Source organism: Rattus norvegicus, chromosome 13, assembly GCF_021556685.1.
Source record: "Rattus norvegicus strain SHRSP/BbbUtx chromosome 13, alternate assembly SHRSP_T2T, whole genome shotgun sequence".
NCBI lineage: Eukaryota > Metazoa > Chordata > Mammalia > Rodentia > Muridae > Rattus > Rattus norvegicus.
Window position 1 is genome coordinate 68,377,146 of NC_141546.1, and position 71,045 is coordinate 68,448,190.

The window sequence follows — 71,045 nt, forward strand, 5'->3', positions numbered from 1 at the left end:
TCCCAAAGCAAGTCTGTTCACTGAAATAAGTGTGTTAATTAAAGGAACTAACACACACTTGATCACTTTGAAGAAAAGGGAAGTTGGTCAATCTTTTAGAGGACATAGTTACAAATACGTTTCCTAATCCATCCTGGATTTCACTAGGTGCCTGTGTCAATTTTTAATTTTGATAATTAGGAATGAAGTTGGGATACATAAATTAAAAATGGTTGGTAGGTAACCAAGCCTCAGTGGAAAATTTCAAGGCAGGATCGGTGTGGGAGAGCATACAAAAGAGCATGGCTAGGCAGTTCTATGAGCAGACCAAGGATGCCATGACAGTCACTTCTAGCACCTGCTAACACTGAAGTGATGGTCTTATCTAATCACTGTATCTTCTGTTGACATTGCCTTAACAACTTTTTGCAGGTGAGGTTTCCAGCCGCCAGATGAAGAACAAAACACAGAATCATAGCAATGGAAACGGATACACAGATAACAGTGAAGATGGGCCCCCCAAAAACCAATGATGTGCTCAAAGCACCAGGCTGGGAACTGCTTACATACTTTAAACATCTGTGTCTCTATGCCAGTAGTTGTAGAACCAGGTGTTTTACACCATGATGAAGGCAACTTTCTAAAAGAGAAAGCATTGCCCAGGGGTGGTTTAATCCCACCTTTAATCTTAGCACTTTGAGGCAGAGGCAGGCGGATCTCTGTGAGTTCAAAGTCAGCCTAGTCTACAGAGCACGTTTCAGGACAGCGACGGCTACAGAGAGAAACCCTGTCTTAAAGCACAAAGAAAGAACAAAAATAAAATCCAGGAGAGAGCATTTGGCTGGGGGCTTGCTTATGACGTCAGAGGTTTAGTTCATTATCGCCATGGTGGACAGCATGATAGGAGGCAGGCAGGTGCCGGGGCAACAGCTGAGGGCTACATCCAGATCTGTAAGCTGGGGAGGGAGGGAGGGAGAGAGGGAAGAAGAAGGAGGAGGAGGAGGAGGAGGAGGAGGAGGAGGAGGAGGAGGAGGAGGAGAAGAAGAAGAAGAAGAAGAAGAAGAAGAAGAAGAAGAAGAAGAAGAAGAAGAAGAAGAGAGGGAGAGAGAGACAGAGACAGAGACAGAGAGACAGAGAGACTAGGCTTGGCATGAATGCTTGAATCCTCAAGGCCCACCACCACTTCCTCCAACAAGATAGACCTTCTAATGCTTCTAATCCTCTCAAACAGTTCCACTCACTAGTGACTGAGCATTCAAATACATGAGCCTGTGGGCTCATTCAAACCCCCACACTTGGAACTTAATAGCATGCCATCTCATCATTGAGAGTTTGATGAGACAAGGAAAACAGAGGGAAACAGGAGATTTGGTTCTTGACTCTATGGAATGTGTAGTTTAGTAGGAGTGCCAGAGACAAGACAAAAGACAGCATAGGGTAGGACATCCACACTTGACGGTTTCATTCTCCCACACAGTTCATCATACTAAGCCAAGCTAGGATGTCGAGGGGACCCTGCGCGAATGTAGAGGCGGGGTCTCGTCTGAACTCATTCGCTCTCATCAACACCCTGTGATGACACAGGGGTCCTCTATTTCACAGGGGCGGTTCAGTGAGTTATTCTAGATCACAGAACTTATGAGTGGCTGACCTAGCACTTATAACCCAACTCCAGGGTCCAGCCTCTTTGTTGTCCATTGCCTATGGACACGGGATAGGGAAAAGTGAAGCCTGGGAACAGAATCCCCAGATAAAATCTGTTTGCTTCAAGTAACCTTAAAATAGAAAGTCTTAGCCCACAAGCAATGCATGCACACGAGTGTGTCGTGTGCATATGCCCCCGTGTGGACCTCTGCTCCAGTGCTGGTTGGATTGGACTTTCATGGATTTCTATGTCAACTGATCCATCTAAAGGGTTCAGAAGCAAGCGTTTTTAGTTTTCTATCTTTGGTTCCTTTGACTGTTAACTCTTTCTGTCCATCTGTCTACTGATCAGTCCAACCCATTTTCTTTCTATCTGGAACCTTCTGGCTCCTTCGTGCCTTAGGACTGGGTTATTTTGGTTATGTTTTTACTGTTTATTTTTTCTGTCTCCTCCAGCTGGCGGGCCCTGCTTTCTCATGGTCAGACACACTCTTCTGTTGTGAAAGGAGGTGTCCTCCTCCCTGTTTCTTGCCACTCAGTTCTTGGCCATTAACTGTGATCCCCATCATAGCCAATACCATGTGGGAGAGCAAAACCATCCTCTGGGGTGGCCAGCTGACCAGGGAGCTGGAGCCATTTTTACTGGAAGTAAAATCTGCCTGGGAAGGGAAGAGAAGGAAAAGGAGCCTAACAGGTTATTTCAAGGTGAGGACAACCATATGTAGACTTTACATATGAAAAGAAGATGCTGTCTCATTTCTGATTTTGCTTCTTAGCAGTCTTCTGTATTTCTGCATGGTTAGTATTCCTTGTCCTTAGAATTTGGCTCTTACCTAAATGTAGAAATGCTTCTACTACAGCTCTTGCTGTCGTGACAAATTCCACACATGCAGAAGTGACTTAGCACATGATTTCTATCATACAATTCCATAGGCTACAGGTTTCTCTGGGGTCCCAAAGGGCTGACATTAAGTTGTTGACCGGGTTGGTTCCTTCCTAAGGCTCTGGGAGCAATCTGTTATCCTGCTCTTTTAGCCCCTTGGGATGCATTCAGTTCTTCATGCTTGCATGTAGTGTGTAGTTTTGTCTGTACCACTTTGTGTTCTTGGCCGGTCCAACTTGTGCACCTGCCCAGGAGCTAGAAAACACACACACACACACACACACACACACACACACACACATACACACACACACACACACACACCAGTTATTCTTAAAATGCCTTGGCTAACTCAATGACCTCCTCTACACTTGCAGACTGGACATCTTGCACCTTTGTGGTGGTTTCCCAGCTTCTAGGGGTAACTGTATACCTTCATTCTTGGCTTCTTCCTCCATTTCAAAGCCAGAAAATGGGGGTCAAGTCTCTGTTGTGGGCTGAATCTCCCTGTGATTCTTCTGTTTCGACTCCCATCTTCCCTTCTCTCTCAGTCTTCCCCTTAAAAATAGACTTATTTTCATGTCCTTCATGCACACACACACACTTGCAGATGCCCATGAAGGCTAGAAGATGGTGACAGATTCCCCTGGAGCTGGACTCCATCATGTGACATGGGTGCTGGGAAACCAACTCTGTGTCCTCTGTAAGAACAGTAAGAGCTCTTAAATGCTGAGCCATCTCACTTGTCCCCACTCCATACCCTGCCCCCTTTCTTTCACTTTAAAAAGCAAATGTTATGGGGCTGGCAAGATGGGTAAAGGTGATGCTACTAAGCCTAACAACTAGAGTTTGATTCCAGGAGCCCACCTAGTAGAAGGAGGAAACTGACTCCTCCTGCAAATTGTTCTCAGACCTTCACATGCACTTCACCCCAAGCAAATACAAATATAACAGAAAGAACAGGTCACTAGAACGTGTTGGAATGTCACTGGCCCAGACAATCCAGGATTGGCCCCCTACCTCTGGGTCTCTCACCTTCTTACAAATCTTCAAAGTGCCTTTGTCCTGTTGGGTGACACATTCACAAATCCCAGAGATTAGCTGTGGGTATCACTGGGCCATCTTCCTCCTGCCACACCCTGTAAGTCTGTCTTGGCTTACCCACCTCCACAAACCCTTCTATGGCTTGCCTTGGTTTCTTCCTTTCCACCCCAGGCTCTCTGCCATTCTCAGGTTTACTTCTACCTTAAAAACTTTGCCTTACTTTGGGGGGGACATACTTCTATGACAGGCACAGCAGTGGACACCAGTAATAAACATCTGCGGGCTGAGTTGGTGAGGTGCTTGCCTGGCATGCATGATGCTCTGGATTCTGTGCCCAGTGCTGATAAATGCCTAAAATTCTAGCACTTGGGAGGTAGAGACAGGAGGATCAGACGTTCAAGGTCTTCCTTGGTTACGATGAAGCAAATTCGAACCTGGAATACTTGAGGCATTGTGGCATCTGTCTTCAAGTAGCTCACAATTGCATGTGAGAATTTAACTAAAGATAATCTGTTAGAATATGTTTTGCACATATCAAGTCTCTGTAACATTCCTCTTCACTATTCAACTCCTCTTATACTCAGAATAGAATAAATACTGTAACTGAAAACTGAAAAGGCTACACCTGCAGGTGACAGGACGTATACCACTTAGGGGACACTTGGGAGTGTGCAACAGACTGTGGTGTGATCTACGGCTGTGAGTCCGTGTAAGTGTGGCACGGACTGCTGTGTGTCTGCTGTTTCTTGCATTCCTCCTTCCCAAGAAAAGGATGCTTGGTCAGGGATGGCCATACAGCCTCAAACCTCGACTCCTTTCTCTCTTGCTTGTTTAAGTCTCTGTAGCCAGCAGTTTCTTCCCCTTCACTCCAAAATTCCACCTTGATGTTGCTTGCCCTTAAAGCTAAAACCCCTTTCCTCCACAGTCTCAGATCTTGCTATAATTTATTCCAACATTTATAGAGTTCTTGTACATTCCGGGTGCTTATCTGGTGCTGGGGATTCAAAGATGAAAGGGTTTCTGTTCTTTAAAGCAAAATCCATTTTTGTGGCTTTGACAAGCTGGGCACACTCTGCTGCCTGACCCTTTTTTTGTTTCATTTCTTTAAGCCGAACCTTCACAAATCCATCCGCTAAGCAGATCCTTCCATTGCTGAACTGCTTCTTCTTTCAGTCCTAAGGCACCTGGCTGAATCCTCTGTTCCATTTTCTCTAGTGTCCTCTACTAAAAATGACATTCTGGCTAGGCGCTTCCAGTATCAGGAGGCAAATCTCTGTAAGTTTGGAGGCCAGGCTGGTCTACATATCACATTCTGGAACAATCAGGGCGACATGATGGAGACACCTTATCTTAAAACAAAAGCAAAACAAACCAGGACATAATAATGTTCTTGACCCCAATGTCCTCACATGCACGTAAGACCTGCCTAATCCTCCAGTATGACTGGGAATCTGCTTGAGATGTAATATTTTTCACCTAAGTAACACAAATGCATCAGGAATGTCCAGGATGGAGGCTATTTCCTCTGAAATGAGGAAAGGAATGGCACTGTCTGGACCCTGCTGGACCAATAGAGAGAGGAGGGAAGTCAGTCCCTCCAAAAAGGTGGTCTTTACTCAGTCCAAGAAGGTTTTAGAGGGTGTACAGAGAACAGAGAACATGATACTGGGGTTCAGATGAAGTTCTTGGACCTTCTAGCTGGCTCCTCAAAAACAGCAGGAGAAGCACATTTGCCTTCTCCCTGTAGGTGGCATTCTTAATGAGCGTGCTCATTTCTTACCCTTAATGAAGCTGCCATTTCTGCTGGGTATATTCAGCACTAGAGATGCAAATTCTTGGAGTGCATGCTAGCCCTAGTGACTTGGAAACCTGGGGTGTTGGCCTCTCCATTAGTATTTTAAAAACGCACTAGAGAATTTATTTTATCTTAAGGCAAGGTTCAGATGCCTACCAATGGCTACGATTCAAGGTTGGTTACGTGAGTCCCTCTCTCCTCAACCTGCACTAGTCTCTCTCATCAGCGTTTGACTCCTGTCAGAATTAATCTTCTCTGACTTCTGGACCACTTCTCCCGTTTTCTCTCCACCTGACAGTTGCTTTCCTCTTGGTCTTTGTTCTGCTTTTCTTTCCTTTAAATGTGGTAACTTCTTCAGGATCTTCCCTCTCGTCTCACCATTGTTGAGGGACTCCCTCTGTTGCCACCAACTCCTGTTTTCAAGTAGAGACAGCCTGCCTTTCCTTCTCCTCTTTATGCCCTGATAGAGCTCAACCAATCCATCCCCAACCTAGCACGGTATAGATTTTACTAGCGCAAACCTGTTCTTCTGTCTGGGTCTCTCCGAATTTACAACTTTGATTCTCAAAGACAGAGTATAGTAATTCTCACCTCCTCCTTCCCATGCACTGTAATTCTGTGTTCAGCCCCTCCCAAATCAAGTCCTGTTGATCCAGCCCCCACAAATCTCTATACTGGTCCCTTCCCCTCAAGTCTGTTGTTTTACTTGGCTTCTTGTCCTCTCTTACCCTTGAATTTCTGGTGCCTTCACATTCCTCCAATTCCTCCCAACTCAGTATCTTCTCAAAACACAGATCTGAGGATTAAAGTGACTCCCAGGTTCTAAGAGACATCACTTACTACTTACCAGACCACTAAGGCATCCCCAAGCTCTGTCTGTCACCCAAGCCACTCCTTAGCCTTGAGTTCAATCATCCTTTACTGGTAAAAAAAAAAATCTGCCTTCAGCCATCAGTATACAGGAAGAAGGCAACTCCCAGTTGGAATTTCTCTTCCTCTCCTCCCTCTGTTAGTGATTTGAGCACTTCACTCATTTACGCAAGCATCAGCTGCCTGAATCTTTGTCCCTTCCTCCAGTCATCTGGCACGACGAGGATATCTATTCCCTCAGCATCACCTGTAGCACATAGTAGGCTCTCAAGGGTGGCTTGTTATATTGAACTGACTGTGCTGAAATGGAGCAACATTTTAGGCAGCCGCCAAACGATGGGTGATATGAGCTTCTATGGGAGACAGGAGTCTGACGGGTTCTAGGGCTTGGTCTCTACAGTAGTGCTGGGAATCCTTTGGAGAGCGGCTTGATTGAGGAGTGTTGGCTTGAGGGAGGGAGAGATGGTTCCCTGGACATCTGAATCAGTCACAGTTTTACCCTCTGCAGCCCACCATTTCCCTCCCAAGAAGGCAGAGGTCTCTCTACTCTTCATTAGCTGAGCTTGATGGCGCGTTCCCCAGCCACGGTTTCCTTTGGTCTCTTCTCTCTTCCACTGTTTGTTTGGGATCTCCTTGTCACCCTCACTGTCTGACTGTGGTTGTAAACAGAGCCAGTAACTGTCAGCCTGGGGCTGGTGCAGTGAACCCATCGCATGAATGTACACTTTAGAATCCTGAGAAGGGTCCTCCCTGCTGCTTAGAAGCACTCTGGGCACTGGCCCAAGCTAGCCAGAAGGTTGTGCTACCCCAGTGGTACTTTACAGACAGAATCATCACATAGCACATTCTCTCTACTCTTCTGAACATCTCCTTTGATCCTGTTTTTGCCAGCACAAGCCCTTGGTAATCCATTGTGCATGTGGCAGAGGGAGTAGTCTGACTTGCCTCTGCATGAGGTGACAGAGGACACTGAACGTTTCCTGCCTAATACCCATCCATGTCTAATATTCTCCTCATCTTCGAGGAACTTGGAGCTGTGCTTGACACAAATTGCCTGGCCCATTCTCAATGCTAAGTCTAAATAAATGGCTTTTCTGGTTGCAGAAGAGAAGGACAACCTTGAAGCTTGGCCAGAAATGTGGGGCTGTTTTTGCCCCTTCCCTTGTTACCAAGTCAATGCCCCTGCCTTCGTGTGGTCAGTGGAAAGCAGACCACCCTCTCTCTCTCCCAGGTTGATGACCTCAGTCACACCCTTGTGCTCTCTGTTCCTGGCTGAACTTGCACGGAGCCACCAGCCCCTGCAGAGTAGCGATTGTAGTCAAGTCATCAGTAAGAGAGCCACACAGGCATTGCCATCCTGCTGGAGCCTGCGGTCCTCCCCCAACTGCGTGGCTGCGCATCATCTGTCAGAGTGCCCCTCTCCCCTCCCTTTGCCTCCCCGCCCCCTCCCCTGCGCTCGCTCGCTTGCTCTTTCCCTTTTCATGAGATGCAAAGCCCGGCGCAGAGCAGAGCCCTGGGAGCAGCATGTTGCAGGAGCTCTTCTAGGGGCCCGAGGTGAGGCGGCCACGCTCCACCACCCTCACCCATGTACCAGGAGAGGGCTGACTCTGTCACTCAGGGCTTCACCGAGCCATGCACAGCGGTTGTCGACACCAGCCACATCTTTCCAGCTGCGCTGCCCACCACCAGACAGGTAAGATGAAAGCCGCTGTTTCTCTCGCAGGGGCTGATGGATTCTTGGACCGGCCAGCTGAGTCTTACTGGGAGAAGCAGGACAGACAACAGAGAGCAGAAAGCCACGTCTCCCGTCATAATCTCCACTTATTTTCTCCTGCTCAGAGCAGGGAGGGCAAGCCCTGCCACCCTGGTCCAGAGTAAAGATGCAGGGATAGCCTGTTCTTTCTAGTTAGTAGAGGATTCTCTTTCTTTCCCTTCCTTTTCTTTTCTATCTGTCTCAACCTCAACTCTTCAGGACCCCCAAAGTCTGCTTTCTGTCAGGCAAGGATCCTGTTTCTGGCCTCAGATTTCTTGGAGGGGGGGGGTTGTCCCTGAAAATATTGTCAGTTGATGTCTGCACCGTGTCACAGGCTCCTTATTTTAGTTCCATTCAGCTCAGCTGTTGTTTGGAACGGGGGTCGCCTGCACAGCAGCCTGGCTGCACGTAGCATCTGTCTTGTTTCTAGTCAGCCAAGCAGGTCGGCTCTGCTGGTGACTAACAGTAAGTGACACATTCCGATGCAAAGGGACTCACAATGACAGTGAGCTGGAGGGAGAGTAAAATGCATCAGAGGGTCCCAGTTCCTAAGTAGCAAGTTAAGGGCACATATACCAGCAACAAGAGGTGGTGGGTTCCTGGTGTGGTAACTGCTGATTTTTTTTCTCTCTTTTTTTCTTTTTCTTTTCTTTTCTTTTCTTTTCTTTTTTTTTTTTTTTGCGTGGGGTGGGGTGGGGTGTCATGTTGGGGTTGTTAGTTTCTGAATTAGAACTACTTGACATCCATCTACTGTCTGGCCATGTATTAAAGATCAGGCTTTCAGGTCCTGGTGTGCTCTCTGTGACTTTGTGAAGCTTCTCTCTGCAGAGATGCAGGAAAGCTTAACCTAGCCTGCAACTTGGCTTAAGTTGGGGACATTTGTTCTTACAGATTTGGAAACCTTTAGGGTTTTCTCAGAGGTTACAGAGAGGGAGGTGGGAGCATGGCCACTATTTCCCAGGTCGGGTCAGTGATTCGGAAAAGTTAAAAATCTGACATCGAACGATGTGGGATTTTGCCCAAGGTGGCGATTATTCTCCTTTTCGAAATCACCCCAGCCCATGACTATCCTTGTAGTAGTCTGGTCTTTGCTGGTGGTTGTCCCTCTCTCTCGGAGTAGGCTTCCTGGAAGGCGTTTGTGTCAGGGTTGGGGCCTGGTGGGTGTCGGGTGAGTGGGGAATAAACTTTCTATGGCCTATAACTCAGAGCTGCCGGGCCAAGGTGAGTTCTACTGGCTATCAGACCCTTTCGGCTTTATTTTATTCCTATTATTATTATTATTATTATTATTATTATTACTATCATTATCATTATTTAATGACACTCCCGCATTAACTACTTTCCTGTTGGCTGTGATAAAATACCCGAGGAAAGCACCTTGAAGGAAGGTTTATTCTGGCTTACAGTTTGAGGTGCAGCCCATCATGGCAAGGAAGATCCGGCAGCAGGAATATGAAGCCGCTGGTCACGTTGTGTCTGCAGTAGATTGCAGAGAACAATGAATACAGACGGTCAACTCCCTCTCTCCTTTTTACTGTCTGGGAGACCAGCCCATAGAAAGTTGCCCGTAGAATGTGGGTTTTTCCTACCTCAACTAGCCCGATCCAGACATGCCCAGAGGTTTATCTCCTAGGTGATTTTTGATCTTGTCAAGTTGGCAATATTATCCATCACAGCGACTAACATCACAAAAAGGAATCTGAAAACACACACAGATTCTGTTTAGTAAATATCCTGCTCATGGTGGCCACGTCTTTCTCTCAGGGCTCAGTGAACCCCAGGGACTGGGTCTTTAGCCACGATAGCCATGTTAGGAGTGCCAGGTGCTCTTCAGAGGTGCTCAAGAGTGCAGCCGACTGGTTAAGCAGAACGTGCTTCATGAAGTCACTCCTCCCTAAAACTGTGATCTCAGCGATGGGGCGACAGGTGGGGGGGGCAGAGAATGTGCTGCTAGGGTAGAAGAAGCTCTGGTGATCCTGGATTGCAGACTTCCTACCACCATCAGCTAATTCCCTGGGGCCCTTTACCCAGAGACACTGAGCAACTTCACACTGGTAATCTGGAAAATGGGCGCAAATAGCAAATGTTGTTACTCCAGAAGGGTTTTGTGAGATTCGGCTAAAAGGAATGAGATAAAATAGCCTCCTGTGCTGAAGATGCCCCGAGAAACTCTGTCCGGGAACTTGCCCTTTGTTATGAGGTTTAATGCCCGAGTTCTTGGGAGATAAGATGAGGCTCAGTGAGGTTCAAACCCACGATCAGATTTGGCTGAGAAGTGAACGCACTGTCTTGACTGCACAAGTGAAACATCTGTGGTGTATGGTGGCCTTCCAGCTGCCAGTATTGGTCCTGACTTATTGGGATCGAAGCCAGGACCTCATTCATTCATGCTGGTCCAACACTCTGCCTGAGTGAGCTACACCCTTTGAGGTGGAGCATTTTCCCCCATGAGTTCCACCTCTGGTGATGCTGACAAGCTCCCGTTGTTCTGCTCCACGACTTGTAGGTAAGAGTTTCCGCTATCCAGAAATACCAGCCCTCTCCTCAGGGTCTTTGTCCAGATTCTCTGCTGCAGTTTCCAACAGTCTTCTGACATTTGCAATAAGCGGTTGCTCTAAGAGGAAGAGTGCCTTGGAGAAGCCGAGTAGCTTTAGGTAAATGCTTAGCCGAGAGGCCTTGCCTGTCAAGGCAAATCTTCAGTGAGAATTTGCTTAACATCTCTGTACATCAAGGTGCACCCACACAGCCCCGTCCCTCCTCCCACCCCCAGGGCCATCACTAATGTGAGCTGGGCATCTATCTTGGAGTGAGGCATCTGAGGGAGAGCACTCATTTCCCAGAGGACTTTGGATTCAAGAGCATACAAAGAGGGTGAGTCGTCAGCAGGGGCCCAGTTTGCACAGCAATATTTCCTGTGGCTACAGCTGTGACACCCTTCTGTTTCATAGTCCAGGCTCTGGTGGCTGTAGGTTTTCTTCTCTGCTGATCCAAGTGGTTGCCTAGGATGATACTTGACGGGAAGACAGAAAGCCATTGCCTGAAGCAGATAAAATAGAGGGTTTGAAAGAGTCTCTCTCTCTCTCTCTCTCTCTCTCTCTCTCTCTCTCCTTCCTTTCCTCCTTCCCTCCCTCCCCCTCTGTGTTTGTTTGTGCGTTCATGCGCACATGTGTACATGTGTGTGTTAAAGCTGCTTCTGCCCACAGTTATGGACCCTGATGGAAAATGGTGAGACTTTTGTTACTGTCTATAAGGGAAAGAAATTGATAACCCAGTCCTGATGGATAGGAAGACAGGATCATGTGTCAACTGTGGCAGTGCCTCCTGCCGATGCTAAGCTGTGGAAGCCAGATCCCCCTATTCCTCATCTCTGGTCCCACCGCCCTTCCCACTACTGCAGCCCCATCTCTATCTCCATTCGGTCTTGGCCTTTGCCTTGTCTGATTGACGCTTATTGTAGGACTTCATGTTTTCTTGAGAAGGAGTAATTGGCAATCCACGTCTGCTTTGACATTTCCACGAATTCTTCTACAATGACAGAGAGGATTGGCTTCATCTTAGTGACTTCAATTTCATAGGTTTAAAAAAAAAGGGGGGGGGCTGGGGATTTAGCTCAGTGGTAGAGCGCTTACCTAGGAAGCGCAAGGCCCTGGGTTCGGTCCCCAGCTCCGAAAAAAAGAACCAAAAAAAAAAAAGGGGGGGGGTGGAATCAAGATCCTAAGGAAAGGCAAGCCTGTCACGAATAGGTAGAATTGGAGCCGGAACCCGTATCCCTGATCCCAGGAAGCCTGTGGCATTTCCATGACTTCATGTTGGCCAGCACCCTGCTCCAGGCCAAGGCATAGTCTCACTTGCTTTACTATTCACAAGGCATTTTGCCACTGTGGTGTTTCCTTGGTTTCAGGTGCCATGCTAAGTGCGAGGGATAGGCAGGTGGAAATGTCTTTTGCCTATGTCATGTGCTTAGGTCACACCAGCATGGCACATGCTTGGCAAAAAGAGTTTCTTAAGGTTCACTTGGATGGAGGAATAAATACATGAATAAATAAATAGATAAATAAATAAATAAATAAATTCCTGTGTCCTTGAAGGAATTGAAGATACCCCACCCTGCCCCTGTGTCTGATAATGAGGTAGTCAAAGCCTCAAGGGTATAGAGGGCACTTGCTACACTGAGATGGGCAAGGGGGGCTTGCTGGAGTTGACGGATGAGTTGGGTCGGGCAAGTCACAAGAATTCTAGGCAGATAGTCTGGAACAAGGAAGGGATAGGGACAAGAGCCCTGGGCTGAGAGAGTGAGCATCCTCAGCGTGTTGGAGTTTGAAGCTCAAGCAGGGGGAATGATGGACAAGCTCTCAAGGGAGGCAAGACCCAGGTCTGAGGGAGTTTGTTTATAAAGGCCTTTATTAAGCTTGACCCTTAGGCTTAAACTATGGAGGGTTTATAAGCTGTGTGGAGAAGGGAGCATAATCATATTTGGGACTTAAACATACCGATCATGGCTGTGAAATGGAGCTGAGTTGAAGGCACATCCCGGGTTGCAGAGAGCAGACGCTGTGAGGAAATCAGCTGGGACCACGAGGAATGAGTCAGGGTAGTGGCGGTAGGGATTCGAGGCAGGAGATAGATTTGAAAACCATGAGGAAATGTAATCAGCATGATTTGATAATTGGCTAAAAGACAGGGACTGAGAGAAGAGGAGTTGCCTCCAATTACTTCTCTATTGTTGGCTTGAATTACTCAGTAGATGGTGGCATCAAAACCCGATCTCACCAATGCCAGAGGGAGCCAGAGGGAACCAGAGGGAACCAAGGGTCAGAGGGAATGGTAGATAACACAGGCCAGGAAAGGGGATGTGAGATGTGTTTGGGTTGTACGTATATGTTTGTATCTGTCGAGCCTGTGGCTACCAGAGGACTGTGTCTGGTAATCCACGGGTTAGAGGAATCTACATGACTGGGGGAGGCCTCAGAGTTGAATAAATGGTCAGTGTACCCAAGGCCACTGAGGGTGAGATTACCCTGGGAGCAGACAGTAGCAGCAGGGCAGACAGTCAAGGTAGAAAGGAAGCATTTATGGGATGGGAAGATGAGGAGCCAGCCAAATAACCGGGGAGAAGGGGCCGCCTGCCCTCAGATCATTAAGCATCTAATCAGGGCTCATAGTTTTCTAATTGCCTCATCAAATTTTAATCATTTTTGTCTGGAATTGGAATGTGATATAAGGTCTGTGTATTGCATTAAAAAAAAAAAGTTGAAAAAAATCATTGTCCAAGAGATGGGATTGATTGTATAACCATGTCTCCCGAATTTGGGTCATTTTCTCAGTGTTCCAAGTTTTAGGAGCCCCAAGGAGCATCCACAGACTTAGGCACCAAAATTTCTGTGGTTTTAAAATTCCTTTCTAGACACATTTAGAAAGGGGAGTTACAGAGACAAGAGAATAAAAAGGATAGAAAGAAGAAAACCCCCGTGGCGAGTAGCTAGGAGACAAATGGAGGCCCAAGAGGGACAAAAAGAATCAAGAAAGAAAACGAAGACCAGAGGCTCTTAAAAACTCAGGAATGTATTATCTCGTATAGTTTGTATTGCCTTGGTGAGCAAGTGGTTAAAAAAAAAAGAGTTTTTAAATAATAACTTCTATAGCCCCTTTCCCACATAGTTTATTAAATAGCTGAGCAGACATCATCTGGGTAATTCCTCTGTGTCAAGCAGGGAAGTAGTAGGAATCTAATTCCCATTTACAGTCGGCCAAGCACTGTTGATAAGGCTGACAGTAACACAAAGGTGCGTCACAATTAAGGGCCACTTGCTACCTGTCAAGCATTGTGGAAAACACCCTATGCTATTACCTCACTTAACCCTGGTAATAAGCCTGTGACATTGGTGTGGTTGCTGTCTTTATTATATCCCACAGTGATTATGACATCCAGAATGGATGACTTGCCCACAGCCATAAGCCTGGAAAGTAATACTTCTGTGATGGAGACTCTGGGCCGACAAGTCCACTGGCCTTTTCCTCAGCTCTGCAGTCTCCACTAGATTAATAACCTTACTTTTAATTTTTTGGTCTATACTTACTCACTGGCAAAGTTCTATTTAAAGGGAAGCCACAGTCACCTCCAAATACAATAACAGAAGACCGTGTGCTGGAACTTACAGAGCAGTCACAGAATCTTTCACTTTATTATTATTATATATATATTCATCTTGGAAAATAGACATGGCAGGTGTGTTTGAGTCTTATGATAAGAATTTTGAGAGTGGTGTGGTGAGTAGTGGTACAATGATGTCTTTAGATCCTGGTCCTCTTGTCTCCCCATGCCAAGGACTGGTCCTGTGGGTAAGCACCACCTGCTATGCCTGACTCAAGGAGAAAATTAAAGTTCAAGGTTTCTTGGCCTCGTTAGTTTAGTTGCTGGCAGAGACCGGCCACGGTACTAACACAGGTCTTTAGTGTTGCGGTGCTAGTTAACGAGCGATAAACAACGGCCCTTTGCTCTGTACTTCTGTGCTTTCCTGCAGACTTACTGCAGGGCTTCTCAGCATTAGCTACCGACCTTCTCCCTGACCCCGTGACCTCCCTTATGGGAACCCAGAGAGGTTATTACAAATTGAGTATCCTGATGCTTGGACTGATGGACAGGGAAAGGGGCTGCTAATGCTCGGAGGGGGATGCTCCCAAGATGCATGTTTCTGTTGTTTTAAAAGCGGGATTTTGGGTCAGGTGTCCCCTTTCTGTCCTGCCCTTCCCTGTGTCCTTCTGATCTCCATGGAAACCCCAAATCAATGTGGCATATGTTGATCCAGGTTTCTACTGTTACTAGGAAGCTGAGTGGTGGAAAATTGCTTTTAAAAGATTTGTGGGAGAGCTCGAGCACCCTGACCAGAATTCAAATCTGACGTCCAGATGACTTTTATTGAAAGCTTTGGAAATGGTGCTGTCCTCCGTGGTATAGCGATAAATAAACACACAGCAGGCATTGGGCAATAAACCTCTTCTTCCGTTGTGGTTTTTAAAAAACATTATAGTGCAGAATTTAATTCCTCTTATCTTCAATTTAATTATATTTGTGGGCCTGTGTTGCCAGGTGCCCCCTTCACTCCTGATTAACTCTACCCTGGACAGATTGGGCTGCTGGGACAGTTTATAAAAGCCTAGGCTACTGTCCCCCGAAGCCATCAGTGTTCTGCTGACCTCAGTCCTGACTAGGAGACTGCAGAAGTCTCAACATATTTCTGCCGTTAAGAAGGCTTGGTGATTTTTCTTTTGTTTTCCTTTTTTTTTTCTTCAAAATTTCAAAATAAGGGCTGACAAGATGGTAGTTGTCACCAACCTAGATACTCCGAGTTTGATTTCTGGAACCGACATGGAGGAAGGAAAGAGCTGACTTCTGCACGTTGCCCTCTGACCCCTATGAATGTGCTGTGGCATGCGTATAGCACCGCCCCATAAACGAACGGAATAAAATTTAAACGAACTCATAAATGACAGCTAGCCGTCGAATTAAACACCTACACTGTATGAAGCAATGAGAATTGGGTGCAAAGAGAGTCAGCAGTAGAGGCTGTCTTCCTGGAGTGGAAATCAATTTGAGAGGATTGGAAAACCTCAAACGAAATGAATGAACTAGGCTGTGGTTCAGGCTGTCAGAATCATCCGGCAAGGTGGCGGGACTGGGATAGAGGGGCTCCTGTAATTGGAGTCACTCTGAAAGAGCTTAGAAAGGGAGCTTTTATCTCAGAGGTAAAGGGATTGGCAAAGGAGCTCCGAAGCTGAGAGGCAGATCCAGGGTAGAGAATCCGAGCGGAGGGAGCAGGTGCATGGGCGTGTATGTATGTATTTGAGAGAGCAATAAAACCAGACAGAGAAGCAGGACCAGCTTATTGTCAGGCAAATAGAGGAGCTGCAACGGAGCCCATCAAAGATTATTATACCGATGATCTGCCTATGGCGTCTGTTCAGTGGGTGACTGAGGTTTGCGGGTGGGCGGGGGAGGAGTGGGGCAGGGAGATCTGTGCTGGGAGCTGAATAACCTCTGTGCCAATGGATGGGAGGTGGGGATGGAACTAAGGAATAACTCAGAAACACAATGATCAGATTGAAACACCGATTTAGCAAGAGGAATGAAGGAGATGCCAGAAATATCTGCACTTGTTACCCCAGGGGTGAGGGTACAGTGATGTCATGGGCAAACACAGGGAGCCCTGCGGGAAAGAGCGGAGGGCTGAGAGCAAGGTTGTGGGGGATACCTGGAGCCTTTGGGCCTGAGGTGCATGGGGCTGCGCAGCAGAGCCCTATGTCTGCAGCCCTCATTGCAGAGCGGTGCTGACTGATCTGTGCCCGGTACGGGGGTTCCGGCTCAAAGTGCTGAAGAACGAAGAACGGAAAGAGCAGAGAGGATTCTGGGTCACCCATGGAACCAGATCAGGGTTGGCCATCACAGCTTTCCTGGGAAAAGCCAGAACTTGGGGTGAGGGCAGTCTTTAGCCAGGATGTCAGGAGCAGCAGCCACAAAAGCCTGACATTACTGGCCATGGCTCTAAGCCTGGGAAACACAGGGGCCAAGTGGGTGATTCTGGCCTTTGGGAACTGTACAATCTTGTCCTTTTCCTGCCCCCATCATCCAGGAAACCACTGCAGCATGCTTAACTCGGAGCCAGCCTAGTGTTTACCTGGCGAGTTTGTTGTCTTGGGACAGGGTCTGTAGCCCAGGCTGGCCCCCTCCCCAGGGCTGAAATGACACCTCATGTCCCTCAGGAGTTCCTCACACAGGCTAGCTCTTTGGAAGGTTTTGGTAGAGCCCTCCCGTTAGACAAGGTTGCATTCGCTTTGTACTTCTCCAAGCTGTGTATTCTATGGTTCCACATTAGTGCCTAGGAATGTGTTGGTAGAAACTTCTAGACTAGTTTTGGTTTTCTTCTTTTCCTCATGTTTCCTATGGCCATATTCTCTTTCCCCTCTGTCCTTTCTTTCCATTTTCTTTAAAACTTTATTAATTACAGTATCTTTCCCAATTCATTTGACTTATTGACTGCATTATTTCTCTAAGGCTAATTGAAGATTCTGATGTCTGGTTAGTATTGATCAGCTCCTGCCTCAGACCCAGGCTCATCTACCCCCTCCCCCTCTCCCCAGTGCCCTTCCTTCCTGGGTATCAGTCAACGGGAAACTCTGAGAAAGCTTTTCCTTGCTTTAGCCCTGGTGGGGAAGAGTCAGCTAATGACTTCACCTTTGTTAAGGGAGGGGCACGGAGACACCAAACTAGACACCAGACATCAGCTCTGCTATTTACAAATGGCTTGTCTCTGTTTTTCCACCTGTGAAAGGGGCTGATAAAAATGTTGGCTTTGTAAATTTGTTAGGAGAATTAAATGAACTCAAGTGCAGTGCCAGGGACAGTGTCTAGCACAACAAAATGATCCTTAAATATTAGCTCTGTGGACTCATCTCAGGGTGCAAACATACCCTAGGTATCTTGGTTATCCATGGAATTTTTTTTCTTATAGTATAAAACACCGGGAAAGGGTCTAGAATGTGAAAAGTTCTCTTTCAGCTTAAGTTTGAATTCTAGCTAGCATCATGTTTCAAGACATCTCACTTGGTAATATGAAGTCGTCTTTGCCTAACAGAGGGATGGTGTGGACATTATTGGAGAGAGACAGTGAGTCACTGTGGGGGCAGTATCCAGATCTCTATTTCATGGTAGCATCAGGCAGTGGATGATTACAGCACATTAATTTCACTGTCAGAACATGGGTCATGCACCAATAGGTACGCCCAGAGACAGTATCCCAGCATGGCACCAGAGCAAAAGCTCCCCTGTCAGAGCCATGAGACAAATTTTGGCCCTTGCGCTGTGACCTTGTATTCTGTCACATTGAAGAAGGAATTTTATCACATCTGGCCTCAGCTTTCTCATTGTGGCATGGGTTAATAATCATCCCGAGTGCGGTACAAGGCATTGTTGACTGACAATACATGAAAATATTTTATACTTAGTAAAGGTGGGTGTGGCTTAGGCCATCCTTGAACTCCTGATCCTACTGCCTTGGCCTTGGGGGTGCTGTACTATCAACCTAGTTTTGCTTTAAATATTTAAAAAAGGTTGAATAAGCTGGACCTGATGGCATAGGCCTATAATTCTAGCTGTTCAGGGGGCCAAGATAGAGGGATAGCAGTTTCAAAGCCTGCCTGGGCTACAGAGTGAGTTTAAAGCCAGTCTAGGGAATTTAAGGAGATTCTGTCTGGGGGAAAAAAAAGAAGGTAGAAGAGGGACTGGGAACATAGCTCAGTGGTAGAGCATGACAGAAAGGTAGAGATACTCTAAGTAAAGCACCTAGAATATCTAAAGCCCTTGGTTCAATCCCTAGCAATGAACAACAATAAATCAGATAAACAAAACAGATTACTTTTATTATAAAGCACTACTTTCTATGGAGATGCCGTCTAACTTCTGTTTTGAGAAATGATTTGCCACAGAGGCCAGGTGTATTTGGAGCTGGTTCCTGAACAGACATGGGAACACCCTTAGCGACTCGGAGTGTGATGGGAAGACAAGGCCCTATCAGGATCCCTGGGTGTGCTGGGTTGCCACCAAGAGTCTCTGCATGGGACCTGAGCACCGGCATGCTCAGCACGCTCCCAGGGGATGCTCGGACCTCTAGTCTGGGTACCACTTTCGGAGAACTAAGACCACAAACAGGAAAAATTGTCCCCTGTGAAAAGAGGCAGGCAGTGTGAAGGTCTATGTGGGTATAGAGGTTTGGAGATAAGATTGAAAGAAAGAAAGAGAGGAACACAGAGATGAGGAGCAGAACGGGGCGGAACAAAGGGGAAAGTCGCACTCCGTCACAAATGCAAGTGGGGGGAGTTGCTAGGTGATGGATGAGGGAAAGAGGTGAGTCTCTACTGTAGGAAAAACCAGGTGAGAGGCAGGAGTTGGAAATCTGCACGTTCCAGGAGGGAGAGGAGGTGGAAATTTTTTCATTAAGGAGTAGGGAACGGTGTGGTTGGTCCTGGTGGGGTGGGTGGGTGGGGGGTGGAGAGAGGCAAGGGGAGAGGTTCCTCTGTCGGGTAAGGGGACAGCTGAGACTTGGCAGAGAGGGGTAATTTCGGGGCTGTATGGTTTGGCTTGGGAGTGCAGTGCAATAGAATTGGGAGAAAGGGGGTGGAATTTAGATGTGCGACCTGCCCCGTAGCTTTCTCCCTCTCTGCATTTATCACATCACATCACACCCAGCAAGACAGGCCCCCTCCTCCTGGCTCATTAGGAGATTTGATTCGGCTTGGCTCCTGCTGTCAGCAGCTGTCTGGGGCAAGATCTTTATGCTCCGTGCTCCCCGGTGCAGCCACCAGCCTCTCAGCCTCCCAGCCAGCAGCAGAGCTCATTAGGAAAGTACCCTTCCCTGGATCTTCAGCTACCTGGCGGCCTGAGAAGAGTTAATACCTACTTTTGGCTGGGGGGCAGAGCAGCTGCCATGGGCTGGGGAGAGACTTCTCCCTGAGCTGCAGCCAAAGGAGCTGTAGGTTAGTGAGGCCAGAGGAGGAAGGCGCAGGATGCATGCCAGGTCAGCTCTGCTTGGGGGCATCTCCTGCGTCCTGCCAATGAGGATGGGCGTGCAGACTGTGCCCGGGAGCTGAGCCGCCGCCTGCTGGGTGTAGGCTGCTTCAGTATTTACTGGATGTGACAAGCAGAGAGAAGAGCTTTTGGGGCCGCTCGCTGCCTGGCTCAAGTGGTGGGAGGTGTGTTTGTCCGTGCATGCTCATGTCTATGTGTATGCATGCGTGAGCCTATGTGTCCCTGCCAACATGCCTTCCACCTGCCAAGGATTTCACTGCTAAAAGAAAGATCTACTCTTTCCTCAGAGCTCCTTAACCAGAAGCATCTCTGACCATCCACTTGGCAAAAACCTGCAGGCCATGAGGACCGGCCAACAACAGTAAGTATTGGCTCTGCCTTTCTCCCTTTTTTTTCCTGAGGTGTTGGAAAGCTGGTTGCAATACACATATTTAATTAATCTTCCTCTTCATGCATATTGATTGCTTTCTCCCCGTTGAGCTTAATTTCTCTTCCCTTCTTTATAAATCTTTGCTTTTTTTCCCCCCTCTTATGCCCTCTCTCCACCTTGGATGTCATCTTTTTCTATGCTGTCTGCTCCAGTCACTTGTGACTTGGTGCCCACTTCTAAGGATACATACACTAAGGGGTTGGGGGGGGGCGACACATCCATCTTTGAACTTCCCAGGTTCTGGGTAACCCCTTATCTGTCCCTTATAAGTCAGTCTGGGGCTAAGTGGGGATAAGAGCCCCGAGGGTTCTGGATCCTAGAATAGACAGGCAGCTGGGGCAGAGCGTCCAGCTGGTTCTGATTTGTGAGTCCAAAGAGGACCTCTCTCACGGGGTGCCTTGGGAGGCACAGGGGTTGGGGGGGGATGGTGCTGGAGAGGAGACAATTGGATAGCACCAGAAAGCCAGTGTGGGCTGACATCAGGAAAGGCAGAGAAGAGAGGCAGTCAGGGACAGAGCCAATAGTCCCCTGCCCTAAACGACCTTGCCTGTGGTATATACGGGCTGTGACCTCTGGTGTGCTCAGCTACAGAATAATGAAGGCCCCTGGCAAGATCGCCTCCCCCCCTCCCCTGGGAACATATTCTATAAACAAGAGGAAATGAGGCGTAGGTGCCCCAGACATGCTTCCTGGAGACCCTTAGCTCTGTAAAGGGCTTTGATAGCCTCACTTTTGGAAAGCAGGTGCGATCCCAGTTAGGACAATGATTAAGGAGATGTCCCCTGTTGTTGGAGAACATGACCCAGTGGGATGAGCCTTTACACAAAGCCCGAGTTTTGTTTTTGTTTTGTTTGCAGTGTTGATAAAGTCATCCGTCCATTTTGTTAATGACATAATTACTCTGAATGTGATGTGTAAAAGTATTCTGTGAACTGTTTCAGGGTAATACCAAAACCATTTAAATGGCGCAGTCACACAGGATTCTTATTTATCCAAATTAGGTTTCTTTTAAAATGGATTCTACGTTTGGTGGCAGGGTTCCCCAGGGGAACCTTTTATGGATAGGCAGGTAGCTCTATCCTATCAGCTCTCTTTTGTGGGAACAATGGTTTGAAACACTGCCAATGACACCCAGGGGAAGAAGAGGCTACAAGCCAATCACCCTTCAGCCTCCACATACCCTTCCCCCACCCCCAAATCTTCCCTGGTTTGGGTCAAGAATGGGCCAGGCTGAGGAAGGCTCACCCCCTCCCCGTATGAGCTAAAGTGACTTGCATATTCATATCTTCGGCCTGTGTCTGGGATCCTTGCCAAAGAGTATACCCAGTGGTGAGGGTGTCTGATGGCTTACCTCCAAGTTCCTTCAACCCCCCTCCTTGCTCCCCTTTTCTCAAACGCTGGCTCATTTCCACCTGGGACAGGTGTCCTTGGAGGGAGGTGGGAACCAGAGCAGCATCCAATCAGATTATTTTGGAGCAAGTGCTGACCTCTCGTTCCTGGTCTCTTCCGGGCTGGTCACTTGGGCATCAGTCTTGTGAGATAAAGAGAACAGTAATTTTTGGGTTGCAGGCCCATGCCTCCCTAAGGGTGCTGTCCCAATTTTGGTTGATGGCCAGTGGTTGGGGAAGTAGGAACTTCTGACCAACAGTGGAGCCACCTGGCATTTGCTCCTGTCAGTCTTTGGTCGGCTGCCCTTGCTAAGAATGTGCTGACGTTTGGTGGGGTGCTGTGGGAAGTACTCAGATGGTGGAGAGCCATCAGAAGGGTGTATCTTACAGACAGATGTGAGGGGGTGAACCCTCTTACAGCAGACTCTTTGATTTTAGGTGAGAGGACGTGAGAGGGTAAATCCCTGAACCCAGCAGTCTTATTTCCTACCCTGACGTCCCTGCAAACAAGCCCAAGGGGTAACCATAAGCGGATGCCTGTATGGCTGCCTTACTGATGCCACGCAGGTAATGAATTGATGACCTGTCTTCTTGTCCCTGCCCCTCTCTTCTTTGCTCCTCCTTCCGGTCTCTCATCTCTCCTGCTGTAAAGCTCTCTGTGGTCCTCTTGCACTAGTTCTGCTGGGTGTCCAGTGTGTGCACTGTGCTATTCTTGCCTTTGTGCTTCTTACAAAGTTATAGCCTAGTAAGGCAGACCTGCGCCCCACGCAGGTCCTGGTGATTTGGTAGAAGCTCTTGGTGGTGACTTTAGGGGTAGATAAGGGCCATGAACTTGTTTGAAATTGTGAGTTACTGGGACAGGGGTTTGTAGCGAAAGATGAGGATATGATCGCCCCTCTTTTCCTTTTCCTTTTTCTTCCTTTCTTCCTTCTCTCTCTGGCATTTCTTCCTTCCTCTTTCCCTCTCCTTCCCTTCCTTCCTTCTGTCCTGGCTTCCTTCCTTCCTTCCTTCCTTCCTTCCTTCCTTCTTTCCCCCTCTTAACCTCTTTCTCCTGTGTCTGCTTCTATAATTTCCTCCCTGGCTAAGGAGGTTGTTATTCAGCTCTTGACTAGAAATAGAGAAAACCATTTTGCCTCAAGTAAATTTTCTTTCGTGAACTATTTGAACACCTCAGAGAGGTCTTGGGAGCAAGCAGTGCCCTTTAAACTAGCCTGTTCGAAACTTTGGTGCATAAATGCTGGTGTGAATTTGCCTCTTTTCAAGGGTTCTGTTTGTCGCTCTTGAGGTAGGGACCTAACCATTTTTATGATTGATGATCCTAAGGCACCGGAGTCAGCTTGGGCACGAGTCAGGTTGGGGCCTGACCCGTGGTTCGGACTGAGCTTGAATTCTCAGCAGTGATGATTCATAGGGCTTTTAATCAGTTGCTTGAATGGCCCGGGTACCCTGTGATTTGTAAGAGTGAATGGACACAGAAGGTGCTCTCTGTTTCAGGAGAAAGAAGAGCTGTCGCAAGCCTTTTGAAATGCCACAGAATAGATGGCAGCTCTGTGCAGCCTGCCTGGGAGGAGAGGTGGGGCAGAGACCTGCAGGCAGATTTCCTGTGGGAGAGGATATTTCTGGAAACTTGGATGCTCCAGCTGAGGGGGCTCTGCCGAGATGTGCTGTGGAATACAGATGTCCATCCCTGCCAAGTATGGTGCCATCACAGTAGACAAATGTCAGATAAGATTTTTGTGAACGAAGACAACGAACTGGCCAGGGAGTGGAAATCCATTTGAAGTTAATGGAAGTGAACAAATTAGATGGCCCCTAAGTCCCCTATCTAGTTTTAGGGTTTGTGAAAAAGAGGGAAAGGAAGACAGGCCGGAAGGACTTGCTACTGGCGTGCGAAGATGACCTGTTGTAGGGCTGTTTCCATGGTGATATCTGCCATGATGCCTATGGTAATTCCTTTTTCAAGTCAGTCTGGTTATACCAATGCGCCCCCCCCCCCCCCAGTTTACTTTTGCCCTCAGTGGGAGGAATTGTGATGATTATAGGTAAGAGGTTAGCAAACTTCTGTTGTCATGAACCTGAGAGTAAATATTTTCAGCTTTCCTACAGGCCAAGCATACGGCCAATGTTGCAGCTACCTAACTTTGCCCTTGAAGTTGAAATCATTTTTAGACCGCGTGAGAGCAAATGGTGGTGGTCTGTTCCTGTAAAGTCATGTATATACACACCTGTAGGAAGGTAGTTTGCCAGTCCCTGGAAGAAGGTAAATAGTGCAATTTAAGCAGGCATAAAGGACTGTGGAAGGGGACACTGGCTCTCCTCTTTGGGTGGCATCCATTGGTATTCCATTCCTGCTGGTCTGGAGCCATTTGTGTACTGACAGGTGGGATGGGCTGAGAGAAACCGTTTGGGGACTGACCTGCCTCTAAGCCCCCCACTCTGTGCTCTGACCCTTTCTGGTGCGCACCCCTGCATTTTGAGTCACCCCTCTCCCCTGTGTGCCGGCCCTGCTTTCATGGCTTCATAGCTAGTTAGGTGCTGCCGCCACCACCAACCGTTTCGCTTTGCCCTGCTAGCTGGAAAGCAAAGTGCGATTGTTACTTTGTAACTGCTGTGTTTCCACTCCCTACAGAGAATCCTAATTTAGAAGTTCTCCCAAGCTAATGACCGCCACTGCCTTACCATCAACTTACCACATCAGCTTTAAAAAGCTTTCAGCCTTTAGGGGAAGGGCAGAAGAAGGGCCCCACATCTATTATTGCTATTTCTATAGTGAAATAAGGTGTGAGTGCTGCCCTTGCTTCTGCTCTTGCTGATGGACTTTTCAGGGGCCACCTGGGGTGGGCAGGGCAGCAGGTCCAGGGCATAGAGCTGGCAGTTGTGGCCATGACATCCCCTTCCTTCTGCCCCCACCCACTGCAGGAACAAAGGCATGAGGACTCGACTGGGATGCCTGTCGCACAAATCGGACTCCTGTAGTGACTTCACAGCCATCCTTCCTGACAAACCCAACCGCGCTCTCAAGTGAGTACAGCATGGCTTGCCTTGCATTCCTGGGTTCCCACACTCTGGGGTGTTTTTGGGACCTTGTTCTCTAGCAAGTAGTCGACCAGATAAACCATAGGACCATACATTCTGTGGTCTTTTTGCTACTCCTACACGCAAGTGATAAAAAGACATAGCTCATGTGGGAAACTTCGTTCTCCTAAGAACCCATCCTTCCCATCGTGCCTAAAGCCTCCCTGGATAGGGAAAAAGAGTACTTCTCAATTCTACACACTTGTCAACCTGAGCTCTCAGTTTGGAGATAAGCATCCAACGTTACCCTAAAAATACGCTTAGATTCAGAGCATCTGGATTCAGCACCTGCTTTGCGCAGATGCTGTACTCAATGATGTCACAGATGTCACCTCACCTCACCCTCCCCCACCTCTGCGAGGGGATCGCTGTCTCCATTCCAAGAGGTGAAGACTTTGAGGTGACAGGAAGAGGTAGAGTTTGTGAGCTGAGCCTAACTCTTTTGTCTCTGAGACTAGTCACCCGGCCCCCCACCACCACCACCATCACCTTGACATCTTGAAATTGCATAGGTACACACCTTTATTGCTCAGACCAAAAGTAAATGTATAGGATTCTGAATACCCACCCAGGTTGATTCTCTTTCCAGGTACTGGGGAAATGAACCTAGAACCTCATTATAACCAGTAGGCACTTTACCTCTATGCTGTAGCCCCGCCCCCCACCTAGAGGTCTCCCCAACCTTTAGTTCACAGCAGTAGAATTGCAAGACTCCCGGTATGGTATGCATTTGCTCTCCACCAATCCAAGGAGTCCTGGGCAGAGGCGGGCTGATGGCTGGGGGAGAGGCGACAATGACATGTCAGAAACACTCAGAGATGTTCTTGCCTCCCAGGAGACTCTCCACAGAAGAAGCGACGAGGTGGGCAGATTCCTTTGATGTGCTTCTCTCTCACAAGTGTAAGTAGAATTCAGGCCGCGTCACACTGAAGGAAATCAGCCATGTGGATAAAGAGGGAGCGAATGCTGCCCGGGCTCCAGGACACAGTGCTGAGGCAGCAGCCCTCCATGGTCTTGCACACAGCAAGAGGAGCAGATGGCTGAGAAAACTGGTGTCTTAAATGCAGTTAGGTTAGGCCTGTGTTCTCCTGTTTTCTCTATTCAAACCAGTCCCCAGAGGCCCCAGGTTCTCCGTCATTTTATTACATTATGTTATATATATATGTAATTTATCAGGTCTGTGCTCTCGTTATTGACCTATCTTGGTTACTGGATACTTGGTAGTCATGGTGGAGTCCTTAGTTTAGTTTTGGTTTTGTTGCTGTCTTTTTGTTTTTTTTTTAGCAGATGCCTTTATAAGAGACTTTGCTTTCCAGGTCGGGGAAGGTAGCTCAATGGTTGAGTCCTTGTCTAACATGTGTGAGGCTCGGGATCCAGATCTCTCCAATCCTTTTCTTGAAACAGGGTGTCTTATAGCTTAGGCTGGCCTAGACTTTGCTATCTAGCCAAGGATGGCCTTGAACTTGGGATTCTCCTGCTTCCACCTGCCACCTTCCAAGCCCTGAGATGGCAGGCAAGTCTCACCGTGACTGGCTGCTCAATTTTGACCAGAGAGGATTCAGTTTAGGTCACTGGAGTGCTGAGCTGACTGGATGCAGAGGACTTCAGTTCCAGGCTAGGTCTATAAGGGAAAATGGTCCCCTTCCCCCTAGTCATTGGAGAGTGATGGCTACTTAGTCAAATGAACATCGTGTGTATTTTAGCAATCCCGTGGCTCGACAGGATACCGGCTGCGTGTGTCCCCCCTCCCTGTCCAGAACTCCCCCCTGCCCTCTCTACCGCCTCCTCTGTCTCCTCCGTGTTCAACTGCTGTGTCTTTTGTTTCCCACAAAGGCAGGGAGGGTCATGCACATCACAGGGTACAGAGGACAGTTTAGCATTAGGCAAACTTTCCAGCTCTTCTCTCTCAATGTCGTCGTCGTCAGCAAGTCGAAATTCCTTGGGCTCTGAATCTCTCTGGCATTAAGCTCATGGAAGTGGCAAAGCAGGGGCGGGAAGGAGAGAGGGGGTGTTCTGAGGCGACAGGAAAGTTGCAGACAGACATTCAGTGTTCTCTCTCAATTCGTCATGGCAGCACGAGATCTGGGAGCAGAAGGGCTGCCTGTGTTTTTCCTACATTGGGGAATGCATTTCTGGACAATTAAATGGAAGGCTGTGGTTGGGATTCAGATCTGCCCTCAATAGTTGACCTGGCTTGGTTACTGGATGCTGAGGTGGTCATGGTGGAGTCCCTTGGTTTTTAGCAGATGCCATTAAAAATGACTTGGCTTGCCTGGGTCTGGAAAGGTAGCTGAATGCTGAGGCTCTGGGTTCAATCCTCAGCATTGCATCATCATCATCATCATCATCACCACCACCACCATCACCACCACCATCATCATCACCATCATCACACCATCACCATCATCATCATCACCACCACCACCACCATCATCACCATCATCATCCCCATACTACAAGAACAAGAAGTGATTTTGCTCTTAATTTGATGAAATTATGTCCTCTGACTTTGCTTCTTGTTCTTAATAAACAAATTAAGAAATACTTTGTGTGGGTGTGTGGGTGTGTAGGCTTGTGGGTTCATGCCTGCCTCAGGGCACTTACTGAGGTCAGCAGATAACTTCTGGAAGTTGGTTCTCTGTTTCCACCGTGAGGGTCCTGGGGGTTGAATTCAGGTGTCAGGCTTGATTGCAAATGCCCTCACAGCTAGCTTGCTACTATCTGCATCTTTGTTATTATTATTATTATTATTATTATTATTATTATTATTATTATTATTATTACTGAGACAGTCTTTCAGTCAACCTGGAGCCAACCAGTTAGGCAAGATTAGCTGGCCAGTGAGATCCAGGAACTGTCCAGCCTCTTCTTTCACACTCCTTGTTTTATGTGGGTGCTGGGGGTCTGAATTCAGGTCCTCAAGCCAGCACCACAAGCACTTTACTAACCGAGCCATCTTTCCACCTGAACAAATACTTCTGAGTAGATTTAAAAACAAGCTGCAATATCCAAGAGTGAGTGCACATTATAAAATGCTGGTGACTTTTGGTTTTCCATGGGGTATACTTAGGCAGGAAAATAATTCAGTGTGGGGTCTGCGGCATACGTGACACACAGCCGAGCCCCAATAGGAAGATCGCAGGGTGAGTCTGCCCAGGTAGTGGCATAGCCATGATGCCATTTAGGATTAGATAGGAATTACTTTTTCTATTGATGGTTTTCCCGGAGTCATGCTCTGCAGTTGGAATGTCACCACCACCCTATGTCTTCTTTTCGAGCTGGCTTTGATTCAAGGTCATCCTCAAGTTCCATTTCTATTTCAGCCTCAGCTCAAGTCCCTCAGGCTGTTCCCTCATTCTAAAACGGGGTTAGAGATGCCTGCTTGCCACCGCCGGCAGACAGGAAACGAAACAGGCGATTGTCAGAACTGTGGCCTCTTTCCTCAAGATGTGATGTAATGATACCACGGCTCCATTTTCTTTATGATACGTTTATTTATTAGATGCAAAACACAGACCTCAACAGTGAACTTTGTGTCCAATTAGCAATAGTAAGCCAGCGTGAGACCTAGAGGTTCAGTGACTCTTAGGATCTGCAGATGTGTGGTCCTCTTGTCAAGGAACACTTTGGTTTCCAGGAACACTGTGGTCACAGCTGGCACCAATTTGCTACTTTGCCAAAGTACTAAAAAAAAAGAAAAAAGAAAAAGAAAAAAAAAACCCACTGTTTTTGAATGAAAGGTCTTTAATTCTTGGAGTTCAAGGTTTTTTTTTAAATTATTATTATTTCTGTTTAATATAGAAATAAAAAGGCAGCGATATGAGAGTTCTTAGGAAGAAAAGGGTATTTAGGGTCACTGGTAGAAGAACCTCAAGCTTTTAAGGTTTGGATATTTATTGCCCTTGAAAGCTGTGAAGCAACCAGAGCCCAGACCACCTTAAAAGGCGCTGACAGCTTTCTAAAACTCTAATGAATTTGGGTTGGTGTTGTGACTCAATCAGGGCTGATTAAACGTCTTCAGTGGGATTTCACATGTGCAGGTCCCCAGCAGCACTAATGGGATGTGTGCAGAATTTCCGATTAAGACAGCTAGTAACCTAAGGAGTAAAGTGTACAGAACCCCTGCATGGCTGGCATCCAGAACAGCGGGGGGTTAGTCTAGAACCCACTCCTCTGTCCTTCTTCACACTGAGGTCTCTGTCCTCCCCAGGCCTTTTATTCTATGGAGTCAGGTAATTATCCACCGCCACTCCCACCCCTTCTCAACCTCTGGAGCTCTTTGCTCCCCTTGTTCCGGTGTTGTTCAGTTAGTTCTTAAAGGTTCGCTTATTCATGGTGCACACAGCCTGTGCAGCAGGGAGGTAGCACACGAGAAAGAGGCCCACAAGAAAGAGGCCGTGGTCTCTCTCTGATGGAGAGTGAAGGTCTCAGAACTCGGGCTCTCAATGCTCATGGTAAGGCAAGGAAAAGAACCAGTGTTCCTGTCTCTGGACAGGTAGCCTCGGGACTGCAAACAGAATCTTGACTTATAGCACAGCTCTCACACCCCGCTTCATCAGTGCCGGAAGTCCTACTTGTCTGGGATGATGGGACTTCTTTGGGACATTTAAGTGATGAATATGAGATGGTGGCAGATCTACGATCCTGATTGCATGTGCATGTGTGTGTGCGTGTGTGTGCATGCGCGTGTGTGTGTGCATGAGTGTGTGTGTATGTGTGTGTGCGTGTGCGTGCATGTGAGTGTATGTGTGTGTGCATGTGTGTGTGGGTGTGTGCGTGTGTGTGTGCGCATGTGCATGCATGCATGCATGTGTGTGTATGTGTGTGTGCACGAGTGTGTGTATGTGTGTATTGTGTGTGCATGTGTGTGTGCGTGCGTGTGCGCGTCTCATTTACTCCTGGAGATTGAGGTAGCCCTAATAGAAACCTCAGCTATTTAGGAAACCCGATTTCTCACTTGTCGGACAAAGGAGCTGGAACTGGATGTGTCAGAACTGAGCTCAGTTCTGCCCTGGTCCCAGGGTGTTCTCTGGAACAGACATGGAGGCTGGGTGATAACTAATCACCTGTGGCAGGTGGTTTGGCTAAATACCTATGCCAATCTGGTTACCTAAGTGTGTTTTTATCTGAAATGGTCCCAGCAACCAGAAGGGGGACCAAAGTACCTGTGTTCCTCTCCCTTTCAAGCACTGCATAGGCTCAAATCTCAGGGGAAAAAGGCCACTTTACTACCTTTAAAACCTTAGAGTTTAAAAAAAGCATGTGGGAGGAAAACACTTAGAGTAGTTCTATTCTCCATCCTATTTGTTTACAGATGAGCACAGAGGAAAAGCGCTCATGGAGCCTAAGAGGTCATCACTTGCTAAGTGCTTACCTAAAAGCCAACAAACACAACTGAAATCGGCATCACTGGTGGCTTCATTAACTAGATGGGTTTCTAATATGTGCTAATTTGGAAGCTTTTCCCTGTTCACCCAGATACAGTTAGACTTGATATCTGAATTGTGCATGTAGTCTGCCCTGGAGGGGGGGGATCTGAGTGTGTGTGTGTGTGTGTGTGTGTGTGTGTGTGTCTAGAAGTCTTTCTTCTCTGAAGCTAATAACTAACAGAACCAAACCTCCCAATTTGTGGGAAATCTATTCTGTCAGGCAACTTGAAGACAAGAAAAAAAAAAAAAAAACCAACAACAACAAAAACGTGTGTTTACCTTTTGCTTTTATTTTTCACGTAGTTCAGGCATGTGCTTATTTATCCTGCTTTTAGAGGGATATTTAGCTCTTAACTCTAAAGAAATATTCTCTTTCTGATTTTTCCCTTTCTTTCCTCTTTCCATTCCTCCCTCTCCTCTTCCCTCTTCCTCCCCTCCCTCCCTCTCCTCTTCCCTTCTTTCCCCACCACTTTTCTCTTTTTCATCCTCTTGCCTTTGCCTTGCTTCTGCACCCCCTCCCCCTTTCGGACGTACAATTTGAGTTACAGTTACTGCCCAGCACCTCCCCTCTGGGACCAATGTGGAAGGTGGTCGTGTTGGATAGTTTGCATGGAATCTGAGGGAAGGCTTATTCACTTGGCCCCACTGGCCCCAGGGAATGATACGTTAGGGAAGTAAGTCCTTTCACAGTTGCAGCATTGTCTGTCTCTGTAAACCAAGACCAATGGAGACTGTGGTGCATAGAACTTAGCCCCCTTTCAGGGAATGTTTGAGATATAAAAACACAAAGTAAGCTGCTCACACAGCTACTACGTAAATGATCCCAAACAAATGATCAGATAAAAATGAAATGATCGGCTTGTGGAAGACTTGACATTGTTCATCCAGGCAATCTTTAGCTCTAGGGCAAATAGGGAGGCTTCCACTCACCATGCAACTTTCCCCATACTATCTAGAGTATGGGGACTTCTAGAGAAGTCTTATTCAAAGTGTGAACCAAGGCATCTGCAGCAACACCTGCAGGAGCTTGTAAGAAATAACATTTTTAAATCTTATCTCAGACCTGTGGAACCAGAATCCCTGGGGACTGGAGACTGGAGTACGGTTTTCCCAGGAGTCTTCCAGAAATGCCAAGTCCCCTGGAAGCTTGGGAAACTCAGCTTTCAAGCACAAGTATGCAGAACAGGAAAGGACAGTGTCCTGGTGGGGTGGGGTAGCCCAGGCTGTTGGAGAAACAGAGTATTTGTGTTGTATGGAGGGCCTTGAGGCCTCAGGGTGTCACCTGCCTGCAATGGAGCATCCAGATCACAGGTCCTACATGTGTGGTGTGGAGGTTCCCATAGGTAGTCAAAAGAAAAAGAAAGAAAGGGACGAGAGAGGGAGGAAGAGGGGGAGGGAGAGGGGGGAGAAAGAGGGAGAGAGAGAGAGAGAGAGAGAGAGAGAGAGAGAGAGAGAGAGGAGATAAAACAAAAGGACAGAGGCTGAGTGGAGATGGGTGGAACTCTTCTGTCATCACATCTGCACGCTGTAAGCATCCCTTGTATCTTGCTGGGGGGAGCACCAGGACTAGGGCAGCTCTTGGATACCTCTAAAAGGTCTGAACAGAAGCAGCTTTGCAAGTTCCTGACTCCCCCATTCCCTCCTGTCCCGTATCAGCTCTGTGACCTCATGCCCATCACCGAACGTCAAGGACTCAGTTTTCCTCATCTGTGAAAGGGGAATGAAGGTTTGTATGGTGTATGGATTCAATACGTTGCTGCTCCCCAAATGCTATACAAGGTGATTGGTACAGGAAGGCCGGATAAAGGATAGCTGTCTGATGGTTTTTGCTATAACACATTGGCTGACTGGGAAAATATGCATCTTGTGAGTCCCACGTGCCTGAGCTAATGTAAAGTTTACTGATTCTATGGACAGCTTGAGGCAGCAGATGAGCGGCAGAGTGGGAGTTCCCAGGGCGACTGGATGCTTCTTCCTACTCAGCCCTCCTGAGCGGTTAGGATTCCCTCTCATCTTCCTCCCCACCTTCCCTAGCGAATGTAGGAGAACCCTGCTGGGGTTGGTGGGGTTTTTACAAGCCTATGGGGGTAAAATCTGGTATGTGCCCTTGTTTGAGAGTCCCAGCAGCATTCTTCCATAGAACACATCTGAGAAATACTCTTCGATACTGAATGTGGAGATCTTTTAGGCTATGGACTGGCCTCTGTGAAGCTTTCCAGTGTTTTGCTGCTGCTGCTGTTGTTGTTGTTGTTGTTGTTGTTGTTGGTGGTGGTGGTGGTGGTGGTGGTGGTGGTGGTGGTGGTTTTGTTTTTCGAGACAGGCCTCCACTATGTAGCCCCGGCTGTCTTCTAACTCATTCTGGCCTTGAACTCACAGAGATCTGCCTGCCTCTGGTTCCCAAGTTCTGGGATTAAAGACAGTGCAACCACCACCTGGCTTTATAGTACTTCTTTACTGCATTACTAAGATCACTGGGATAGCAGCTGTAAGCCCTGTATGGCCTTTCTTCTGCTCCTGTATCTTAAGAATAGGAAGTCTGATGATATACTGGGTTTTTTTTTAATTTTTTAATTAGATATATTTCTTAACTTACATTTCAAATGTTATTCCCCTTCTCGGTTTCCTATCCATAAGCCCCCATTCCCTGCCGTCCCCCTCCCCCATACAAGTATTCCCGCTATACATCCCCCTTATTGCCCCCCCATATTCCCCTGCACTGGGGGTCTAAACTTGGCAGGACCAGGGGCTTCCCCTTCCCCTGGTGCCCCAACAAGGCTATTCTCTGCTACATATGCAGTTGGAGCCCTGGGTCAGTCCATGTGTAGTCTTTGGATAGTGGTTTAGTCCCTGGAAGCTCACATACTGTTATTCTAACACACACACACACACACACACTATATATATATATATATATATATATATATACATATATATATATATATATCAGTAAAAAAGAGATCATTTAAGAAAACCAGTAATTGTTAAGTGTGAGATTATAATTAGCAACACAATTGCTGGCCAGCAAATATCATAACTGGCAATAGTTTGTTCCCTAAGTAAAATCCATATACAAATCTCGGTTAGCCACAGTAATTTACTTCAAAACCTTTGTCTCACAGATGACACAGAGGAACAGAGGAAGATTCTGACCCTGATGTGATTCTCACTGCAAATTCCAATCAGTGGCTTGGTCTTGGTTCCGAGTCAAACAGGATTTGTCCTCTCCAGTAGCTTATGCACCTTAGCTTGTATAAACAAATTTTCCCGTCCCTACCCTCGGCTCGACTTGGATTCTATTCAATGGGCTGTTTTCTCCCATTGATCAGGAATGCAAGAGGACGCTGGCTTTCGAGAGAGTACTTTGGTAAACACAGTGTTTAAAAATAATTTTTTTTCTTGTTTGTTTTGTGTTTTTCCCAAGCCTGGGAACTGATGGAGGCTCAAGTCCACCCTTGATGCCAGCTAAATCGGGACTGCTGGACCTTGAACTGTTACCTAAGCCACCCTCCCTGCTGTACCAGCTGCACTCCTCATTCATACTGACCCAATTTCTCCCCTTATGTAAGCACCCTGCAGGGAAGAACCAGAGGGAGAGAGCCGGCAGCCGGCAGCATGTGCGGCCACGGCGTGTTCTTGGAGGTTCTGTGGCTGTTCAAAAGGACGCCAATATCCTGCCCACTGTTCCCGGAATCCTGAACACAAGCTTGTCCCTTCCTGCTGCTGGCAAGGCACCAATCTCACAAACTTTGTGCTGTTTTCAGAGTTTTGACTCCTGGGAGGGTTGTTCAGAGAGAGTCCAACTGAAACGCTAATAAAATAACTCTTCTAGAGGGCCCCCACCTCCCTCCTCCTCTCCTGTTTTTCTGAACTGTTTGCTATCTGCCCACTGCCTTCAATTGGTCAGGACTGCATCCAGTGTTATGCATTGAGTTCTGGATCATGACTCCATCAGGACATGGGAGTTACAGTCCCTGCTTATAAGTCAGACTCTACCTGTCACATGTGTGTGTGTAAACCCCTTGCGGTCCCCTTAACCTTGTGATGATGCTGCTGTTATCTGCATCTTATAGCCACCCACGAGAACCAAAGAGCAGAGAGGCCATACCTCTCTACACACTAGCGTATGCCAGAGCCAGGGCGCAATAGCTTCAGGGGTTGGAGAGAAGTTGCCCAAAATGTGTGGGAGGCCAGGAGTGCGGTTCTGGATCAGAGCTCCAGGCTTCCCCAGCTAGTGTGCAGAGGACACGGGCCTCTAGCTTCGGCAGCACTGCTAATGCAAGCATGGCTGCCCCCAGAGATAACAGCAGATGCCGCTGAGCTGTTTAGCTGCGTTTGGAACCAACCACGGTTTGTGGACAAACAGAAGGCAGGGAGGAGGGTCTGGCGGAGGGAAAGTGAATGGTGGGAGGACAGGGGAGAAAAATGGTAGAAGAAACAGGACAGGGGTGGGGAAAGGTGCGGAGGAACCAATGCAAAGCTTGCTGGGAGGATGGAGAGAAAAGATGTGGGGGAGAAGACAAATATGTCACTGCTCCTGTCCCCAGTAATTCACTTGCTGGGTCATATCAGCACGAGATGTGGACCAGGCCTGGAGCAAGTGGTCCACCCTGAGGCTGCTGCTGCCTCCTGCCATCCGCTACAGGCAGGAGGAGGCGGGGCTACAGGCAGGAGGAGGCGGGGCTACAGGCAGGAGGAGGCGGGGCTACAGGCAGGAGGAGGCGGGGCTACAGGCAGGAGGAGGCGGGGCTACTGGCAGGAGGTTGGGCGTTCCTGAAGCAGTAGTGCACCCCTATTGTCCGTCCCTCCTAACTCACTTCTGTTGTTCCAGGGTGGAACTTCTCTTTGCTCAGGGACCCTCTATGGCCTGCCTGCAGCAACACCTGCTGTGGGTGTATAAAATGGATGGGGGGGGGGCTGTGGCTGAGAGAGTAGGTAGAGAAAGTGGGGAGTCTGAGAAGGGATGAGGGCGGGCATCTGCAGGCCTTTGTGATGACTGCTGTCTTTGCTGCAATCTGTCCTTGTTACTTCTCAGGTCCAGACACCCAGGAGAGTCCATGGTAACAGGGCCACTCTTTCTCTTTTCCTGGCCCCTCAAACTCTCCCTTGAAATGTCTAATAACTCCATTTTGGAGTGAAAGTCTGGGTTTATTCCTTGCTCTCCTGAATCCCATCCTGAACTGCAGGCCATCAATTGATTTGATGCCCGGAAGAGCACAGTGTATTGCTAAGGATACTTGTGGTCCCTGGCTAAAGGCTGGAGAGGATTCTGAGAAGGACAGGTTGGCTCTCTCTCAGTGAAAGAACCACTAGTGGTAGGCTGACTGTCAGGGTTGTGGGATGGAAAGAATTTAGGTCTTCCAGGCTCTTGGTGGTTCCTAATAGCCTCAGTTCTCACCACAGAAAAGGTGATGGGAGGTATCCTCCAGCTGGACAAGCCCCAAGTCTGTGAGCCAAGTGGCGCCTTTGCAGGGCTGTGGCACACATATGCTCAGTGTGTTTGCCTGATTGGGGTTACATTTATCCCCGCTTTGAGGAAAGTGGGCATTGGAGAGAGGAGGGTTGTGCTCTGACGTTACCCAGGTGTATAGGCAAATCCACCTTGCTCCTTTTACTGGCTTAGTGACCACAGGCAATCCTACACTCAGGTCTCACATTCCTTTTGTAAACCAAGCTTAAGGGCTGGCGTGATCGACCGCTCACAGTGAGTACCAGGCATTTTTTCATAGATCGCTTCACTGGATCTGTGCAGTGCAGTGAGTTCTGGCATGGTCTCCTTTCACAGATAAGACTTCGTTCCATCTCAGGCCTCAAGATGTTAGAGTATTCTCCCAAGGCCATATGGGATTCAAAACCAGAGCCAATGTCTTTGTCTCTGTGTGTGTGTGTACATACATGTGCAGATGCACAAGCACACGTGTGCAAGTGCGGTTGGAGGTCAGGTGTCTTTTGTCAGGAGCCACCCACCTTATTTTATTGAAACAGGACCTGAACTCAGGTCCTCACGCTTCTGCAGCATACACTTATCGGCAGGCCATCTCTCTAGCTCCAGAACCCTTTCTTAACCGCACTGACGTCATGATGCATGAGGTTATAAGGCTAAGATGACAATGACCCTGGAGTAAGTCCTCTGCATGTGGCAATGATGGTGTTGAGGGGAAGGAGGGGATGGGACGACTGATGAGTACAGGTCTAAGTACACAACAGAGCAGTAACTCTACTTGGAAAGTGTCTTCAAGTCCACTCCGTCCTTCTACAGTGATGATCATGAGATCAGTAAGGCCTAATGTGTCATGCGAGGTCACATTAAGTGTGGGCTTGGCTGGAGAAGTTTCTGTTCCCTTCTTTGGGTGCGGAAGCTCTCTCCAGGAATCAGAGTCTAAGTTATCACGATGCTTTCTAAGTGCGCCCTGCTGCACCTGGGTTCATGTCCCTTAAACTAAGCGGCTGCTCTGACTCTGTGCTACTCTCTCAGGTGCCCCACCCCCCATAGCACACGGGGCACTTATCATGACACAATTCATTATTTATATTATTCCTTTGCTCTCATTACATTACATTGGCTGGAAGGCGAGGTGGTGATCTCACGTGACTTCTACGTGCTGTACTGCAGAACCTAGTACTTGAGAGTCGCCTCCTTCCCAGCAACCTCACCCCCAAATGAATAAAGGTCAAGGCTGTCCCCTCGGATGTATCTCAAATATGTCCCTCCCCTGACTGATTCTGTCTTCACCACTGGTTTGTTTACTTCATCCTTAAGGAAGGCAAACCCTGCCATTTCTTCTCAGTCTCTCGGCAAGACCTACCTTCTCCAATGCTAGCTTTGTGCTCGCCCAGGACTCCCTTTACCTGCTACTTTCCTTCTTTGAACATGGCTCTAAAGACCTTGCTCTGGAGTCATGGGGGTCTGGTAAGGCCTCTTGGTTCATATCAGCTATGTAGCTGGGCCACTTATTCAACTTCTCTAAGCTTTAGTTCCTTTCTCTACTCTCGTCCCCACCCCTCTTTTCCCCCTTCCCCCTCATCTCATCAAGCTGGTCTCGAACTCACCAGGCAGCTGGGAATGACCTTGACCTTATGATTGTCTTGCCTCCCATCTCTCCTGCACTGGGATTATGGAATTACAGACTCATACTGTAACACTCAGTGTTACGGGCTGCTGGAGGTCAGAACCCAGGTTTCATGCATCTAATCTAAGACTAGCACTCAACCTACTGAGGCAAACCACCAACCCCTTTAGTATCTTCCTGTGGAAAATGTGGGATGCATTTTCCAGCATTGTTGGGATCAGCATTGTTGGGAGAATTAATTCATCTGGGGCTTTGTATGATCTTGAAGAAAAAGCCTGAGATACAGTAAAGAGAGTTCCAGCACCCAACTCCTAAATGAATAAACATTAGCCCATCACCTCCCACAAGCATCGTTGGATAGAACTCCTCCTTCCCACCGTAAACTTGAGGCTCCTCTGCACTGTCCCATAGTCGTCTTTCTTTCTCTCCGTCGGAACTGTGTGCTCAGGCCACCTTTCTGCCTTCCTGGTCAAGCCTTTCTTTAACTCGTCATACTCAACAAGTCTTTTCTGGCATGTCAACATTTTAAATGTATCAAAAGTATCCTGAAAGCAAACAGAAACATCTCTGATCTCAGGCTTCCCCTTAACTATGCTGTCCACTCTCCATCCCCCCCAACCCCTAAATCTCTTTCAAGAGACACCTGAATGAACACTTCCTTCCCACTTCCCCTTCTCTGTTCTACTGAGGTGCAGCCAGGGCCGCTCACACCCCTGACACTGTTTAAACCAATTGTTGCCAATAGTGGCACGGAGCACTCTCAGTCCAGCCTGTGCATACATCGGCCACTCCCTCCTTCATGCAGAGCTCTCTCTCCCCGCCTTTGTGCAGGGCTGCGCACCCACCTCCTCCTCTCTGGCTCCTTCACAGGTCTCTGAATGCCTGTCTGAAAGCGAGTTTGATCTCATTGACTACCGATCTTTCTAGAGGGTTCCACATTACACTGATGAGTGTTTTGAAGTTCTCACCTCTGTACATGTGGCTCTCTCTTCCTGGAATCATTTCCATCACCCCCTTCCTTCTTTCATGTTGTTTCCTTCTCTGTTACTTCCCCCAGCAGTTGAGGAGCTTCTCCCTGCAGATCTTTGTTCCCAACGTAGACTCAGTTCAGGGCATTCGGGGTTCCTTCAGGGCGCCTTGTCCTTCCCTGTCGTCTAAATTACCCACCACATCATAATCATCCTGATCACGATTTCCTCTTTTTCTTTTGCTCCACCTACCTTTTATTGGTACACTGGTTAATTTTCTTATTGCTATGACAAAGTATCTGGCAAAAGCGACTTGAGGATCTTTTGGCTCATGTTGGAGGTGATGTAGGGAAGTTATGGTGCCTGAGGTATGAGGTGGCTGGTCAAATCGCATCTTCATTCTGGATGCAAAAAGAAATGTGTTGGTTCTCAGCCCACGGTGTGTGTAATACCTCATTGTGTCTGTTCTCTGCATCTGTTGGAATGGCCAGGTCACCTAACAGAGTGACTGCATGAATCAGTAAAAATGGAGTTGTTATTATGGTTAATAACCCTTAATCCCTAATGCAGTGTGTTGTCAGCTATGAGGTCAGGCGAGTTCTTTCTCAGCTTTCATAGACTTCTCTGTAAACTGGGGAGGAGAGCCACACCAGAGAGTACAGTGTAGGTATAAGCTCTTCTTATCCCCACCAAGACCCACCAAAGCTGGGATCTAGGTGAAGAGAGATAAGGTCTTTGCCCTAGAGAGCAAAATAGTCTTTCCATAAAGCGCTGCTTACTAATACAGTAGAGGGAAGCAGAAATGTAATATTCCTTATCTGTGACTCCATTAAGTGTATTCTCAAGCATCTGTTTCTGTTCGGAGGGAAATGAGACAGTGAACTTGAACTCTCCCATTTAAGGAATTTAGTTCCCTCTAGCTTACAAACAGTCAGAGCTCGTCTGAGTCACTTCCCAGGTTTTCTAGACCAGTGGTTTTCAATCTGTGGTCATGACCTCTTAGAGGTAAACTGACCCTTTTACAGGGTCACCAGAAAACACATATTTGCTTATATGTCATAGCAGTAGCAAGATTACAGCTATGAGGTGTTGAAAATTGGTTCTAATGCTTTGTCTTAATTCGGCCCCTAAAAGGGAATCTTCATGTCCAAATGCTGAAGGTCTCTGTCTCCAATTGGAATGTGATTCATTCATAAAGAGCCAATGGCTAATGGCTGGGCAGGATGACAAAGGCAGGACTTTTAGGTTCCTGGGGGAAGAAAGGAGAGGAGAGGGTCCACCATGAGAAGGGATAGGGCGGACCATGCAGGGAAGGAACAGGAGGGAATTAATGGCTGAAATGTACGTACAAGAAGGAAAGCGCCCCCAGAAGGGCTGCCCAGAAGTGCCTTGGGCAGCAAAGATAGGGAGCTGCCCAGAAGGAGCCAGGACAGCAAAGATAAAATATAGATTTAGGAGGTCTTAAGTCAGGAAGGCTGGAGGAGAGTGTTTGCTGGCTACCAGGAGTTTTAGGAATGCCCAACCATTGAGCCAGTCAAGACATATCAAAATGAAGCTGACCTGTTCTTCATTCATGAATCCAGAGAGCTCTTGGGCAAGTGTGCAGGTGCGACCCACCACGAGCCAAAGCGGTTCAACTAATTCACCACAACAGATGGCGCCCAACAATGAAGTAGCAACAAAAATAATTTTTTTTTTGCTTGGGGGGGCTCACCACAACACTCGGATCGGTATTAAAGGGCGGCAGCATTAGGAAGGCTGAGACGCACTGGTGTAGACAAATGCACAGTTTGAGGATGGTTCATGCTTTTCCGGGCCTCTCCCTGACTGCAGTGGAAAGTATGTGGAAATGAGGCAAGTGCCACATGACCTCATTTATCCATAGCACCTAAGAGTAGATCTTGTCGAGGTTTAGAGTGGGAGCTAGAGGCTCTGGAGAATAGGGAGGGGAGGTGGGAGAGAGGGACCCAGAAGGGCTGTTCATAAGGTATAGTTGGAAAGGAGCAAGAAGGTCTGGGGTATACAGGAGAGTGACTACATATTGCATAACAATGTGTCATAGAAGCCAGACTCACAGTCACAGATGACTCACACCTGTAATCCCAGCCCTTGGGAAGCTGAGGCAGGAGGATTGCTATGACTTTGAAGCTGATGTGGGAAGATAGCTGGTTCCAGGTCAGCCTGGGCTAAAGAGTGAGACTCTGTCTCTAAACCAAACCAAAACAAATGTGTTACACATTTCTAAAAGTTAAAAGTATTTTGAAAAAGTTTAACACCAAGAAAAGGTTTGATTTAAATATTACACAATGTGTAGAACATATATTACCTCACTATGTGTAATTTCTATGTTTTATACATCAGTTAAAATAATTTTATTATGAAAAGTAGTCACTGCGGAGAAAAAGGAGGGATGTGGGGAGACTCTGTGGTCTTTGGGTTTCCCTGTGTCTGTGTAGGTTGCTGCTCAGAGTCCTCTCTTGCTGACTCAGTCCTTTCTGGGGACTTTTGTCTTCCTATCTAACCTCTGCTTGTAGCTTTCACTGCAGAGGATCGTCTGCAAACAGTGACTGTCTCCTGGCATGCATGCTTGTAAGCAAATCTGATGTTACTCCAGAGCTCGTAGCTGTGTCTGTATGTCCTCCCTGGGGACCTTTGAGAGCATAGAATGTGGGAGGGTCCCAAAGAGAGCGTCTGCAGGGTGCTAATGAGTAGCCATTTTATGATTTGTTATCTGATATATCTTATCCAGTGTTTGTCTGTAGCCTGTGCTATAGGCAGCCTCTTGAACAGAACTTGTAGACTGCTAGTCTGAAATCTGTATCAGATGGAGTCACTCATTGTTTGTCTCTTGGATTCCTAACTTGCAGTGTTCCTACTGTTTTTTTCCTAGGGGTTTGACCTGGGTAGGAGTGGGCATGGGAGGTACCTGGAACATCCTTCTCTCTCTTGAACCTAAATCCTATCAGTCTCTTCTTCTTCCCCTGGCACAAGAGGGTTTTGATTTTCATCCTGCCCAGTGGGAAGGAGCCTTACATGATATTCTGACTTCTCCATACTGGATATGTCCTAGGCCTTGCCTGTGGTGCTGTGATCTAAGCCAGTTATCCAATGCAGTGAACAACAATGTCCCTTCCATGTAGGAACCTGCAGGGTGGGACCACCCTACTTAGTCACTTTAAAACAGCCCTCCCCACCAAAGCTTAAATCTCTTTAGCTTAGCTCTGCGAGCCCCATGAAATTCTTTTACTGGGCTGGACAGAGGGCTCAGCAGTTAAGAGCACTGGCTGTTCTTACAAAGGACCTGAGTTCAATTCTCAGCACCCACATGACAGCTGACAACTGTCTGTAATTCCAGTTCCGGGGGACCTGACACCCTCACACAGACACACAGGCCAGCAGACACCAATGTACATAAAATAAAGATAGGTCATAAATTATTTAAAATAGAAGAAAATGCTTTTCTTTCTCAAGTCCTTGGCTCTTGCCATAAGAGGTTGTAGCTTGTAGGATTGTTGTTCTAGGGTGGACATTGAAATACCTGCTTAGGGCGACGTGTGATGAAGACCCCAGCACTCGGGAGGCACAGGAGGATGGCAAGTTGAGGGAAAGTCTAAGTTACAACATAGTTAGTCTCTCTAAATAAATAAATAAATAAAAACAGAAGAAGGCAGATGTGTAAAATGACTTTTTTGTAATCAAGAGAAATAAAAGCATTTTAGAATAAACATTTTAGGGTAATAAACATTTTAGGGTCAGTAAGATGGCCCAGTGGATAGAGACACTTGCTGTGCAAACCTAATAACCTGAGTTCAAGTCCCAGACCCCACATAAAAGTGCCTGGAGAGAACTGACTGCACGAAGTTATCCTCTGAGGACCACATGGCACATTACACATTACTCTCCACACACATGATGCAAATACAGACAACAACAACAACAACAATTATATTAAAAAATAGATACCTAAAATCACATGTCCCACCAATGCTCTGAGCTGTCTTGGCTAGGGCCCTCTCCTGGCACGTATCAGTGATTATCAGATGCCCAGGTCATTGATGACATGGAATTAAAAGGTGCTGGGGCCTGGGAGATGGCTTAGTGGGTGAGAGTGCTTTCTTTGCAATGATGATGACCTGCATTCTAATCCCTAACACTCACGCTCCTGGCTGGGCATGACTGCACATGGCCGTAACCTCAGCATTGGTGGCGAGAGATATTGGATTCCTGAGAGCTTGCTGGCCTTAGGGGTCAACTTGCATGAAACAAAGGTCAGTTTCAGTGGGAGAGCCTCTCTCAAGACAACGAGGTGTACAGTGTCTTGTTCTGGCCCCAGCATGCCCATTCATAGGTGTGTTCAAGTACACACTCAGGTGTATGCACCACATATATAAAAACACACACACACACACACACACACACACACACACACACACAGAGAGAGAGAGAGAGAGAGAGAGAGAGAGAGAGAGAGAGAGAAGATTGTTAGGTTAGGATCATCTGAGCGAGCCTGGTATCTCAGCTCAGCCCCACTCAGGAGCCTGAGGCAAGGTTACAAGGCTGAGCCCTGCTTGGGCTATGGGTTGACATTAGGGGAGCAACAAACGACCAAGAGGGAGAGACGGGGACATAGCTCAGTGGCAGAGTACTTGCACAGTATACTGAGGGTTTGAGTTCAATACCCAGCACCCAAAAAAGGTAACACTTTTGTCCTTACATGAATTTTACAAAAAAAAAAAAAAAAACAAAACCAGTCATCGAGTCATTTTTTTAACCAGGTTGGTACCTTATTCTAGGGTGTTCCTCACTGTAAGAACTCTTTCCAGAAGGGTGTGATTGTTTTTCCAGCAAAAGGGAATGCTTCCAGAGTTGGGACAATTGATTAAAAACTTTTTCAAACAAACAACTACTGGAAATCTAGACTATAAATAGCTGTTATTTTCTCCTGACCCAGGGTGGTGACTCTCTTTATGTGTACGACTGGAAGCGCTCTTGGCAATACATATGACATTGATTAATAAGAGGAAAGATTGGATTAGCCATTAGATAAATTGGCAGAAAAGTTATAACCAACCTCAATTAAAGCATACAACCTGGTTCAGTGAGATGATTTAGCAAGGAAATGCAACTGTTACAAAACTCAATAGTCTGAAAGTCATCTCCAGGGCCAGACCCAAATGTTGTTGTTGTTGTTGTTGTTGTTTTATGGTGGTGGTGGTGGTGGTGGTGGTGGTGGTGGTGGTGGTGGTGGTGGTGGTGGTGGTGGTGGTGGTGGTGTGTTCAAATTGGGCCAGAAAAATGGCTCAGCAGGTAAAAAGTGTTTGCCACCAAGACTGACCACAAGTCTCCTGCAAGTTATCCTTTCTCTCTCTCTCTCTCTCTCTCTCTCTCTCTCTCTCTCTCTCTCTCTCTCTCTCTCTCTCTCTCACACACACACACACACACACATAAATGTAATTTTGAAAAAACTTTTTAAAGAATCTAATGCAGTAAGCAAATTTCAAAGTAAAAAAATGAATAGACTAAAACACCAAAACATGCCCTCAAAGGTTTTCTAAAAGAGATGGAGAACACATCCATGCAGCAGGATGTAGTACAGACTGGATTTCTGTTGGTTGTTTCTCCCATAGTGGTAAAGGGTTGGCCCAGAGACATTCATATTCCCGTCCAGTTTGTCTTACAACTGCCTGTGTCTTCTCTCTGGTGTGAACTCAGCTTAGGGTATAGAATGTATAGTGCCTATTACCTTGGTTAGGGTATAGAATGTATAGTGCCTATTACCTTGGTTAGAGTACAGAATGTATAGAATGTATAGTGCCTATTACCTTGGCTTACCAGAAGACTCAGGGTTCAGCAAACTCTGCATTAGTGGAAGGGCAGTCAACTCTGAGGGTTTAATCAGAAGTGACCACTGTTGTCACTATGGGATTTAAACATTTCTCCCTGATACCTGCACTCTGACCCATGGACAAGAAACATGCCTTGCTCCTAGGGGTGTCATCAAGTGAGGCTGCTGGCAAACTAGTATTGTGTCTCCCGCATCTGCAACCTTTGGTCTTAAGCTTCTTCCTATCTGTCTTTTCTCCTATCTCTTTCTGCATCCATAGATGGGGTGGCAGCCTTCCGTGCCTTCCTGAAGACAGAGTTCAGCGAGGAGAACCTGGAGTTCTGGCTGGCCTGTGAGGAGTTCAAGAAGACCAGGTCGACTGCAAAGCTAGTCACCAAGGCCCACAGGATCTTTGAGGAGTTTGTGGATGTGCAGGCTCCACGGGAGGTGAGCTTGTCATGACAGCTATCTCCTGAGGTCTTGGGGCGGGGTGGGGTTGATTCATACCCTGGGATTTCTTCCTATTCCATTGGGCCTCCTAACTCAGACTTGCATCCTGATGAGAACGGGAGATCCTGATGAGAACGGGGTAGCTTTTAAGGAGTAGAAGCTCAGAGTTTGCACAGAAGGCCCTATATGAGGAGTGTTTTTGCTGTCTGCCTGACACATGTTACCCAGAATGTGTTTTTTGCCCCAGTGATTTTGCAAGAGTAAGTGCCATGGAGTGCATGCATGTCTGTTTTCCTGTTGCATGCAGGCAGCACTGGGGGCCTCTGGCCTGGCTCACTGGGTAAAGCCTTCTGCTGCCAATCCTGATGACCAGAGTTTGATCTCCAGGACCCCACATGGTGCAGGGAGAGAACTGACTCCTGACAATCGTCCTCTGACCTACACACACACACACACACACACACACACACACACACACACACACACACCCCACTGAACAAATGAACAAGCATGCAATAAACAGCCTTTAAGGACAGCAGAGGTAGGGGTTGGGGATTTAGCTCAGTGGTAGAGCGCTTGCTTAGCAAGCACAAGGCCCTGGGTTTGGTCCCCAGCTCGGGGGTGGGGAGGGTGGGGGAAGCAGAGGTTAACAGAATAAGTAACCCTCTTTTAAAGGTTTTTGTTTACAGTCTAATTTCGGCCACAATGTGGGAACATTCTCAATTTGTTGAACCACTCTGAGCCTTGTCCCCACCCCCTCGCCTCCTGCCACACTCCCCCCACCCCATATAAGAGAAGCTATGTCATTCACCTTTCTAGGCTACTCTAAGTGTTAGAGATAAAACATCTCCTGAGCATTTGCCATTGCTCATTAATGAATATTTATAGTCATTTTCATTGCTGGATTAGAATTATGTATAGCTGTCCTGAATTTTAATACAGCATGTCCCCGGGAGGGTTGAATTGAACAGTTTGCTCTCTGTATTTAGGCAGCTTTGACTTGGGTGTAAGGTCTTTAACGGTTGGGTCGAATGCTCTTAGTCCCTAGTAGTGGCATATAGAGAGACAGATGTATGCTTACCAGGGTCTGTCTGTATCCGGCATCTGTTGACCTTGGTAGTTAAGAGAGAACGAGAGAGAATGTTTAAGGGGACCTTCATTAACAAATGGCTTGAGATTCACATTAGTCTGGTATCAATATTCTTGATTAGGGTTCATTGATTTGAAGATTCTTGCCACTGTTCTCTTACTTACGTCTTCTGTTTTAGACAAACTTTGTAGTCTTGCTCCTCTCTCTCTCTCTCTCTCTCTCTCTCTCTCTCTCTCTCTCTCTCCCTCCCTCCCCCTCCCTCCCTCTCTCCCTCTCTCCTCCCTCTCTCCCTCTCTCCTCTCTCTCTCCCTCTCTCCTCTCTCTCTCCCTCTCTCCTCTCTCTCTTCTCTCTCTCCCCCTCCTCTCTCTCTCTCTCTCTCTCTCTCTCTCTCCTGTCTGTCCTCTCACTTTTCTTTTCCCTCCCTCCCTCTCTCCCTCCCTCTTTCCCTCCCTTTCTTCTTCCACTTCATCCTCCTCCTCCCCCTCCTCTTCTTCCTCCTCCTCCTCCTCTCTCTCTCCCCCTCCTCTCTCTCTCTCTTTCCCTCCCCCTCCCTCTTTCCCTCTCTCCTCTCTCTCTCTCTCTCTCTCTCTCCTGTCTGTCCTCTCACTTTTCTTTTCCCTCCCTCCCTCTCTCCCTCCCTCTTTCCCTCCCTTTCTTCTTCCTCTTCATCCTCCTCCTCCCCCTCCTCTTCTTCCTCCTCCTCTCTCTCTCCCCCTCCTCTCTCTCTCTCTTTCCCTCCTCCCTCCCTCTTTCCCTCTCTCCTCTCTCTCTCTTTTCCTCCCCCTCCCTCTTTCCCTCTCTCCTCTCTCTCTCTCCCTCTCTCCTCTCTCTCTCTCTCTCTCTCTCTCTCTCTCTCTCCTGTCTGTCCTCTCACTTTTCTTTTCCCTCCCTCCCTTTCTCCCTCCCTCTTTCCCTCCCTTTCTTCTTCCTCCTCTTCCTCCTCCTCCTCCTCCTCCTCCTCCTCCTCCTCTTTCTTTTTTAGACATGGTCTCTTTACATATCTCTGCCTTCCTGGAACTCACTATGTAACACAAACTGGCCTTGAATTTACAGAGACCCAGCGTGTCTGCCTCTTAGGTGCTAGGATTAAGGTGTGCGGGTGCCTCCAAACCCAGCTGCTGTCCCGTGTCTTCACTCACCTTATTCACAACATGAAACTAAGCCTATCTGGACGTCAGCCTCCACAACATTTCTTCTGGAATCCCAAGGAATAAAGCCCAGGAAAGCAGTTTGAAAAGCATTAGTGAACCTAAAGAACGATGCTGTCATTGATGGGCTCACTGCCCAGTAGGTGCCTTGGCCTCCGAGGGCCTGTGACCTTGCTCTCTGTTTGTATCTCCAGGTGAATATCGATTTCCAGACCCGAGAGGCCACGAGGAAGAACATGCAGGAGCCGTCCCTGACTTGTTTTGATCAAGCCCAGGGAAAAGTCCACAGCCTCATGGAGAAAGACTCTTATCCTAGGTTCCTGAGGTCCAAAATGTACTTAGATCTGCTGTCCCAAAGCCAGAGGAGGCTCAGCTAGACCTCAGATGGGGACTCTTGAAAGTCACTGGCTTTCTTTTGCCCTTGCTGCCGAGACCACATTCTAACGTGAAGTGTCATAGATATCCAAAGGCGCTGGGGTTTGGGGTGGAAGGCTGGGGGGTGACAAGGGAATGAAGGGCTTTTCCAAAGTATGACCCAGCTACTGGAGCCAGGACTCTCTTCCTTCTACCCAGACTTGTGTTTTGGTTAGAGGCAGCACTGCTGCTGTCACCCTTCTCTGGGTGGGCCAGTAACTGGCCCTACATAATGCCTTCCGTCATCTCTACTGAGAAGGCAGATTCACTGTGCCGGGCTAATTTGTAAATAGTGCAAACACAGTTCCCATCACCTCCACACCACACCCTCTTCAGTAGGACTCCTGATTTTCACCTTGTCCTTTCCCCAAGGGAGGAGTACCTAGACGCCACAGATCCTCAGTCATGATGGATTGTCACACCCCAGTGGCCCAACCTGAGTGAGTACCGGGACCTCAGAGTTTAGAAGAGAGGTCTCTTTGGAATTCAGTTCCCTAGCAATGTTGACGGGTAACCTCTGACAAAGGACATATTCCCTGGAGTTGGCTGTGTCATCCATTTCCACCGGACCAAGACGGAGTCTGAGATCTCTTTTTAGACTTTAGACTGAGGAATTCACTGAACTTCCGTACTCTTGCAATTCCAGAAAGTGTCTTGGTAGATTTCTCCCATGGCTTCTGAGCGGAGCTGTCCTTTTTGAAAGATAAGAGTCTTCTTCAATTCTATTAAGAACTTTTCTAGAAGTGGAGTGACCAGGGAATGTAGCATCAGTAGACTTTTGTGCAATGCGGCTCCATATAACCTGTCTGTTGCCTAATGTATTCCGTGCCGTCACCTCCCCATGGCATCACATAGCACTGATCTCTTAGGATGAAAGCGGCTTGGCAGAGGGAGGTAAATTCCCATAGCATGACAGCTTTCTTAGTGCCTGATGCTTTCCCTGTCTCTCCACCTCCTCCTTCCATGCCGGCCATGTAACTCTGATGGGGGACACTGGGTACCTAGGCTGACACTCTCATTGCAGCTTGCTTCCTGGACATACTTTCTTAGAAAGGGTCCACTTTTGGCTGTCGAGAAATAGCTGCCTTCTTGGTCTCTAGCCTTTGGGACTGACCTTGGAAGATCACTGTGAATACCAGGCTACGGAAATTCTCCTGCAATGCTTGTGCGGTGCCCCAGGGGAACTCTCGGAAATGCACCGCGATATTCTTTCTTAGAGGAGTCAGGAACATCATGGAACCTCTACAGCTGCCCAGGAGAAAGCTGTCCCTGCCATCTCCTGCAGGGACAGGAAGATGATGAATCTTCAGTACAGCAAGCAGAAGATAGAAGACGAATCTAGAAGCTGCTGGTCTCTGGGTGAACCGAGGATGTGGTGAAGACACTGCTACGACAATTTACAACCAGTCAACGTGGGCTCATTGAAGGGCTGTGAACGTTCAGCTTGAGTGAATGAAAAAGTCTGTGGCCAGGCTGCCCTAGAAAGTCGGTGGTGGAAGGCTGGGCTGACACTCTCCTTTTGTGGGGTGCTAGCCCTTCTGAAGTATTCTAGGGTTTGTATTCTGGTCTTGGGGAATCAGTTCCTTCCTTGGTTGTAGCCAGACAAGGCCAAGAAGGCCCTTGAGTCCTACTGTGTTAGTGCCAGCTGCCCTCCAAGTGGTACACCGTCATCTGTGAGTGGGCGTTAGTGTCTGGATGTGAAGAGAGAGAACATCTACTTTCTAGGCCTCACACTGAAGGGACCTGTGGCAGTCACATTTAATAAGACCTCTGAAGCTTCAAATGGTTCCTAGTTATAGCACATAAGATTTTTTTCCCCACCCTGATATAAAAATATTCTTAGCTAAAGCTGCCAGAATTAATGTAATGATTAAATTCTCTCACAGGGTATTTTTTAAACATTGTTTACATATGAAATGTGCATCTGCTGCCAATGCTACTGCCCACTCTGTGGTGCATGACACTGGGCCTGCAGCGATGGGATCGTCCTAGAAGGGCCTTCTCACCATTGGCACTATCCCAATTCAAAATGGCTCCACCCGCGCGGTGCGGCACCCTCACTTGGGGCCTAGAGTTCAGCTCTTGATGGGATGAAGGCTGCAGAAGGTGATGTCATGCACCCTGGTGACTCCTTTCCGCGTGGGAGGTATGAAGGAGCAAGTTGGAGTATCCTGAGTTCTGTAGCTAGACGAGGACATGGAGTTTGTGTCTGTGTCGAGGAGCAGATAGCTCTATGGGACTCCCGTGGAGCATCTGGTGTGTGTGTGTGTGTGTGTGTGTGTGTGTGTGTGTGTAACTGTGAGTCTTGGGCAGTATACCACAGACATGCTCTTCCCATGTAAATAGCTTTTCACATACCGTATCTCCCCTGCTTCTCATAGAAGGTGCAGAGCTTCTAGCCCTGGTACCTCCTCTTAGGCACTTTAGTCATGCTAGCCCAGATTCTGATGTGTGGTGAAACAGAGAAATGTTTACAACATCTAGAGCAATATCCAAGCATACCTCATCTCCGAGCTTCCATGTCCCCCAGTTCCCTCCCCTTGTCTCTTCCGCTACGAGCCTCATCTGCCTCACCAGGTCTTCATTAAAGATGCCACTGCTTCCATTTAATGTCTTCCTTTGCTCCAGTCATGCAAGTGTGCTGACGACTGGCCCCGGACTCAGGCCAGCCCAGGCAGCAGGACACAGAGCCGTGGCTTTCCATCCCTGAACGGCCTATTGGTCCCACTGGAGTGTTGACTTGCTTTGGGTCTGGTGTGTGGTTTGCTGTTGCTCTCGTGGAGTGACTAGATCTCAGTCATCGACAACTAGAGCATCCTGGGTTGAAAGGGGAGTGATGCTCTGAGGCAGCATTTATTGTTGAGCGTGAGCATGGATCATAGGGACCACCTTGAAAGCCTCTCACAAATGCTAATTCCCAGCTTCCACACCCGGAGGAGGTGCTGATCCTGTAGACCTAGGCAAGGGACTTATAAAGCAACATTGAACAAAAGAATGAAGTTCCTGGATATGGAATGGCCTGCAGGCATTGGACAAAAAAGGCCCAAGACAGTGGTTCTCAACCTCGCCACTCACTAGGCTTGCCAGGGGGAGCAGAAAAACAAATAAACAATCAAACAACAACAACAAAACAGTTCAGTTTCTACCATAGAGTAGCTAAGTCGGAGAGGCTCAGAGGGAGTAGTAGTTTTTTATAATGTCCCACTAGTGGCGCCAATGTGCAGATGTGGACTGGAAGCAGCAGCCTAAGCAACGAAGAGGAACAGAACTGAGTAAAACAGGACCCGCCAACCCACCTGGATGGCAAAAGCCTAATATTAAGCCAAGGATGCCCTGCCCTTTCTGCAGCTGACTCTCACGGTGGTTGCTTCGTGCCTCTCGGTCTCACTGGCTCCTTTGAGGTCATGCCTGGGTTCAGGCTAAATGAAGTAGTTGTCAGTAGGTACGTCAAAGTCAGGGAGCATCAAGGGCACTTGACTGAGAACTGGTTTGCCAGGCTTCCCCGGCCTTTACCACAGTGCTTCCTCCAGGCCTGTACCATGAACTCTATCTCCCTTTGTCTTCATATACTCTTGTGTTTGGCCATTGTATGTCAGGCTGTGCCCCTGTACCCAAGGTCACGCAGTAGAGTAGCTGGAACATTGCTAGTGAGTGAAGAGTGTCTCGTTAGTGACGGTCGTGGTACAACAGCTTCCAAACCTCTCTGAGGAGGGTGCCCCTTCCTGGAGAGGATCAAATCTGGGAGGATTTTCCAAGACTACAGTGCAACATGGATCCCTGCTTCAAACCCTCGTTAATTTTTCTGACCCTGTGTTGGATAGGCAGCAAGGAAGCTGCAAGCGGGCTCTATTTTCTGGTGCTTTCCCCAGAACTGGCTGCTCTGAGAAACCAAAGCTGTGAACAGAAGAATGATCTGCCCAGATGTTTGTCCTGGACAGGTCTACACGCCCTGGACCATAGAGAAGCTCTCTCTGCTGGGAGGGGAAGGCATGAGAACTGGGGGAGGATGGGCAAGGTGGGGGAAGCATGAGGAAGAAGGGGCAAGGCAGAAGAGACCCCCCCAGCTGCCAGCATGACAGCTGCTTCTCTGTGTCCCAGAGGGAAAGGTGGGAGGGGGGGCACATTCATAGACAGGATGGTCTTCTAGCAAGAACCCCAGAACTCCATTGACCCTGAAGAGGAACTGTGGTTTTCTACCCTTACCTTCAGTCTGCCAAATGTTAGCTTTCCTGAGATCCATCCCCTTCCAGTTAACAACGAGAGGTGGTACCAATATTCCTGGCGCTGGGCGTCTGTGCCACCGTGTCAATTGGCACGAGACAAGGAGGGAGAAGCCAAGAGGAGAGATGGCTTTCTGTCCCCATAGCTTCTCAAGGACCCTACAGGATGCTGTGGGACACAATGAGATACGTCAGGACAGGACTACGGGCCTCGCCAGGTTTGGGGTTTGGGTCCTCTCAATAAACTGTCTATTTCTTGAACTTAACCCCTTCACTCCTTCCCCTCTGCCAGGTTAGGAAAAGGCGAGTAGGCCCCACACGTGTCCCGACCACAGTAGCCTTAGCGGGTCACTCACGGAGCACAACAGAGTTATAGCAGCTCATCTGCCATATAAACCGCTTGGCCGACCGAGTCCTCATTGAATTCTTTCATTACCATGTAAAGCGAAATACATTCACCTTTACTATACACAGGCTGTGAGAACATAATAAACAAAACCTGAACGAGCTGCCCTTCGCTCTCTGCCCACATTGCTGGCTGTCTGACTCTCTATGAGGAAACTCTTCACACAACACGTGGACTCCCCGGGGGTGGTGGGGGAGCTTGTGGCCCAGCCCTGCAGTGTCTGGCACGGGGCTGGCCACCAGGAAGAGTAGGGGTGTGGATAGACACGGGTTGTCTGAGAATGGTCCGGGGCTGAGCGTAGGGGGTGGTTATGAGAGTGGCTTTGTGAAGTGCTATACAAATGCCAGGTGGTATTTTTTTATTTGTGCCACCCACGGCTTGAAAATGCTGGGAGAGAAAAGGCTGGCGACGGTTTGGAAGTTTGTTCAGCTGGGGCCATCTGAAACGCAGTGGGTTCAGTAGCGCTTATGGCTAGAGATGGCTTTGTGCGAGGCCGTATCCCCGAGAGGTGCCGCATTAGTCATCAAGTCTTTGTGCCTGGTGCTCAGCTCCTGCTGAGGGGACAGAAGGAGACTGAGCCACCGACTCTGCTGCCAAAGGCTTATTCTTCAGGTGGTGTGAAAAGATGGAGATGCATTGAAACTTTATAATCCAAATAACTCGAAATTAAATTAAAAGCAAACCAGAGAAGGGTCCAGCTTTTAGTAGAAAGTTGATTTTTCTTCTAAGGTAAAAATCTCTGGGTTAAATGAAGAAGGGGGTTATTAAGCAAAAGATACCCCTCAAATCTCAATTTTGCAGACTGGGAATGATGGCTGGCAGAAGGACTTCAGACTACAGCCCTCCCAGGAGAATACATGTGGTGGCTTTCTCTTTTTCTAGCTTTGCTTTTCTGCTACTTCTTTTATTGCCAACAGAGGCCATCTCCTATTGCTAGGAGACAGTGGAGGGCCAAGGACCCAGTGACCATGCCCTAGTGTGAATGCTATCTAGCCTAGGCTGTGGGCTCTAAACTGGAGTGGACTCTGGTATACTTCTAATTTATTGATGTCTCAGAAAACACTCCTTACAAAACCCTCAATGGGAGTGACCTCCATTCTGGATATGCCTGCTTTTTCCTGGACTATGCCCCTGTGGTTTGGTGGCCCCTGAAGTCTACATTCCCGCGGGTTCCAGGAGGACCCTGTGCTGACCTTCACGTAGGATACCCATGACGGGTCCACTGGGAATGCTGAGGCCTGGTAAAGCAGAACGTGGGCTTTGTTTGGCTCCTTTAATCGGCCTAACATGACACTGGCTTTTCTGGGCTGAAATCAGACCCCCTTTTCTGGGCTTCGGGCATCAGGGCACATGCCACGCTCTCCAATGAACATGGAACCTGCTCCCTCTGAGGGTGAGGTGAGAGTCAGGCACCTCTTCCTCCTTCCGGGGATGGGGTGTGATAGGGCTCCCAGTTACCAACACCTTCCTCTGTAAAGCTTCACAAACTCCCCTGCCTTCTGCTCTTTGGATGGGGTAACAGAACCCTCTGACTGGCTTTCCACTCCTTCCCTGAATGGTTACTTGGCTTTTGTGTCTGAGTGCTGTCCTGAACTCTGACAGAAGCCCTAGCAGATGTAAGAGACTCGGTGGCTACACCTAGAGTTTCCTAACACGTGGTATCTAAGGGGAAAAGATAAGTCCTACATCCACTAAGTAAGAGTCATTGCCACAGGCAAAAGATCCTGCGGGAAGCTGTTAGGCTGGGCCTGTCTTTACCATGGAGTTGCTATAACAAAACACCATAGACAGGGACTGTGTACAGACAATAGACCTGTATTTCTGTTGTAACAAACTCTAAGTCATACTTCTGAGCTGCAAAGACAGAATGAAATCAAAGAAACTCGCAGTCTCTCTCTCTCTCTCTCTCTCTCTCTCTCTCTCTCTCTTTTATAAAAGGATACAAATTCCTGCAGCCCATGCCTCACCCTGTGGCACAGAGGGCATCTAAGTTCACAGCCTAGGTCACAGTAGCTAGATAAGAAAGGCCACACTGTCTTTGATGGGGCCAGAGCTATAGGCTCTTCCAAGGAGTTTGGAATCTGACCCTAAAAGCATCTGCGTTGGAATTCCAGTTTTAATTCTTGCAAGGCATATGAGTCTGGGCGAATTCCTATCTGTAAAACTGAAATATTAACAGAGCAGGACTTTGCTGCGATCAACAGTTAGTGCAGTCTTCTTTCCCTCCTCTTTCTTTTCTTCCCTCTGGGGATGGGGTGTGATAGGACTCCGGGTTACCAATACCTTTCTCTGTAAAGCTTCACAAACTCCCCTGCCTGTGGTAACCTCTCCTTCCTCAGTGGTTACTTGGTGTGGAACTGGCTTTTGTGTCTGAGTGCTGCTACAATCACGAGTGCAAATACAGTGTGTGTTAAGTGGAGTTCTCTCTGAAACGTTCCTCCTTTTGGAACTCGTTTGCTTCTTGCATGACTATGGAAGATGAACCATGGACCAGTGAAAGAGCGTAGGAGGTAAAGGTGACTGTTGTGCAAATCTGGCAGCCTGAGTTCGATCCCCAGACCCCTCGTAAAGGTGGAAGGAGAAAACCACTTCCTCAAAGTTGTCCTTCAGCTTCCAAAATGCACTTCATGGCAGATATGCCCACGATGCTGCAGAAATAAATAAAGAATAAAAGAAAACCACAGAAAGCTGATGCTATTATAGAATCAGTGTGCTGCCTTCTCTTCTCTGTCACACTAAACTCCCAAGGGAAGAAACTGTGTCTTCCTCATTCCTTGCTCTGCTCCCTAAATGTTTACTGAGAGTGTTGAACCCACAAGTGCTTTGTGGGGGGCACCCTGTATGGCTGAGACATTAGCATTATGTAAGGGTTGAGGCAAGAACTCTAAAACCTGGGACCTCCGTGACCTTCCTCAGCTCTTACAACGACTTTTCCTGGTTTACAAGCATTGGCACCTGATGGGTGAATGTGGGCCGCCGTGCACTTACAAGCAGGAAAAAAATGAAAAGGAAACAAATGGGAGTCAGGAGCTTAGCTGAGCAACTGCAACGGTCCTGTGAGACGTTGCATTAGTTTGCTAGGACTGTGAGAGCAAGCTAGCGCTTTTCTCCTTCTGTGACTCAGTTGCTTCTTGCATGACCATGAAAGAACCATGACCAGTGAGACAGCACAGGAAGTAAAGGCAACTACCTTGCGAGCCGGGTGGCCCAGTCCTATCCCCAGAACCCATGTAAAGGTGGAAAGAGAAAACCAGTTCAACACCTATGACCAAGACAACAGAACTTTATTGTCTCATGACTCTGGAGCTAAACATTCAAGATCAAGTCCCTTCCGGGCTGGCTTCCACTGAGGTATCTCCCCTGGACCTGGCTCTTTGCTTGCTGCTGAGGAAAGGGTCATCCCTGAACTGCAGGCTTCCGGAAGTCACGCCCCTAGTCCTCCTTCAGGCACTAATACCATACGTGTGAGCACCTACAGGGTGCTGCAGAGATGGGCAAACACAGGGGATTCAGATCTAGATAGGCCAGAGACTCATCGCTGGCTTTGTACAGCACCCTCTGAATGGCTCTTGACTTCCAAGCACTGGATTCTATTTTTCCTGCTTGAAGTATGGAGCCTCTTAGGCTCACTTGGTAGGCACCAATGCTTGTGATCTGTGGAGTCTTCGGAAGAGCCAAGGAACTCCTAGAGTCTCTTCCCTTCTCCTAAGGACAGTAGCCCTAATGGACAGATGTGCCCTTCTCACATAACTTCAACGTCATCCTCTTTAAAATCCTGTCTCTCCAACTTCTGAGGCACTACAGGTTAGGTATCAGTATTGTAAATTTAGGAGCAAGCAATTCAGCCCGTTATAAGGTAGACGCTGTTGTTATCGCCAAGACCACAAGAGAAAACGGAAGCACAGGTGGGTTATATGATATCTCTAAGATCACACAAGGGCGAGGCTGACAGGCGTGGAGTTGAGAATCCTGGCGCTCTAAATCCAGAGTCAACATCCCAATGTCTACTGTGCCGTGGACAGGAGGTTCTCAGGGGATGAGGTGGGTGGAGCCGGTACTGGAAGGAACTTGGAGTGCTAGAACTAGGCTGTTCATGGGAGGGGACCAACGAGTATACACTGACTAGAGTAGAGGTGGGGGGCACTTTCTGACCTTTGCTCATTCACAAGTCTGGTCTCCTGATAGAAAACGACAATGGTTGAAAGAAACACTGCAAAGCCTGCCTGGGGTTAGATTGGCCAGTTGTATGCTATGGCTGTTCCATGTACAGATGCAGTCACTGAGTCTGATGTGTGTCTGTCCTGCCCTTTGTACTGTCTGCACTGGTCCATCAGTCTGTCCTCTGCAACACGACAAGGGCACAACATCCTTCTTAGGGTTGCTGAACCACAGCCCCCTCCCCAGACTGAGGACATGTGGCTCTATTTCCCTCATCTGCTGTGGGAAGGCATGTCTCCAGTGTGCAGACCTCAATGTTATCTCCATCCGGCAGGCACTAATACTAGCCTCGTGGGCATGAATAGGGGCTGACGCTTCCCGGAGGGCACTCGGGGGAGAGCACAGAGGATTCTGGTCCACAGAGGCAGGAGCCTGGATACTGATGTTGTCTAGGACCCTGCAGAAGGAGCCTCTCCTGGCCTTGCTTTGCTTATTAGCAAAAGGGGCTCAGTCAGTACATTTCCTGGCAGGGTAGCCACAAGGATTATGGGTAATTTATTGAAACCACCTGGAGCAGGACTGGGTATTGGGGAGACACTTAAAAAACTGTAGCTCTAGGTATTGAAGATCCTGGCCCTGGTGTGAAGCCATCTTAATATTTAGTCTCTTAACATTATCTGGGATCAGTTGGCAGTTCATCAGCCAAGGTGGGTGAATGTAAGCTATGCTTGCAGAAAAAAAACAAAAAAAAAAAACAAAAAAAACGGGACCTCTGTTAGTTTGTAATCAAGGCTTCTCACCTAAGAGGGTGCTGTGCTATACAAGTTAGATACGCCAGGACTGGCTTCTTGTCACTTAGCTCCTCAAATCACCACCCCAAACACAAACAGATTAACTGGATGTTTGAGTTGGCAGAGTTTAAAAAAAACAAAAACAAACAAACAAAAAAAAAAAAAACCAAAAACCCAAACAGCCTCCTTGCATCAATCAGATCTGATCAGGCACTGAGAGCATGCTCTTACGTAGTGGATTTCAACAGGAATCGAGCTATACTTTTGACTTGTAGGCTCTGGGGAAACACAGGTGGATGTTCATCCTCTGAGCACGCCCGGGTGAACTGCTCAGGAATGAATGGAAACAGAGTCGCTTCCAACTCACAATAGAGACGTGTAGGCTTGCTGGGGTGCGAAGGGAAGTGATTTCAATCGCATGCTCTAAAAACGCACGTGTTGGGGTTTTCCCAGTGAGGGCATTGTTAGGCCAGTTGTAGCTAGTGTGCAAGGATCATTGAAACCCAGCAGCCCCTCAAGGAGTGATGACTGGCAGAGTCTCCCAGAAGATGGCAGGGAAGTGAGGTGTGAGGGGCTGGGATGTGGTTTTTCTCCACCTAGGCTTCCGGGAGCTTGCATGATCGCATTCACATCCGGGTCCATGCGGTTCATGGGAAACTCTTACTCCGAGGTGGGGGAGTGGTCCCTGGGGAGGTGACTATGGGTAATTACTCAGTAGCCCATTTGCTTCCTCTGTGGCCTTGGTCTGGGTGAAAGAGGGAGACAGGCAGGCTCAGGGAGAACCCAACCCTGAAGCAATCAGGAGCAAACAGCCTTGCATACCTGAGCTAAAGCAACCTGAATGAGGAGGAGGGTGCGTGGGGGTACAGGAGAGCCGTCCGACCCTCGACCCTCGTTCCTCACACTGCTAAATGGCTTTTTTTGTTGTTGTTGTTGTTGTTGTTGTTGTTGTTGTTGTTGTTGTTGCAGGCAGCCCTGCAGAGGGACTTGACTCGGGCAGGAGGAAGCGTTCTCACACAGAGGGACAGCATCTGCAGCGACAGAGACAGGCTCGCTTTGTTGAGGGAGCAGCTGTTGGCCACTTGCTCACTGGCTTGGGCTAATCCCTCTTTTGAGTGGGAGCTGGAAGCCGGGATTCTAAAATAAAGGAAACCGGAGAAGCATCACAGCATGTTCAGTGCCCGCTGTCTGGGTCATTAGCTGCTCGAGGTGAGCCCAGTGTGCTGATTTTGGTACACTCCCTGCTCACCTCATCCAAAGTCCTCGGACCGTTCCCCTCCCCCCACGCCCCACCCCCACACTCAGCATCTTGACAGCTGTCTGTCCCTGAGGGCCTTTTTGTTTCCCTGGCACCTGCCCCTGTTCTCTACAGTGTTAGGGCCAGAAGGAAGCATTCCAGGCTGCACGGAAGCCAGAGAAGCCTGGCCACTTTGCATTAGGTTGCCATCCCTTCCCATTTATAGGACACAACAGCCTATAGGTGTCTGGGCAAAGCTAAGGACCTTTAGTTGCCTGCTTCTGAGCCTAAGTCGGGGGTGGTTGGAGGAGTCTGGAGATGCTCTTTAAAGCTGTAGAAGAACTTTCATATACATGGGCTACCCGTCCAGAGAAGAAAGAAATAGATCAGAAGTACAGAAGTAGTACTTGTGGATCCCTTAGAGAGGTCAATGAGAAAGGGGGAGGGGAGAGGGCCATATTCCATTCCTATCGTAGGGATGCTGTTATTCAATCTCCTTTAACCTTCACTTCAGCACGTGCGATGATTCCCCGGCTCGAAGGGTTAAGAGTTTGCTGATCGTAGCAGCTGGGGTGGCAGACTCTGCCTCTGTGGTGCCCTGGCTCCCAGCCGGGCTCTGCCTAGGCTTTTCCTTCCCGAGAAAAAGCCCCAGGACTCTCTCCTCTGTGAGGGGACTACGGAGCTATTCAGCTGCTGTGGCACTTTCTTTACCTGGACTCTGAGGATGCGAGTCAAAGCTGATATCTCTTGGCCCGCAGTCCTGTTGCCCAGGGCCCTGGTAGGTCACGTGATTCTCATCCTGGTTCTCATGATGATGAGAAGCAGTAACCCTAGATAGCTCTTCCTGCACAAAGCTGGAAAGCCTCACTCTCCACCTGTGGGGCTTCAACACTTGGTTTTTCAAACTGATCCCTGCACTTTTTCCTCTAATCTCAGTTTGAACCTTTAGCACAGCGGCTCTCCAGCCTGTGGGTTGGGACCCCTCTGACAAACCCCTAGCTCCAGACATATTTACATTATGATTCAGAACAGTAGCAAAATTACAGTTGAGAGAGTAGCAATGGAAATAATTTCATGCTTGGGGGATCAGCACGCCGTTGTGAGAAACTGTATTAAAGGGCTCGCAGCTTCAGGAAGGTTGAGAACCACTGACGTAGCAAATTTCACTGGAAGATCTAGTCTACGAGCACTTATCTAGGGTCATGGGAAAATGTGAGGCTCCTGCTTGAGTCTCAGGGCTTTCTTGGGAGGGCCTGTATAGACTCTGCAGGAAGTCCGTCAGCCACAGCACAGCAACAGCTGGTCTGCCTAGGGCACATTTGCCTGCTAATTCTAATTTTTATTTGAATGCCCATCTGCCCCATCCTTGACATCACAGTGCAGCTGTGGTCTTGTTTTCCCTTCCTGTTGCATGCGCCCAGGGCATGGTCTTGCACTCACTTCTGGGCAGTTAAAAGACTCTGTGGGTGGCCTCACCCTGATTAGCCTGCGTGTTGGTTGGGTGTGGGTGTAACCGACAATTCACTGAGCAACTAGGGAGGCTTTAACTCTGGGTCAACCTACCCTGGGGGAGGGGCACCTGCCAGGGAAGTATGGGAGAGGCTCACCTGGTCTGAGGAGGGAGGCAGTACCCTGAGAGAGGCTCACCTGGTCTGAGGAGGGAGGCAGTACCCTGAGAGCGGCCCACCTGGTCTGAGGAGGGAGGCAGTACCCTGAGAGAGGCTCACCTGGTCTGAGGAGGGAGGCAGTACCCTGAGAGATGACTGCCGCTTGAAGCCCAGAAAGGGCTGCTTTGTAGTGAACAGCTCGGCCCTGCAGATTAAAGGGCCATGTGACTCTTCATCTGGACTAAAGCCGGGGTTCCGGACCAGTACAGACCAAGGCATATTAAGCACACATACAATGAGCTCGTCAGTGCCAACAAATAGGAGTTCTTATTTCAAGATAAGACTGTGCTGGATGAAGGTCTCCTCATTATTCTGATTGCCCCCTAAGCCTCTACTTTTTCTCGGCTCTATTCTATGTGGCCATCCTGATTCTGGCTGCTTGCTTGCTGTGTGTTACTAAGAACTTTCAGGAATCTTTCTGAGACTCCATTTCCTCATTTGCTGAGTGAATCTAGTAGTGCTCTTGTATATGCTTGCCACCAAACATCAGCAGCACTGTAGGTAATACACGACTGAACATTTTAAATAGACTTTTATAAGAAAGATTAATACCTTTACAGGAATATCATGCAGCTGTACAAAAATGAATAACAGTGACACTCTAATCCCCTCTAGATGTGTGTGTGTGTGTGGTGGTTTGAGTATGTTTGGCCTAGGGAGTAGCACTATTAGGAAGTGTGGCCTTGTTAGAGGAAGTGTGTCACTGTGGGGGCAGGCAATGAGACGCTCTTCCTAATCATGTGAGAGCCTCCTAGCGGCCTTCAGATAAAGATATAGAACTCTCGGCTCCTCCTGCACCATGCCTACCTGGATGCTGCCATGCTCCCACCTTGATGATAATGGACTGAACCTCTGAACCTGTAAGCCAGCCCCAATTAAATGTTGTTCTTATAAGAGTTGTCTTGGTCATGGTGTCTCTTCACAGCAGTAAAACTCTAACTAAGACAGTAGTTGGTACCAGGAGTAGGGTATCGCTGTGATAGGCCTGACCATGTTTTTGTTTGGATTAATGTTGGTTTTGAAACTTTGGATTTGAGAAGCCATGGAGTGCTTTGATTTTTCTTAAAATTTAAACACAATTAAACTGTACATACATAAATATATATTTGATTTGTTTGCTTTGAGACAGGGCTTCACAATGTAGCCTAGAACTCACTACATAGACCATGTTGGCTGCAAATTTACAAAGATCCACTTGCCTCTGGAGTGGTGGGATTAAAAGTTATATATGTTAAGGTCTTCTTAAAGAGAGCAAAAAAAATGGTAGGGGATGTGTTTGGCCTGGGTGATGGGAAGCAGGGGAGGACAAGCAAGGAGCACGGGAGAATGTCTGTAATTCATATCCATGTTCTAATTCTTGGGTATAGGTTCAAGTTTCTTTCCCACCTTGTTGAAACAAGTGGGTGAGAGAAAGAAGAAATAATGAAGACTTAAGCATTGGGTCAATAAGGATAGTATAAAATAAACCAAGGATTTTAAAACTTCATTTGATTTTGTATGTTTACTGTGGTCTATGAACAGATACAGTTGTAGGGACTGCAGGATTGCTTTGCACAAGAGAAAGTGCATCCCATCTTTCTAGGTTCCACCGTCCACCAGGAGTTCAAGAATAACTCTTCCGGTAGGTAGGGAGAGGAGGGAGGAAAGTGAAGGCTGGATGGCCCATACAACACCTTACAAATTATCACCAAACAAAACAAACAAAAATTAGTTGGCAAAGGTGAAGGATTTCTATCCTTGGGCCTAAAGCCCAGGAGAACTAGAGGAAGCCACCAGCACTCAGGCCAGAGAGTCTGAAGGTGACTTGACTCGTTATAATATTAAAATGCATATTCATGGGTGGTGACTTAAGATACTAAGGAGCTCTGTGGTACATGAAGTTGTCCCTAGAACTTCATATCACAGAGCACACACAAGAAAGTGTTGTGCTTTTAAAATGACCCAGTTCTGTCATATAACCCTACCCTGTTTGCAGCAGGGGCTGTTCAAGCCACTAACCTTTCTGGCTCCCTTCCACTGTTAGAAACCTATCTTTTTCTAATAAACTGTCCCTGTTTGTACAGCTATCCACCCATCTCTGTTCAATTCCTTGTTCCTGGGCCTAAGAACATGGAACTCCCTCAGAACTGCCAAGTATCCCTGGAACCCTAAGATTGGCCAATATCATGTTGTAACTGTATTCTTAGTGCTTCAGGGTGGACTCCCAAGTCACCCATTCACTTCCATGTCCTTTGTCTCTTGTTCTGCTTCTGCCTCCTGAGACCAAAGCTTCCTTATTCTACACCTCAGAGTTAGGTGGAGTATAACAACAGCTGATTATAGATGCGTGTAGGCATTAAATGTCCCTATAGAAAATTGTCTTCTATTTTCCCTGAATTCAGTCAGGAAATAAGAAGAAAACATGGTTCTTGAACATGGAGATCCTCAAGTTTCGGAAGCCCACTCATAGGGACCATGATGTTCCTGTGCAGAAGGGAGCTCAGCTGCTGTGATCTTTACTATTTTAGGAAGGTGACAGAAGAGGTAACCTGAGGTTGCATCCGAATGGTATCTATGGCCTAACAGAAAAAGCTTTAGGCTTGAATTGTAAAGCCTGGGTATTGGTGATTTCTTCTGTCACTGTGACTAAAATACTTTAAGAAACAACTTATGGGGACAAAAAAAAAAAATTAGTTTGGCTCATGGTTTCAGCCAGTCACAAAGGGACAAAAGAGATGAAGGCCGAGGTTCTGCCCTGGGTGGCTGGAGGAAGTCGTCTAGCTTCCATCCGTGCTCCTTGAGCTGTACACAATTCAACATGAAAAAAATCGTACGATCTGGGTCTACTTTTCTCAACCTGTGTGTCAGATGGGAAGAGACACCAAAAACAGGCCTGGAAAGAAGATGGAGTTCAGTGAAAAGTAGCTCTGGGAACGCGAATGGGTGTGAAGCAGGAAGAGGGGCTTTTTAAAAAGTGTTAGTCTCGGGGGCTGGGGATTTAGCTCAGTGGTAGAGCGCTTGCCTAGGAAGCGCAAGGCGCAAGCGCAAGGCCCTGGGTTCGGTCCCCAGCTCCGAAAAAAAGAACCCAAAAAAAAAAAAAAAAAAAAAGGGTTAGTCTCTGTGGCAGTTCGGATGAAAATGCCCCCAATAGGCTCAGGGAATAGCACTATTAGGAGGTGTGGCCTTGTTGGAGTGGGTGTGGCCTTGTTGGAGTGGGTGTGGCCTTGTTGGAGTGGGTGTGGCCTTGTTGGAGTGGGTGTGGCCTTGTTGGAGTGGGTGTGGCCTTGTTGGAGTGGGTGTGGCCTTGTTGGAGTGGGTGTGGCCTTGTTGGAGGAAGTGTGTCATTGAGGGTGGATTTTTGAGATCTCAGATGCTCAGGCTATGCCCCGTGTGGCAGTCTCTTCCTGCTGTCTGAGAATCAAGTGTAGAACTCAGCTCCTTCTCCAGCACCATGTCCGCCCATGTTCCGCCATGCTTCATGACGATCATCGACTAAACCTCTGAAACTCTGAGCCAGCCCCAGTTAAATGTTTTCCTTTATTAGAGTTGCTGTGGTCATGGTGTCTCTTCACAGCAGTGAAACCCTAACTAAGATAGGCTTTAGTCTAGGCACAGGGCACACCTGTAGTCCTAGAACTTGGGAGATGGGCACAAGGGTTTTGAGTTCAAGGACAGTCTAGGTAACACAACAAGTTCCAGGCCATCCTGCCTTATAAGTGAGACCCTGCCCCAAATACCAGAAACACGTTAACAATGATTGCTAGTCGTGGTTTCAGAAAATGACCTCCTTCTTCCTAAAGGAAGAACGTAGTCTGGCCCAGAAACAAGACTGAGATCAGGGTTGAGAGACAGACGGGAAGCCCAAGTGAACAGCACTGGCTGCTTTCATCGTAGGTGTACAAACTGAGCATATATTATGTGCAGGGCTACGTTTCTCTATACCTAAACACAACTTATTATCCGACCATTGAGTGTCTCCAGATACTCATTTTCCAGACAAGAAACATAATCATGAAAACTTAGGTTTGCTACAGTTAATTAGAGACAAACAGTGAAAATGTGGGTAAAGAAACCAGGGATGGAGGTGGGGTGACTGATGGAGGTAGGAGTTGCCAACCGCCCCAGACAGGAAGCACCACATCCTGTCTGGGGTCAAGCTTGCCTGTCGCACTCAGAGGTGGGGGCGGTGTCTGTGAATTTTGAATAGGCAGTGACTTACGTGTAACATCCCTGCCCTTAGTGAACTGCCGCCCTGCTGTCCTGTGGGAAAGGGAACACTGCCTGTCTGACTGGTGTTTAACTGAGAGGAAATCCACCCAGGAGAGAAGAGGTGCTGAGAGCTCTCATGCATCAGTTGGGATTTTGGGTTAGAGGGAGGCCCTTGGGCACCGACTCGTAGGATTCTTTTTTAGTTGAAACTGTGGCCTGCCACCGCCTTTCCCTATTGTGGGTATTTTTGCTTGTCTTTGTGAGCAGGGAAAGGCCTTCTGCTGTTGAAGCTCCTTTTTAAAAGATGTGATCTCTGAAAGTAGATTATAAATAGGAAAGGTTATGTAAGTAGAAGTGATGGCTTTTATTCCTGCTGTCCGTGGAGCATAGGTGAAGGTCTCTGAGCTCATCTTACTGGGAGCCCGGCCCAGATGGGATGCTCAGAATGACATCTTATATAACACTTAGATAACTCGAATACAGCTCCTCTTCTCAGTCCATATTTAGTTTGGTTTTTCGATTAACTTTTTTTTTTTATTAGAGTGCTTACTCCCAGACAATGTGCATTGTTGATGATATAAGGAAAACAATTCAACCCATGCCAGGTTTCTGTCTCCGATGACTGGACAGTTCAGGGGAATGACTAGGAGGGGAGTGGAAGTCTTCCTGTTCAGTGAAATTATGGTTACATCCTCAGTACATAGAAGGCAGAAGGGGCAGCGTCAGCTGAGGTAGAGGGAGAAAAGGGGAGAGAAAGGGAGGAGGGGAGGAGGGGAGGAAGAGAGGAAGTGAGGTAGAGAGGAAAAAAGGAGGGGAGAAGGGGAGAGGAGGGGAGGAGGGGAGGGGAGAGGAGGGAGAAGAGGAGGGGAGGAGGGAAGAGGAGGAGGGGAGGAGGGAAGAAGAGAGGAGGGGAGGGGAGAGGAGGGAGAAGAGATAGAGGAGGGGAGGAGGAGGGGAGGGAGAGGAGGAGAGGAGGGGAGGAGAGAGAGGAGGAGGGGAAGAGGGGAGAAGATGAAGTCCAGGGTTCCTTTTGGTAGACGTCACCTTCTCCCCTTAGGCCCTTCTAGGATTCAAAGAGCCCAGTTTAAAAGGCATCAGTTTGTGTACAGTTTTCAGAAGGCTACAGGAGGGAATACTTGCGTAGTTTAGGGGTAGACAAAGAGCCTTAGGACAGAAAAGCAGCAGGCAGAAGAAAGAGTCTTAGACTACAGTTAAAATTTAAAACTTCTGCTCGCCCCATGACAGTGTGGAAGTAGATAGGAGAGCGGGGTCAGGAAATGATTTTTGCAGCACATACATCTGGCAACACGTGTGTATCTAGAACTCTTACAACCCAAGAGAAAACCAATCAAAAAGCAGCTTACAACCTTGACCCAAAGATAGGAAACAGGCCCTTCATAAAATCATGTGTCTAAGTGGCCAATAAACCACATTTAAAAATTAGGGGTTGGGGATTTAGCTCAGTGGTAGAGCGCTTGCCTAGCAAGCGCAAGGTCCTGGGTTTGGTCCCCAGCTCTGAAAAAAAAAATGGTTTATAATCATTAGGGAAATGCAGATCAAATAGTTTACCAACTGTTTGTTTTATAAATAGTGATGCCAGAACTGGAAACAGTCTGTGTCCTTGCCCAGTTCCGAGGGTCCCTGTATTGGTCAACATTTTTACTAATGTGTGTGTGTGTGTGTGTGTGTGTGTGTGTGTGTGTGTGTGTGTGTGTCTGTTGAAGGTTTATTTTGTCTTATGACCCTAGATAGTCAAGTTCAGTCTTTGGGCCTTGGTTGAGGACAGCTCATCATAGCAGGAGAGTAGGGAAAAGCCCCACTTATATCACAAGCCAGAAAAGAAAAGGAAGAAAAGAGACTGAGAGGCCAGGTTCCATCCAGAACACATTATTAGTGACCCCAAACTTCCAAAAGGAACATTCAGGGATCAAGCCTTTGACACAAAGCCCTTCTGAGGACCTTGATTTTAACCAGAGCAAGCTCCAAATCTTTCCTTCTTTGACTAATTCCCCTTTTTTCATAGCTCTTTTTTCTTCCTCCAAATTATTTTAAACTATAGCACTAAAGCCACAGGGATACAGCCAGATTTCCACAGATGTCAATGGTTATATAACTTTTATGTATAGCTTTACAGACCGACTTTCTAAGCTCTCGAGTGGTGTATTAGTAGTGCTCTGTTCCAGGGAGCACTATCCAAGTGGGCTGTGGTTACTCTTCTCTTTGAGCCTGCAAACCATCATTACCAGCACCATGGCGATTCTCTGCTGTCCAGAAGTACAAATGACAGCCCAAAGAAGAGCCAACCTCACTGAAGTTCCAGCAAGCTCTCCCAGGAACTGGGGGAATTTTTTGGAAAAATCATCCAAGTCCTCCAGTGAGATTGCTCTGTAAATTCACTAGACCATGCAAAATGCTGGCAAGAGTGTGGCCTGCCTAAAATTCTCACACAAGTGATGGTGTGAATGAAAAGCACTTCAGGAAGAGACTTGGGCATTTCACATAAAGCTAAATGTATACCTACCAGAAAATATATGTCTATCGAAAGTCACTTATGCAATGTCTACTGCTGGGCTCTTCATAGCAGCCAGGATATAGAACCAACCTTGGCTGCACACAAGCAAGGGATGGGGAGAGAAACTGCGACCTGCACACAGAGCCTTCATTTAGACTCAAAAAAAATAGAACCCTATAATTTGCAGGGAAAAAATGAATGAAACCGGAGCATTCATCGTGTTAAGCGAAACAAGCTAGATTTCAAAAGACAAATATCACATTTTTCTCTCATATGCAGAATCTAGATTTAAATACATATATAACATAAAGTAGATGGTGACTAGAAAAGGAGAGGAAACTTCTCCAAGGGTGGGCGCAGTAGAAGGCAGTGTGGGAAATGAAGTAAAACATTGCCTACTTTCTCTCCTAGGTAGAATACAGATTTAAGTAGATGTAAATATAAGCATATATATGGGACATGGAAACAGAAGGGGAATTATAGCTTCTGGGGAGAATATCTACTTTACCCATTTACAAATTTTTGTATTTTTGTTGTCCTTTAATAAATCTATTTTAGGGGTTGGGGATTTAGCTCAGTGGTAGAGCGCTTGCCTAGGAAGCGCAAGGCCCTGGGTTCGGTCCCCAGCTCCGAAAAAAAGAACAAAAAAAAAATAAATAAATCTATTTTAAAGTATTCATGGACATAAACAAATTACTGAGAGTTGCTACAATCATTTCCGCCTTTTCAACTTTTATGGAAGGCTCATGCATTAGGCTAGATACAGAGCCTGCCTTCCTGCAGATGTGCTTAAAGAGGACGTCAAAGACGGAGGTCAAGGTGAGGTCAACCTGCACGTAGTAGGACTCTAACACCTTATTCTTTGTATATCTATGTGACAGATACTGTTATCATAGCCATTTCATTGCTAAGAAAATTTCAGGCCAATAAGAGTTGGTGTTTGCCAAACCCAGACACAATTGCTGATGCTAAGAAGTGCTTGCTGACAGTAGTCTGTTATAGCTGTCTCCTGAGAGGCTCTACCAGATCCTGACCAATACAGATGTGGATGCCCGAAGCCAACCATTGGACAGATCGCAGGGACCCCAATGCAGGAGTTAGTGGAAGGACTGAAGGAACTGAAGGGGCCTTATCTGGCATTAATGGGAGAGAAGGCTTGAGGCCCGAGTGTAGAGAATGCTAGGGCGCTGGGCCAGGAGTGGGAGGGTGGGTGGGGAGCACCCTCATAGAAGCAGGGGGAGGGAGTATGGGATAGGGAGGTTGCAAGGGGGAAAACCAGGAAAGGGGAATAACATTTGAAATGTAAATAAGTAAAATATCAATTTTTAAAAAAGGATCCAAAGGGCATAAAGCATATGGGAAATAAATGGAGCTCAGTGTTGTGGGGGGTAAAAAGAGTGTTTGGAGGAGCCAATGACCAACACCTCCAACTCTGTGACTTCTAACCTTTGACACCGGAATCAGAGAGATAGTGATGAAGATGTCAGCCAATTTCTAATAAAAGCTTTTTGGAGGGCCTGGCTTAGAGTTCAATAATGACAAATGGATTCTCCTGAGTCGATCGTGATGCTCAAATGGCAGGCTTCCTCTGAAGTTCCACTAAACTTCCAGGACAATAGGGACTGTGGCTTCATGGGCATGGGTAGGACTGACTAAATTAGGGGAAAAGTTCAGGTGTTACTTTAGGGCAGTCCTTTAATGTGGGAACAGAAGAACCAGAAGGAAGTGTTCCCCTTAAGCATCATGCTAGGGTCAGAGCCAGGTTTACTACCAAAGGGCGTAGTATATTAGTAGGCTTCTATGATGCTTAACATTGTCACCTTGACAAGACCTAGAATCATCAAGAGACAAGCTTCACACACACTTGTAAGGGATTATTCACCCTCTGGCCAAGCCTGTGAGGGATTATTGTTTTTAGGCTAGTTGAGGTAGAAAGACTGACTAAATGGGTGGTAGCATTCCCTAGGTTTGTCCCCAGACTGCATACAGAGGAAACTACATGTGCTCAGGCATTCATTGCTCTCTGCTTCTGCAGTGTGGCCAGAATTGTGATGAGTTGCCAACCTAACTTCCCCACCATGATGAACTAGGTACCCAAACAAACCCTTCCTCCCTTAAGTTAATTTTGTCAGGGTATTATATCCCAGCAGTAGGAAAAGCAACGAGGTCAACTTCATTTTAAAAGTTCTTTGGAGTATAATTTCTAAGAACTGAGTCCTAAGTTAACTGATTGAGGAATGTGTGATTTAAAGGAACTCAGTGCTGAATTCTTCACCACTTAATTAATGGGACAGTTTTCTGTATTCTCTCATTCGCTGGACACATTCACACTCCTGCTTTGCCTCAGGCCCTGAGCCTATCACCAGGAAGGCCAAGATGAAGTCATGGCCCTGTCTTCAGAGAACTCAACACACAGCTGTGCAGTAAAGCTCTGGCTTCGATTTCTTCCTCAACGTCTATTTCATGGCTTCTTCTACAACCTTTAAAGACTTATTTCTATTTCTATTTGTGTGTGTGTGTGTGCGTGTGTGTATGTGCCTGTGTATGTGTGCCTGTGTGTGTGCATGTGTGTATGTGCCTGTGTGTGTGTGCCTGTGTGTGTGCATGTGTGTATGTGCCTGTGTGTGCCTGTGTGTGTGTGCCTGTGTGTGCCTGTGTGTGTGTGCCTGTGTGTGTCTGTGTGTCTGTGTGTATGTGTGTGTGCCTGTGTGTGTCTGTGTGTATGTGTGCCTGTGTGTGTCTGTATGTCTGTGTGTGTGTGCCTGTGTGTGTATGTGTGCCTGTGTGTGCCTGTGTGTGTGTGCCTGTGTGTGTGTGCCTGTGTGTGTGTCTGTGTGTATGTGTGTGTGCCTGTGTGTATGTGCCTGTGTGTGCCTGTGTGTGTGCGTGTGTGTGTGTGCCATGTATGTGCAGGTGGTCTTGGAGATCAGATAATGGTGTTGGATCCTTTGGGGGCTGGAACTATGGGCAATTGGGAACCACTTGATAAACATGTTGGGAAAAGAACTCCTGTCCTTTGGAAGAGGAGTCCGCACGTTTAACCGCTGAGCTAGTTCTCCAGCCCTGCCTGCTGTGCTTTTTATTACCCACAAATAGCTTTACCCCCAACACCTATTCATATATCACATATATCACACCATTTCTCCTCCCTTGCCTTTACTTACTCCAAATACTTGGACTCTCGTTCAGTTAAGCAACAGTGCTATGTACCTGCTGAGAACAGAGCTACGCTGAAGAGTGGAGTCTAGTGGGGCATTGGGAAAGCTTCTCTTTGTTTATTTTCAGTTTATCTTTTGAGTCAGGGTCTCTGTATACAGCCCAGGCTGGCCTGCGACTCTTGATGCTCTTGCTGTAGCCTCGTGAGTGTTTGGATGATGGGCATGTGCCATCATGTCCAGCAAAAGTTGGTCTTCACATGTCTAAGTGCCGCTTATCTTTCAAGGTTCTCCTCATTTGCAAAACCTTCTCAAGTTTCCAGCAATGGTCTCTGTTATTGCCTACTAGGCAACTGGAGTTGTAGGCTTAGAAGGTGCAGACTGGAGGCTCCTGAGCCGTGCCCACCTACAGGAGTGGTGAGGAAAGACTCCACAATTTGTGACTCACCTGCACAGCTAGGTCCCCGAAAAGCAAACCCTACATTCCCTCCCTTAAGATGCCGCTGCCTAATATGAAATAGACAGAAAATGACCAAAATTCAGTGGGTGGCAAGTGCCACCCGTTGTTTGACTGGTCTTGTGCTTTGCCTAGCTTCACCCATGTTTAGTTCTCCTTTGCCTCAGTGGCAAAGAAGGACCTACCTGTTGCCATGACTATGGGTCCTCCTAAGCCTCCTCATCCTGTCTTCTTGCTGCAGGCTCTGCACTGCAAGCTTGGATGAACTCCAGCTCTGGATGCCCTCGTCAACCTGACTGAAACCTAGGAGCTCAGCCATTGCTGTCATTCTCTAATGTCCCACAGTCCTAACCCACCCCCAGAACAGATGACATTGCTCTGCCCCGGGTCTAGAGCCAGATGACATTTTGATGCAACCCTGGGGACTCCTTTGGGTTTTTCCAGGCTCTGGCTTATCAAATGTCTCAACAGACCCGGGAACATGGACAGATCTTTTCTCTTGATGCTTTAAATGAGGGTGAGAAGTGGGGGAGAGCCTGGCATTGTTAGGGAAATTTTGATATGGACATAAATTCAAGGCAAATTAGCATTGGCAGGAGGGGGACTTTGGTCAGCATACTGGAAGATATCATAGACACCGGATGGAGGAGCAGCCCAGCTGGCATGAGGAATGGATGAGAGGCCTAGTGAACCCAGAGCCCTGCTTCTTCTCACCAGGGTTCTCGGCACACGCTGTCCCACTCATGGGTCTCTCCCTCCCCCTCCCTCTCGCCCTCCCCCTCTCCCTCTCTCTCTCCCTCCATTCATACAGTGAAAATTAGCCAATAGCACCCATTTACATGTCAGTCTTAATACAAAGAAATTGGGAGAGAGACCATTCTCTCAGGCTCAGGTGACCGAGGTTACTCAGCTGATTGACACAGTTTCGTTTGGATGTGCTCACTCGGTTAAGGAGAGGGGGACACGACATCAGAGATGGTCCCTTCTGTGGCAACATGTCGATTGCAAGAGGGGAATAGGGACATTTCTAGAGACACAATCCAAACTGGCCCGGGTCTTACTGTGGCTGGAAACTCGCGACTTTCTAGCCTTAGCATCTTCAGGGCTAGGGTGACAGGTGTGTTCCACTGGGCCAACCCAAGGTTGGCCTTCACGTGTCCAAATGCTGCCCATCTTTCCAAGTTCTCAGACCTTCTTGGCGTGTATAGATCCACAGACTCCCCTTTTAAGAAACAGCCCCTCCCTACTTTGCATCCATCCACCGCTACATCACTGTTGGTATAGTACAGTGAATTTAATAAATGCATGTTTATTAACTGGCACATCTTCTATTCCTTGCACCTGAAGGGCAGGGCCTGCTTAGCCATTTTTATCTCCAGTGTTCATTCCATGCCTGGGATCAGTGGATCATCTAGAGTCTGTGG

The 71,045-nt window shown here is 47.7% G+C and overlaps 1 protein-coding gene across 5 annotated transcripts; it reads left to right on the forward strand.

Moving 5' to 3' along the window:
• The first annotated feature begins 7,705 nt into the window (after positions 1 to 7,705).
• Rgs8 (regulator of G-protein signaling 8) lies at positions 7,706 to 51,581 on the forward strand. 5 transcript variants are annotated; one of them, XM_087581507.1, is made up of 7 exons: positions 7,706 to 7,908; positions 19,834 to 19,907; positions 21,803 to 21,931; positions 24,284 to 24,385; positions 25,275 to 25,339; positions 44,008 to 44,174; positions 46,611 to 51,559. In XM_087581507.1, exons 3-7 carry the CDS (start codon positions 21,906 to 21,908, stop codon positions 46,791 to 46,793), a joined length of 543 nt encoding a protein of 180 aa, XP_087437633.1. In that variant the 5' UTR covers positions 7,706 to 7,908; positions 19,834 to 19,907; positions 21,803 to 21,905; the 3' UTR covers positions 46,794 to 51,559.
• Positions 51,582 to 71,045: the final 19,464 nt, after the last annotated feature.

What these genes read in the sequence shown, in the direction of transcription:
- Rgs8 (XM_087581506.1), top strand. Translation starts at nt 7,801, where the DNA reads ATGTACCAGGAGAGGGCTGACTCTGTCACTCAGGGCTTCACCGAGCCA. An exon ending in ATGAGGACCGGCCAACAACA is followed by an intron (nt 19,908 to 24,283) that starts GTAAGTATTGGC and finishes CACCCACTGCAG; the next exon opens with GAACAAAGGCATGAGGACTC. An exon ending in ATGTGCAGGCTCCACGGGAG is followed by an intron (nt 44,175 to 46,610) that starts GTGAGCTTGTCA and finishes TTGTATCTCCAG; the next exon opens with GTGAATATCGATTTCCAGAC.